Genomic DNA, 72,089 nt, shown 5'->3' with positions numbered 1-72,089 from the left:
CTTGATCTATGTAAAGGTTCCTCATGAGCACAATTAAGTGTTCTGGAATTCCCATTCTTTGCAGTGTTATCCATAGTTTGTTATGATCCACACAGTCAAATGCCTTTGCATAATCAATGAAACACAGGTAAGCACCTTTCTGGTATTCTCTGCTTTCAGCCAGGATCCATCTGACATTGGCAATGATATCCCTGGTTCCACGTCCTCTTCTAAAACCGGCCTGAATTTCTGGCAGTTCCCTGTCGATATACTGCTGCAGCTGGTTTTGAATGATGTTAAGCAAAATTTTGCTTGCATGTGATATTAATGATGTTGTTCTACAATTTCCACATTTGGTTGGATCACCTTTCTTGGGAATAGGCATAAATATGGATCTCTTCCAGTCAGTTCGCCAGGAAGCTGTCTTCCATATTTCTTGGCATAGACGAGTGAACACCTCCAGCACTGCATCTGTTTGTTGAAACATCTCTATTGGTATTCCAACAATTCCTGAAGCCTTGTTTTTTGCCAATGCCTTCAGAGCAGCTTGGACTTCTTCCTTCAGTACCATCAGTTTCTGATCATATGCCACCTCTTGAAATGGTTGAGTATCGACTAATTCTTTTTGGTATAATGACACTGTGTATTCCTTCCATCTTCTTTTGATGCTTCCTGCGTCCTTTAATATTTTCCCCATAGAATCCTTCACTATTGCAACTCGAGGCTTGAATTTTTTCTTCAGTTCTTTCAGCTTGAGAAATGCTGAGCATGTTCTTCCCTTTTGGTTTTCCATCTCCAGCTCTTTGCACATGTTATTATAATACTTTATTTTGTCTTCTCGAGATGCCCTTTGAAATCTTCTGTTCAGTTCTTTTACTTCATGAATTCTTCCTTTTGCTTTAGCTGCTCGACACTCAAGAGCAAGTTTCAGAGTCTCCTCTGACATCCACCTTGATCTTTTCTTTCTTTTTTTCTTTCCTGTCTTACACATGGACCTCGCCAGATGGAACACACAGAAATCAAATTGACTACATGTGTGGAAAGAGATGATGGAAAAGCTTAGTATCATTGGTCAGAGCAAGGCCAGGGGCCGACTGTGGAACAGACCATCAATTGCTCATATGCAAGTTCAAGCTGAAACTGAAGAAAATCAGAGCAAGTCCACGAAAGCCAAAATATGACCTTGAGTACACCCCACCTGAATTTAGAGACCATCTCAAGAAGAGATTTGACGCTTTGAACACTAGTGACCGAAGACCAGACGAATTGTGGAATGACATCAAGGACATCATCCATGATGCACTCATACAAGGCAGAAATACTCCTGACAATTTCAGTCCTCGTTTCTGCAACTGGTCACGTGGTTGTAACTGGTATTTAGAACTATCTTCCTCCATCGCCCATTGCATATTTCCTTTGCCCTCAGAAAGCACCTCAGCTGGTTGTGGTTCTTTGCCTGGTAGGGTGACCCAAAACTTCATTCCTGAAGGGCCTGGGCCATTAGGAGACATGTCAGAATTGGGTTGCTCTAGTTTTCCATTCACTTTAATCACAGGGCACCATAGTACTAAGAGACACCCTAAGGGATCTCCTGCATTCCAGACATACTCCTTTTTACCTCCATTATGTAACATCAATCCAATTTCCTCTTGGTAATCAGGATAAATCACACGAGCCAATATGGTAATACCCTTCTTTGCCTGTTGATCCAGAGGCATAAGGAACCCAAAGTGACCAGGTGGCATTCTTCCAGTTCAATGGAATCAGTGATGTGTCTCCAGGTGGGAGTATTCCTCCCTTTGGAACTAAGACCTCTAGACCTGCAGAGCTTAGGGTCGCAGAGACAGGAAGCAAAAATTTTGTGAGAGGACCACTAATAGGAAGTGGTGCCATTCCCATTTCCATCCCTTGATTCCTGGACCCATAAACCCTGGCTATGGGATAAGCAGAACCATATATTGAACACCAGTTTAGAGCATATACAGCCTCCTGGAGAACACTGCCCCAAACCTGCAAGGTATTACCATCTACTTGGCACTGTAACTGTGTCTTTAGAAGGCCATTTCATGGTTCTATCAAGCCCGCTGCTTCAGGATGATGGGGAGCCTGGTAAGACCAGTGAACTCCATGAGAATGGGCACGTTGCCACACTTCATTTGCTATGAAGTGAGTCCCTTGATCCAATGCAATGTTGTGTGGGATACCATGACAGTGCATAACACATTCTGAGTCCACAGATGGTAGTTTTAACAGAGGCGATGCATGCAAGGAAGACAAATTCGTATCCAGAATAAGTGTCTACCCAGTAAGAATGATATGTTGCCCTTTCCATGATGGAAGCGGTCCAATGTTATCAACATGCCACCAGGTTACTGGCTGATCGCCTTGAAGAATGGTGCCATATCAGGGATGCACTGTTGGTCTCTGCCACTGGCAGATTGGGCACACAGAAGTGGCTATAACCAAGTCAGCCTTGGTGACTTCAATTCCATGTGGCTGAGCCCATGCTTAAGTTCCATCCCTGCCACCATGGTCACTTTATTCATGAACCCACTAGGTAATGGTGGGAGTGGCTGGGGAAAGATAACAAGTTTCCACAGAACATGATACCCTACTCTTTTGATTGTTAAAATCCTCCTCAACCAAGGTCACCTTTTGGTGAGCATTCACATGAGACACAAATATCTTCACTATTTTGGCCATTTCATAAAGGTCTATCCACATATCTCTTCCATAACTCCTTGTCTCCAATTACATTCCTTCCAAGTTCCTAATCATCCAGCCAAACAACTGGCCATAGCCCATGACTCATTATACAATCACACTTCTGGCCATTTCTCCTTCCGAGCAAAGTGAACAACCAGGTGCACTGCTCAAAGTTTTGCCCACTTGGGGGGACTTCTCTTCATCATTGCCCTTCAGGGAGGTCCCAGAAAGGGGCTGTAGTGCTGCTGCTGTCCATTTTCAAATGATGCCTGCATATTGTGCAGACATCTGTAAACCAGCCACCAGTTTTCCTCAGCCAACTGATCATAAGGAACTCCCTATGAGGCCATAGGTGCAGACTGGGAAATGGAAGGTAATGTGACAGGAGTGAAGACCATGGAGCATTTGGGCCACTTCTTCATACAACTTACTTGTGCCTTCAGATCCTGCTCAGGCCCAATCTAGTAAATGCCACTTACATTTAATGATGGAGTGCTGCTGTGCATGTCCGACTTTATTACTCTGTTGGTCACGCAACAACCAGTTCATGATAGGCAATTCAGGCCACATGGTGACTTGGTGGCCCATGGTTAAGTGTTCAGTCTCTATTAGGCCCAGTAACAAGCCAAAAGCTATTTCTCAAAAAGAGAGTAATTATCTGCAAAGGATGGCCAGGCTTCGCTCCAAAATCCTAAGGGTCTGCACTGTGATTCACCAATACAGCGGTCTGCAAAAGGCTCCAAACAGCATCTCTATCTGCCACTGACACTTTAAGCACCATTTGATCAGCTGGATCATATGGTACAAGTGGCAGAGCCGCTTGCATAGCAGCCTGAACCTGTCGCAGAGCCTTCTCTTGTTCTGGGACCCACTCAAAACTAGTAGCTTTTCGAGTCACTTGATAGTCTGGAGTGTCACACCCAAATGTGTGATATGCTGCCTCCAAAATCCAAAGAGGCCCACTAGGTGTTGTGCCTCCTTTTTAGTTGTGGGAGGGGTCAGATGTAACAACTTATCCTTCACTTTAGAAGGAACATCTCAACATACCCCACACCACTGGACCGCTAGAAATTTCACTGACATGGAAGGTGTCTGAATTTTTGTGGGATTAATTTCCCAGCACACGTGTCTTACCAATAAGTCCAGAAACATTGACATTTCTTCTTTACTAGGTCCAATCACCATGATGTCATCAATATAATGGACCAGTGTTATGTCTTGTGGAAAGTTGATCAAGGTCTCTATGGACTAAATTATGACACAGGGCTGGAGAGTTGATATATCTGAGGTAAGACAGTGAAGGTGTATTGCTAGCCTTGCCAGCAGAAGGCAAAATGCTTCTAGCATTCCCTCAAAACCAGAACTGAGAAAAAAGGCTTTGGCCAGATCAATAGCTGCACACGAGCTATCAGGAGATGTATTAATTTGCTCAAGGAATGAAACCACATCTGGAACAGCAGATGCAGTTGGAGTCACCACCTGCTTAAAATAATCCACTGTCATTCTTCAAGATCTGTTTTTTGTACAGGCCAAATAGGCGTACTGAATGGGGTGAGGTGGAAATCACCACCCTTGCATCCTTCAGGTTTTGATGGTGGCAGTAATCTCTGCAATCGCTCCAGGAATGCAGTATTGCTTTGGTTTACTATTTTCCTAGGTGGGAGCAGTTCTAACGGCTTCCACCTGGCTTTTCATAGCATAATAGCCCTTACTCCACTTGTCAGGGATCCAATGTGGGGGTTCTGCCAGTTGCTGAGTATATCCATTCCAATTATGCCTTGTGGAACTGGGGAAATTACTATAGGATGGGTTTGGGGACCCACTGGACCCACTGTGAGACAAACCTAAGACTCCATTAATAACCTGACCTCCACATACCCCCACTCTTACTGGTGGGCCAAAGGGATGTTTTGGGTCCCGTGGAATTAGTGTCAGTTCAGAGCCAGTATCCAGTAATCCCCAAAAGTCTGATTATTTCACTTTTCTCTGATGAACAGTCATCCTTGTAAAATGCTGTAGATCCCTTTGGCGAAGTCTGGGAGAAAGATTAACAGTATAAATTGTTGGCAGTATAGTGAGGTCCTTCCCATGGACCCTGGCTCCCCTTCATTCAAGGGTCTGTGGATCCATCAACTGGCTCAAGTCTGGGAATTGATTGAGGGGCTGTGACTCTCTATTTTGGCCATTGGAGTTAGACTGCTGTTCACTTGACCTAAAATTCTTCCGCTTGTACTGATCAAGTAAATACTTAGTAGCTTTCCCATCTATTTTGCCCCTAGGGACATCATGACTAAGTAGCCAATGCCCTAAGTTCATATGAGTCAGACTATTCTGACTATTGCTTTGGCTCTGCAGTCCATTAGGGTAACCATGCCCATCTTGTCTTTGTCAATTCAGTGCAGCCACTTGGCCCCTACCACCAAAGGCTCTAATCAGCCCCATGTAGCTAAGTGTCTTAATTTAGCTAGGGCAGTTCCCACTGTCAAATCTGACTTACATAAAACAGCAATCACAGCAGTCTTCAAGGATCCTAGGGCTCCCTTCACAAATTTGTTCATCACCATCGTGGTAAAAGATGTGTCCTTTGAGCAATCCACGGTTGGGTCTCTGGGTCTAACCTGACAAATCCTAACATGCTAATTTCCCTAAGCCTTTGGATACTTTTTCTACAGTATACCAAGGAAGGTCTGGTACTTCAGCTTGACTTAGTGTAGGCCATAATGTAATTCATGCTTCTGCAACCCAACCAAATAAACAATTAGATCCTTTCCTAACCTTCTGAGCTGAAACACTGAATGAAGAATCTGTGCTTAGTGGACCCATATCAATAAACTCATACTGATTCAACTTTATGTTCCCACCACTATCTCACACCCTTAATAGCTATTCCCCCACATATTCCCCATGTTTCTGTTTGTACATATTAGAACAGTCCTTTTGGAGTGTAGCATACCTACTCCTGGGTCACATTTTGTACTTCACTTTTTGGGGCTCACTGGGACTTAAATCTAGTTATAGGTCCAGAAGCAAAAAAGGGTGGGGTGGGGGGTTGGTCCTGGGAAAATTCAGCAACGTCTTGTAAGGCATCTACCTCAGTCAATATCCCAGTCAACACCCTAGGAGGTATCTCAAAGACTGTTTTGGCATAGCTGGGTTAATATCATCAGATGTGGGTGGAAGGGATAGTGTTTTAGTGGGGAGGGTGGCTTAACAGACAGAGATGGAGTGATCCCTTCAGATGGGAATGATTAGGCTGGTTCTGTGAACAGGCATGAGTCAACAGAATTTGGGGGCTCAATGTCCCAGTTTCCTGATTATCTGCCGATAGGTCCCCATTCCAAGTATCAGGATCCTATCTCTTCCTAATCAATGCCCTCGCCATTCAAGGTTGAGGATTCAATTGGTGTTGTAATTCAGCCATTCTTATGATAAGACTCTGGGTTTGGTTTTCAGCAATATCTGCTCTGTTATTATAAGAAATAAGGCTTTCTTTCAGGGTACAAGTGGCAACTTTGAAGTCTTGTATGCAGTGCTTGAGTTGTGACTCTGAAGCCCTGAGCTCATCTCTTTCTTTCACCACTGTGTCTAGCCAAAGTAGGACCAATGAACCAGCTTCCCTATACTTCTCATTCTAAGAAGATTGTAGAAAAGTATTAAACATGCAATCACCCACAGCCTTAGCTCTCACCAATATTTGATCTATTGGTGGTGATATTTTGTGTATTAATATTGCCACCTCATGCCATGGATTAGCAGTGCCTTCTTTATCACTGGAGGCAGACTCATCAGTGCCTTTAAGACTAGTCAGACTTGTGAACCAATTTAGAAAACTCATCCTACAATTTTTTTCTCTAGAACCACTTCTGGTACCAAATGTCTTAGGATGGATTCTCTAGAGAAGCAAAACCAGTAAAGCAAATATATATAGAGAGGTTTACCTCAAGGAAATGGCACACATGATTGTAGAGGCTGACAAGTCCCAAATACACGGGTCAGGGGTCAGGCTAGAGGCTTCTGACTCATGTAGCTGCGGGGTCTGACAAACCCAAGATTGGCAGGTCAGAGGTCAGGCCGCTGGTTCACGGGCTGCAAAGGCTGACGAATTCCAAGATCGGCAGGCAATACAGCAGGCTATTGGCTCAAGTCCCAAGAACCAGAAGTCAGATGATGACAAGCCAGATGCACAACCCAGAGCAAGCAAGCAAGCTTTGCCAGAATGTCCATATATATACTGGATGCAGGCCATGCTTCTGAGGAAATGCCCCTTACAGCTGACTGGCTGATCACATCAGATCGTCGTACCATGGAGGATGACTACATCATTATGTAACCACCAAATTACATCATTACATAACTGCCAAACCACTAAGAATCACAGTCCAGCCAAGCTGACAAACAACCTTAACCACCATATCTGGTTTCCAGCTATCTCCTCTCTCAAAGTTCCACCTCTAGCAATAAGGAGAATGAGGCATTGTACTGAGAGTGACAACTAAATGCTAAATCCTGGACCAGGCAGTCAGCTCTTCCTAGAGAAAAGCAGAAAGACTGGGTGATGCTCCCCGGCAAGGCCAAGACAGCCTTTGGCAAGGGCCCCCAGAACTGAAGCAGCCATGACTACTGGCAGCCCAGCCCAGGACAGCAAGTCAAGGGCACTCTTACAGGCCAGGGCAGCATGACCACCCCATCTTCATCCATGGCTACTTCCCATGTCAGACTTCACTACCCTTCACCTAGACCAGTACAATGTCCTCCCTGGCCTCTCAGGCTCCATCTCTCCTCCATAGGCTGCCAAAACTAGAATGAGTCACTTCCCTCCTCAAGGGATTCCTTAAATGAATCCCCACTATTCAGAGAACAAAGCTGAAACTCCAGAGCACAGCTTTTGAGGCCCATCACCCAACCCCACAAACCTGTCCAACCATATCCCCACGTCTTTTTTTAATGCTCCACTGGCTCCAAGCACAATCCATTCCTTAAGCAACCTAGAGCAGGAAGGCTCTCTTAAGTCTTCCACCCATCTGAGTCCCTCTATTTCTGCTAAGCCACATCTTCTTCCTGTGCTTATGCAATTGTTTGAGGTGCCCAAAGACAGAACCGTATTCTGATCCCTATGCAATTCCACTGTCTTAGTCATCTAATGCTGCTATAACACAAATATCACAAGTAGATGGCTTTCCCCCATGTGTCTGTCAGCCTGATGTACTGTGGGGGATTGTGTGTTGTTGTGATGCTGGAAGCTATGCCACAGGTATCCAGATACTAGCAGGGTCACCCATGGAGGACAGGTTTCAGCTGAGCTTCCAGACTAAGACAGACTAGGAAGAAGGACCTGGCAGTCTACTTCTGAAAAGCATTAGCCAGTAAAAACCTTATGAATAGCAGCAGAACATTGTCTGATACAGTGCTGGAGGATGAGCCCCCCAGATTGGAAGGCACTCAAAAGACGACTGGGGAAGAGCTGCCTCCTCAAAGTAGAGTCGACCTTAATGACATGGATGGAGTAAAGCTTTCAGGACCTTCATTTGCTGATGTGGTGCGACTCAAAATGAGAAGAAACAGCTGCAAACATCCATTAATAATCAGAACCTGGAATGTACGAAGTATGAATCTGGGAAAATAGGAAATCATCAAAAATGAAATGGAATCCATAAACATCGATATCCTAGGCATTAGTGAGCTGAAATGGACTGCTATTGGCCATTTTGAATTGGACAATCATATAGTCTACTATGCTGGGAATGACAACTTGAAGAGGAATGGTGTTGCATTCACCATCAAAAAAAAACATTTCAAGATATATCCTGAAGTACAATGCTGTCAGTGATAGGATAATATCCATATGCCTACAAGGAAGACCAGTTAATACGACTCTTATTCAAATATACGCACCAACCACTAGGACCAAAGATGAAGAAATAGAAGATTTTTATCAGCTGCTGCAGTCTGACATTGATCGAACATGCAATCAAGGTGCATTCATAATTACTGGCGACTGGAATGAGAAAAGTTGGAAACAAAGAAGAAGAATCAGTAGTTGGAAAATATGGCCTTGGTGACAGAAACAATGCCGGAGATCGAAAGATAGAGTTTTGCAAGACCAACGACTTCTTCATTGCAAATACCTTCTTTCACCAAGATAAACGGTGACTATACACATGGACCTCACCACATGGAATACACAGAAATCAAATTGACTACATTTGTGGAAAGAAAAAATGGAAAAGCTCAATATCACCAGTGAGGACAAGGTCAGGGGCCGACTGTGGAGCAGACCATCAATTGTTCATATGCAAGTTCAAGCTGAAACTGAAGAAAATCAGAACAAATCCACGAGAGCCAAAACATGACCTTGAGTATATCCCACCTGAATTTAGGGACCATCTGAAGAATAGATTTGACACATTGAACACTAGTGACCGAAGACCAGGCGAGTTGTGGAGTGACATCAAGGATATCATCCATGAAGAAAGCAAGAGGTTATTGAAAAGACAAGAAAGAAAAAAAAGACCAAGATGGATGTCAGAGGAGACTCTGAAACTTGCTCTGGAACGTCAAGCAGCTAAAGCAAAAGAAGAATTGATGAAGTAAAAGAAGTGAACAGAAGACTTCAAAGGGCATCTTGGGAAGACAAAGTAAAGTATTATAATGACATGTGCAAAGAGCTGGAGATGGAAAACCAAAAGGGAAGAACACACTCAGCGTTTCTCAAGCTGAAAGAACTGAAGAAAAAATTCAAGCCTCAAGTTGCAATAGTGAAGGATTCTATGGGGAAAATATTAAAGGACGCAGGAAGCATCAAAAGAAGATGGAAGGAATACACAGTGTCATTATACCAAAAAGAATTAGTCAATACTCAACCATTTCAAGAGGTGGCATATGATCAGGAACCGATGGTACTGAAGGAAGAAGTCCAAGCTGCTCTGAAGGCATTGGCAAAAAACAAGACTCCAGGAATTGATGGAATATCAATTGAGATGTTTCAAGAAATGGATGCAGCTCTGGAGGTGCTCACTCGTCTATGCCAAAAAATATGGAAGACAGCTTCCTGGCGAACTGACTGGAAGAGATCCATATTTATGCCTATTCCCAAGAAAGGTGATCCAACCGAATGTGGAAATTATAGAACAATATCATTAATATCACACGCAAGCAAAGTTTTGCTTAAGATCATTCAAAACCGGCTGCAGCAGTATATCGACAGGGAACTGCCAGAAATTCAGGCTGGTTTCAGAAGAGGACGTAGAACCAGAGATATCATTGCTAACGTCTGATGGATCCTGGCTGAAAGCAGAGAGCACCAGAAGGAAGGTTATCTGTGTTTTATTGACTATACAAAGGCATTCGATTGTGTGGATCATAACAAATTATGGATAACATTGTGAAGAATTCCAGAACACTTAATTGTGCTCATGAGGAATCTTTACATAGATCAAGAGGCAGTTGTTTGGACAGAACAAGGGGATACTGATTGGCTTAAAGTCAGGAAAGGTGTGCGTCAGGGTTGTATTCTTTCATCATACCTACTCAATCTGTATGCTGAGCAAATAATCCAAGAAGCTGGACTGTATGAAGAAGAACGAGGCATGAGGATTGGAGGAAGACTCATTAACAACCGGCATTATGCAGATGACACAACCTTGCTTGCTGAAAGTAAAGAGGACTTGAAGCACTTACTAGTGAAGATCAAAGATCACAGCCTTCAGTATGGATTACACCTCAACATAAAGAAAACAAAAATCCTCACAACGGGACCAATGAGCAACATCATGATAAACGGAGAAAAGATTGAAGTTGTCACGGATTTCATTTTACTTGGATCCAAAATCAACAGCCACGGAAGCAGCAGTCAAGAAATCAAAAAACGCGTTGCATTGGGTAAATCTGCTGCAAAGGACCTCTTCAAAGTGTTGAAGAGCAAACATGTCACTTTGAAGACGAAGGTGCACCTCACCCAAGCCATGGTATTTTCAATCACATCATATGCATGTGAAAGGTGGACAATGAATAAGGAAGACCGAAGAATTGACACCTTTGAATTTTGGTGTTGGCGAAGAATATTGAATATACCATGGACTGCCAAAAAAAATGAACAAATCCGTCTTGGAAGAAGTACAACCAGAATGCTCCTTAGAAGCAAGGATGGCGAGTTTGCATCTTACATACTTTGGACATGTTGTCAAGAGGGATCAGTCCCTGGAGAAGGACATCATGCTTGGCAGGGTACAGGGTCAGCGGAAAAGAGGAAGACCCTCAACGAGGTGGATTGACACAGTGGCTGCAACAATGAGCTCAAGTATAACAAGGATTGTAAGGATGGCTCAGGACCGGGCAGTGTTTTGTTCTGTTGTGCATAGGGTCGCTATGAGTCAGAGCCAACTCGGGCACCTAAGAACAACAACTAATGGCTTTACCAAAGAGAAAATTATTCTCTCACAGTCTAGGAGGCTGAAAGTCTGAATTCAGGGTGCCAGCTCCAGGGGAAGGCTTTCTCTCTGTGTCAGCTCTGGGGAAAGGTCCTTGTCATCAATCTTCCCCAGTCAAGGAGATTCTCAGGGCAGGGACCCCGGGTCAAAAGGACACACTATTCTCCAGGCTCTTGTTTCTTGGTGGTATGAGGTCCCCATGTCTCTGCTCCCTTCTCTTTTTTACATCTCAGAAGAGACTGACTTAAGACACAACCTAATCTTGTAGATTGAGCCCTGTCTCATTAACGTAACTGCCACTAATCTCACCTAATTAACATCATAGAGGTAGGATGTACAACACACAGGAAAACCATAACAGATGACAAAACGATGGACAATCACACAATACTGGGAATCATGCATTAGCCAAGTTGACACATTTGGGGGGGCAGGGTACAATTCAATCCATAACATTCCACCCTTTGGCCCCCCAAAATTCATGTCCTGGCCACATGTAAAACATATTCACCCAATCACAGCAAAAGTCTTAAATCAACTCCAAGTTCAAAATCCAAAAATTCCTCTTCAGCTTTGAAATCTAGAATACAAACTATCTGCTTCCAAAGTACAATGGTGGAACAGGCACAAGCTAGACACTTCCATTATAAATAGGAGAAATTGCAGAGAAAGAAGGGATAAGAGGCACCAAGCAAGTCAGCAGAACACATTATATTAGCTCTCAAGGCTTGAAAATTATCCTCTGTTCACTAACACCATTTAGGCAATGGCCCTGCCCTCCAGACTTTGGGTGTTGGCCACACTCTCCTGATTCCAAAGGGAGGCCCCTTGGTTCTGGGCTTCAGCTCTGCCTTCCAGTGCCACTGGAATGGCAGCTCTACTCCCTCAGCTTTGGCAGCCCCATTCTCCTAGTCTATCTGTGGAACAGCTCCACCCTTGAAGACCCTAGAGATCGTGGCCATACCCTTTGAGACTGAGGCGGCTCTGCTTCCTGTGTTCCTTGTCTCTTCAGCTTCTACTTCCTGGTTCCTTGGTATCTCAGCCCCTCAGGCGTCATTTTTTGGGGGAACATAACTCAACCCATAATATCCACCATGAGATTTTTTTAAAAAATTATCACTTGTCATCCCAAATGTACACTAGCCTTCCAACTTTGTGTCCCATGCACACTTAATAAACAGATACATATCCAAGTTACTTACAGTGATTTTCAACAAGAAGTCCCAAGTTACTTACAGTGATTTTCAACAAGATGTACCTAAGAGAGGTATTCAGCACATCCTAAGAAACCTCCAGAGTAACCTTAATCTATTATCCTTTGGGCATGACAATTAACTGCTTGAATAATTAATTATCTTAATATTCAGCCAACATTCTCTACTCTGGCCACAAGCAAATTGTGTAAGATTGTTGAAGAGCTTGCTGAAGACAAAATGCTGTCTCTTCCCAACTAACATTTCCTCAACTATCAATTCAGAAACTCAGAAGGGAGTCCAACAGGCTCTGTTTTGAACTGTGGACCTATTCTGGCTCCTACCAATCCTTTTTTCCCTGTGTCAGCCCAAAACACGCTTCCTGCTCTTCCTACCAGGTGTTGGAATATATAAAGCTGTAATAATAATAAATACGTGTGCTCAGGCACGATAGAACATATGATTAATAAACAGACCCAAACACATATTGGAATTTAGGATGTAATAAAGGTGGCATTTTAAATTTGGAAAAGATGGGTTATTTATTAAATGACACTTGGACAAAATAGTGAAGTTGGCCAAAGTAAAGGCATGTACCTCCTCTCTTACACTATGATAAATCCCAAATGGATGAAAGATTTAAATGTAAAAAATAAAAGTATTAGCATCAAAAAAGCAAGGCATCAAAAATATTAGAAAAAATGTGTGAATCTTTTAATAACCTCAGAATGGTGACGGATTTTAAAAATATGACATAAAACCCAGAAGCTTTACAAGATTGGTAAGTTCGACTAAATAAAAATTAAAATTTTCAGCATGGCAAAAACCAGTATAAGCAGCCAAAAGACAAAACAAACTAAAAAAGGAAATTTACAACTTATTACAAAGGGCTAATTTTCCTAATACATACAGAACTATGAAACAACAAGAATAAAAATCAACAACTTAATAGGCAAAGGATACAGACATTTTACAAAAAAGGACATTCAAAGAAGTCTTAAACATAGTAAGAGGGCCAAACTCTAAGAGAAATGTAAGTTAAAATACATGGATGTACCATTTTCCATCTAAGACGTTGGTAAAGATCACAAAGCTTGTTAACACTCTTTGGCAAAGCTTTGGGGAAACATATTCCTGGTGGGAGCAAAAATTGGTACAACCTCCAAGAAAGTACTGAACAATTGTACTTCTAGGAATTTATCCAACGGATACTCATTCATGTTCAAAATGACATGTATACATATTTGTTTTGCAGCAGCAAAAGATTAGGATTGATCTAAGTGTTCATCAGTCAGGGGCTGGTTAAATGAATTATGACATAAAATTCTATGCAGCTATAAAAAAAGAATGAGGAAGCTCTGTACCAACTGAAATGGAATGATGATCAAGTTCTGTCAATTCTACCTTCAAGAATACCTGGGTCCAGCCACTTCACCACCTGGGTCCAAGCCATCACAACTCCAAGCGTGCTCAATTAGCCTCCTCAATGGTGTCTCTGCTACCACCCTTATTCCCTTCCAGTCTATACTCCCCAACAGAGCAGCCAGACTAAATCGAAACTCTGAGTGGCTTCCCACCTCACTGAGTAACAGCCATGAAGCCCTACATTACCACCACTACCCCTCACTCCTACTCTCACCCTATTATCTCTCTGACCTCATCTCCTATTTTCAACTTCGCTGGCTTCCTGCTTTCTTGAACACCCAAGGATGCTCCTGCCTCAGGACCTTTGTATCTGCTCTGCCTCTGCCTTGACAACTCTTTCCCCAAAACTCCTTCAGGTCTTTATTCAAATATCACCTTCTCAGCGAGACCTTCCCTCGCCATTCTACTTAGGACTGAGCAAGCAAGCACCTAAATGTAGTAGTGTTAACAGACTCTAGGTGGTGGATACATTGGTATTCTCTGTATGATGGAACTTATGTTTGAAATTTTTCATAATAAATACTGAAAAACACACAACCACACAAATCTATTCCCTTCTCTTGCTTTATTTTCCCAAAGCACTTGTCACCATCTAACATAGGATATATTTTACTTGTCTACCATCAACTAGATATAAATGCCACAAGGGTAGGGCAGGGATTTTTGTCTTTTGTTTGCTGTTCTATCCCCAGCTTGAACAACAGTGCCTATCACTGGACCAACGTCAAACTCCTGGTTTTGATATTGTACTACAATCATGTAAGATGTAACTATTGGAGGAAGTTGGGTAAAGAGCACATGGGACCTCTATAATACCTTTGCAACTTCCAAGAATCATTTCAAAATATATTAATGATAAAACAGTGCCTAGTACATAACTACAGCCCTGGTACCACAGTGGTTAAAGCGATCGACTGCTCACTGCAGGGTCAGTGGTTTGAAACCACCAGTGGCTCCATGGGCAATCTATTTCTGTAAAGATTTACAGCCTTAGAAACCCTGTGGGGTCACTATGAGTCAGAATCAACTCAATGGCAGTGTTTGGTTTGGTTTCTAGTACATAACTGATACTCAATAAATATTTGTTGAATTAATAAATTCCAATTATATTAAGTAAAAAGGTACAAACACACTGTGTATACTACTATTTGTGTTAGAAAAAGGTGCAGGGGCTATTCATATTTGCTTGGATCTGCATGCACTATCTCTGGAAGAATATATAAAAACTGGCCGCCCCTAGGAAGAAAATCCGGGTGGCTGGAGAACAGGGGTGAGACAACTTTAAACAAAACTTTTGTAGCTCTTGAGTTGTGAATCTACTCACAACACGATTTAAATTAGGAAAATTTCTGTTCTAGCCTCTTTCCCAGGATCAATGCCAACTTTACCTATCTACAGGTTCCAGGAATAAAGTCCTTTCCTTTTGAAAAGTTGCTATTCCAGTAGTTTTCACACATCTGTACCTTTGTTCTTGCTGTGGTCCTTAAGATTTGATGACCCTCTCCACCTAAAAAAAAATGCCTCCTGAACTTGAATCAGAGGAAAAGCAGACAGCTGCAAGACATTTCAGGGATAAAAAGGAAAATCTGAATATAACAATTTATATATTATTTAATTAATGTTATTTTTCTTAGGTTTGAGAACATTACTGTGATTATGTAGAAAAATGTCCTTATTCTTAGGAGGTAATGTTGAAGAATTTAGGGGTAAAGGGTCAGGATATTTGCAACTTTCACACTGTTCTACAGAAAAAGAAATGTGTACAGATATATAAACATATATATACACAGAAACACACAAAGATATATACATATATACAGATACACTGGGATAAAACACGGCAAATTTTTAGCGATGGTGAATTAAGGAAAAGGTCGTAATGTATCCTTAAAATTTTTCTGTAGGTTTGAAATTTTTCAAAACAAGCTAGAAGAAAACTTTTTAAATCCCTACTGAAGTTTTCAAACATTAGCTCAAATACCACCTCCTCATAAGAGGCTGCTGAGGCAAATACCACCTCCTCATAAGAGGCTGTTCCGGATACAATGAATTGGAATAAACCACTCTCTTTTCTGTATTTCCAGGTTCCCTTACTTATGTTCATACGTCAATAAAGACTGAGTGAATAAATCACGTGACATCGACCTCAGGTCCATGCATCTTGGTACCTGCTCTCACACACCTTTATGTTCCTGCTTGCATTATGTGCATCCCAGTGAGGCCGAGAGGAGCTATAACTGCTTAAAGGGACCAGACACTGACTGGGAAATTTCCAAGTCTCAAGAGTGGACAGGAAGGTCTGGGAGAGCTTATCAAACTCCTGCCAGGAAGGTGACGGGGAGGAGTATCATGTTGTAATTGGAAGGACCAGCCCAGAACAGACCTCAGACCCAGAGCCGCTGTGGATCCACCTTTAAGTTGGGATGCCAAAGGTTCAAATTTCATAGAACGCAATGACTAAACCCTTCCACACCTCTTCACAATTCTCTAAGGTTCCATCACAATCACTCAGCCTGCTCTTCAAGACCGGATGTCTGTGTGTGTTTCATTTTACACAGGTTCACTCACTAGGGCACTTAATCCCACATATCTTCCACGCTTGGATTACCAAAAGCAGGGCTACACTGGATGAAGATAGTGATAACGGAGGCACAGCTTGACAAATGTAATCAGCGTCATTGAATTGTAAATGTGGAATTTGTCGTATTGCCAGATATTCTGGTGTGTATGTTTTCACCATGATAAAAAAAAAAAAAAAAAAAAGCAGGGCTAAATTTTATAACTCCTTGTAGTCTTAACCACACAGACAAGCCAGCACAGAGTTAGCATCACAAAGAGCAGAGGACGAGAATTCTAAAACTCTGACACCGACGTGCAGAGTGGGACGATGGTCCCTGTAGGTCAACGGTTCCTCCTCCTCTGGACAATGGAGACAACAGGATGGCTATGGAGACACTGGGAAATAGCACGGGTACCTTGAAAAGCCCAGTAGACACTTGGGCTTCTGGCAGGGGATACAGTTGTCAAAAGGCAGAAGCAGCAGGCAATATCCAAGGACATAGCTTTATTGGAAACAGGGATTAGGGGTGCAAGAGAGGGCTAAGAATCAGGCTCTGTGGCAGGCGGTGGCTTCTCGTCATCAGGGGGACAATCAATGAAGTCGGCCAGCATGGCAGCTGTGTCATCCTGCTCCTTTTAGGGACAAGGACAAAAGATTTCAAAGTCACACACAGAAGAGTGGGCCAGGCTGGGGACAAACCTCTTCCCTAACAAAAGCAGCTGCAACCCCTTCTTCACCCCAACCCTTCCACACGAGCTAACCCCCCTACCTGGCCCTCTCACCTTTTCCTCCAGAGCTGCTGCCTCTGTCTCTGTCTCCATCTCTTCTTCGGCAGATGTCTCTGGTGGGGTTGGTACCTTGTCACCCCCATTCTCGGTCCCCTCTTCCATCAGGGTTGGGGGGGCAGGGGGCTCTTCTTCAACAAGCTCTTGCGGAGAAGGCCCTGCTGGGGGACTTCCCCCTTTCCTTTCCACCTCCCCCTGGGCGGGGAGGACCTCAGGAGCCAGTGTGGGGGCCGTCTCAGCCCCGTGCTCCTCCTCTGCCCCCGGCTCCTCCACTTCTAGCAGCAGCCCAGGTTCTGGTTCTGGCTCAGGTGGTGCCTTGGGGGACTCGGAGGTGGGTGGAGCTGGGGGCAGGGTCGGGGGTGGAGGCCCACCTTCTTCCGCCTCCCCTCCTGCTGAGCCAAACTCCAGCTCTTCTACCTCTTCCAACTCTTCTTCCTCCTCCTCGTCCTCCTCCTCTTCTTCTTCCTCTAATTCACCTTCCTCCTCCTCAAATTCTTCTTCAAACTCTTCTTCCTCTTCTTCCTCCTCTTCAAAATACTCTTCTTCATCCTCTTCTTCTTCCTCAAAATCTTCTTCTTCCTCCTCTTCCTCCTCTTCTTCCTCCTCTTCGTCCTCTTCCTCTTCCTCCTCCTCATCACTGCTGTTGATATTAATGACTGTCAAATCTTCTTCCAGGGCTGGGGGTCCTCCCCCACCAGGAGTCCCTTCAGGGACCAACTGGGGTGGTGGGAGTGTCACCGGACCAGGAACAGGAAGGGGCGGTGGTGGCGGGAGGGGCCCTGGGGCTGCAGGAAGCTCTTCAGGCTCCTCCTTGGCTGGCACAGGAGGCGAGGCTGTTGGTGGCCCAGCTGGGGCCACAGGGGGAGGTGTGCTGCCTGAGGTGGGTGGGGGCGGCAGGGGTGGTAGCCCCTCGGGCACGATTACCACGCTGTCATCAGAGTCACTCTCTAAGGAGATCTCCACATCGGATGCCTCCTCCTTATCATAGTGAACGAAGGCTGGTCTGGGCACTCTCCCACCAAATGTCTCATCAGCGGGTAGGGGAGGGGGAGGACTGCCACTAGTGGCAAGGACCGGGTCCTCGTTTGAGCCTGCCCGGTGGTTCTCAGGGCCAGGCAAGAGCCGGGGGGGTACAGACACCAGGCCTGGGACTGAGAGGCCTAGGTGGTTGGCTGTGGCTGGAGGTCCAGGGCGTGCTGAGGGCATTGGGCCTGCTGTGGGCATGGGGCCTGCTGAGGGCAGGGGGCCTGCTGAGGGCAGGGGGCCTACCGAGGGCATGGTGCCAGGGGGATGGAAGGGTGGGGCCCTGAATGGAGATGGGGCCTCGATGGGGGGAACTGGGGCAGGTGTGTGGCAGGGGGGTGCCGTGGACTGCAGGGGAGGAACCCGGGGGTGGGTCAGAGCAGCACAAGTCACCAGTGCTTCTGAGCAGAAAGAGGAGACCTAAGAAGGAAGAAAAGCAAATGTGAGCATCAGGCACACAGGGTGCCAGGGGGCTGGAGAGGGAGAGCCCGCCAGTATCAGAAACAAAGGACCCCAGAAACCAGAGGCTGACTCACCTCAAGGCTATCTTCTCGCTGGCCAAGGGAGAAGGCTTGCAGGGCACAGGAGAGAGGAGGTGGGCATCGAGGAGAAGGTGCCAACAGCAGTGCCAGCAGCAGGTGGTAGAGTTCACGGCGGCAGCGGGAGCTGGTATATGGGGAGCTGCCCAGGACCTCACCCTGCTGGACACCCATGACCAAGGGCAGGACCAGGTCATGCAGTCTCTGCAAAGGACAGGGAGCACCCCTAGAAACATCACCAAGGCCAGCCAGCCCTTCCCCAGGACCTACTCAGGTTTGACTGGGCCCACTGCTGGGGTACACCCCCACATGAACAGGAGCAGGGGCCCTGCCCCGGGCTCCACTCACCTTGTGAGTCTCCTCCTTGATGAGAGGCCCACACATGAGGATGGTCCGGCTAAGGCCTGGGGAGGAGAGGATGTGTAAGAGGCAGGCTACTAACGGAATTCAGAGCCCAGGCTTCTGAACCACATATCCCAAGGGTGGGCAAGTCATTTAACCACTCTGAGTCTGTCTTCTTAAGTATAAAATGGAGATCAAAAAGTACCTCTACGACTTCCCTCATCACTGGACTTTTGTCTAAAGCCATTTCAAAAAAAAAGTACCTCTACTACTTAGGGCTGTTGGCAATATTCAAATGAGATAATTATGTAAAACATTATCAATATGTATATATTTAGGGAGAGCTGGCTGTCCTCTTTAGAAAGGGTGAGATGACAGGCTGTGAAAAATATTGAGACCCAAAGGAAAGTCACCCATTCACAGTATCAGACCAGAAACTTCAGCTTATAGGTAAGACAGTATGTTGGAAACAGGAAGCACCATTGGGCAACCTGCCCTAGGGAGAATGTAAGCTCCACCAAGGGCAGGGATTTTTTCCCCAAGTGTCCAGAACAGTACTCAGCATATAGAGTGGTTATGCGAACAACATATGTGTTAAACACATCAGATAAATGAGACCTTTGAGGTGCCGTGTGGACGACCAGAATCCCCTACCTAACGGCAAGAGCCGAGATTCCAGCCTGGTGAATATGTGGCCACTTCTGCTCCTCTGGCCCACTCTGCAGACTTTTACCTGGCTCTGCACTGGACCTACTCCGCTTCACCACCTGGTCTCGGACTCTCACCCCAGGCCACCCCAGCCCTCACCCACCTCTCAACGCAGCTGCACACACATCACTGTTGGCATTGCTATCCCCTTTTCGGTGGGTAGGCGGGGCCACCGCTTCCCCTACATCCAGCTTCAGCTTCTTGGGGGCGCTGGGCTTTCCAGTTTGCAAACTCCCATCAGGACTCCCCCGGGGGCTGCGCAGCTAGGGTGGAGGGAGACATAAAGCATCATACAGAGGCAAATGGGAAGGCAGGGTAGAGGAGAGGGCGTGGTGGATGCAGGGCACACTGGGACCACAGACGCAGGAACCACGGACACAGGATGAGAGTGCTGGAACAGGAGCCAAGGCTGCACTCACCTTGAGGCCATCAGCTGGTGGGGAGATGTCACTGAGCAGGTGGGTGAGCAGGGCCTCTGCCGACGCTCCTCCCTGGAGGACTCCTGCCGAGGCCCCACACACCTTCACCCACAGCTCCAGGACGGCATATACCTTGGCCCGCACGGTGCTGTGGTGGGAGCAACAAGGAGCGGTCATAAGGGCAAGTCTACCCACCTGGTTCTGCCTCTTCTCCTTCAGGACTCCCAACCCCTCTGAGCCTCCAGTCACCTGCATCTCCTCCCCCTTCCTCTTTATTCCCTTCCTTGATGCTCACCTGTAAGGTCTTTCCTGGCCTGGGGAGAGGGTATCTCTGCCCATGCTCCAGGCACCAAGGACCTGAGGGAGCAGGCGGCTGATCAGGCCCCCAAAACGCAAGAGCCGGCTTCCACACCTGGAGGGAGAGACAGGATGGTAAGACCTCGTTCCCAGCAAGTCCCAGTCACTTGACCACACCCTTCCCAACCACATTCACGCGAGAATGAGGGCAGAGAGCAGGTCCAGGGCTTCCAGGTGGACCGAGGGCAGCAGCAGCAGCCGCAGCGGACCGTCTCCAAGCAAACTCTGGAGGAAAAAAAACAGAGGAACTAGCAAATACAGGTAGGGGAAGAAAGTGAGACACAGGAAGAGACAGACACAGAGACACAGTAGCTGAGTGTGACCAGACGCATGTGTAGACTTATGTGACACACCTCCTGACCCTCTCTTAACAAAATCAAACCCCCATCCTGTAAAACAGACCCTAGAAGGAGGGTAAGGGCAGGGATGGCTGAAACTCTCAGCAATGACTCAGCTGATCCCAAAACACCGTCCCTTTGGAAGCATTTGCTACAACTGCTCCCAGTGTATGTGAGATACCCACCCAACAGTGCGCACGTGTCTCTGAGGGTGCTCAGGGAATGATGGCACTTGGACAAAAGTCAGGAGCCCTATGAGACACACTTCAAGGATGCCAGTCTGGTGGCTTCCAGGTCCTCCAGTGCTTTCCTAGTTACCCTGGGTTCTGAGAAAGAGCTATGAACAGGGGACAAGCTCTACTTACAATATTCTTGCCACTGACACTGAGGGTCCGGCAGATGAGGTCCAGGACTTCCTGCACAGGGACGGACACGGGAGCCCCAAACTCAGAGCTACCGAGAGAATCAGAGCAGGGAGGCCCTCAGCACAGCAGCTGCAGCGTAACTCCCAGCACCCACCCTCAATCTCCTTCCACATGATGAAGACGTATCCCCGTCACAAGCCCCCTGCCCCAGGCCCTTGCTCCCTGCCCTCCCCCCGCCACACACACACCTGAGCATGAGGCCCAGGCAGCGGGCCAGGCCAGAAAACCGCTGCCGAAGCCGGAGAAGGCCATGAGCATCACCATCTTCTGAGGGGGACAGCAGCATGTCCACTCCCGGCCCCTCGTACTGCACAGGGGCTGGACAGAAACATGCCACCTTTTATACTTGATGTCTTCTTCCTTCCCCTCCACCTTTATTTCTGTGGAGGACCCACCCTAAATTCCATGCTGACTGGAAACTTACTCCCCCTACCTCCTCTGGGCCACCCCCCTCCTCCCCTCCTGCCAAGTTCCCCAGCTGCTGCCCCACAGAGTCACAGTCCCTACCCGTCTCCGCTCCTTCGTACAGGGTGCCCAGCAGGTTATGCAGTGAGGCCAGCAGGCAGTGCAGCTCCTGCTCCCAGCTCTCCGTGTGCTTCAGGCCCTGGGAAAAGCCAGCCCCTAAAGAGGGCAGCCTGGAGTAACACTCGCAGGCCAACTGCGGAAGAAGCATCAGAAATCTGGTCAGATGGGATGCAGGACCAGCCACAGAATCCTCCCACCCCACCAATACCCAAAAAAGATGGAGACCGAGAAGAGCTCTGAGGGAAACACAGGAAGGGACAGCCGGGTGGTAGAGAGATGAGAACATGGCGCAGAAGTAGACATTCGGCGTTAATAGGTTGGAAGTGGGAACAAGGTCTAAAAGCAGTAACAGAGAGAATGCTAAGAAAGGAATGAGACGAGAAACCCCAGGCTCTCCACACCCTTCCCCTCCCTTCACCTGCTGGAGATGAGGACTCAAGGCCTCTACCCGAGACAGGAAAAAGGAGGCCAGCTTGCCCTGGATTGGGAGAAAAAAAAGAGCGTGATGAGTCAGCTCCAAAGGCCAGATATACATACACACCTTGCCCGTGCTCACCAGCACAATCTAAGCCCATGCCTTTTTCTGTCCTATAGGCACAGGAAGTGAAGAACTCTAGAGGGTATCAATGCCTAGCGGCAGACATGCTTCCATGGTGGAAGGACATCCAAAATGTCTGCTCTTATCCTTAGCCTTCCTGTTTTGGGGGAAAAGGGTCTGGCCCCTGCCCTACACCCAACTGGGCTCCCTCTAGACAGTTGGTACAAAAGTCAATACCATCATCGTCCTCAAGCCAACAGGACACAGAGTACTGAAAAGCACCAATGATACACCCAACTCTCTACAAGCTTATACACAGGAACAAAGGTCCCAGCTGAGAGCTGAGGGGCTAAACAGAGCTGAAGGAGCAGGACAAGGTTAAAGAGAAAGGGAAGACAGTGACCCAGAACCAAGGTAGCAAATCTCAGAGCAGCGACCTGTCAGCCAACAGTTACTGCTGTCTGCTCCATGAAGGCGCCAGAGCAGGAGACTTCACCTGGGGTCCACAATTTACCTGGGCATAGAATCAAAGGGGCCTGGGAACACGAACGGGGAAAAAAAATTAAATCTTTATTTTCACAAACTGATAAATGAATTGTAGCACTTCCCTCAATTATAAATGTAGACAACAAACCACAGTAGTATTAGCAGTACCTGTGGCTGCCACCAATAGGAATTCCCTGTCCTCATTTCACATTATAACAGGTACCTTGATTCACAAGCATCACTACTTTGAAATTATGGTAGTTATTAGACCTGTCACAAGATCTAGTTATTTAACATGTTAATAAACAAGCACACACTACTCTATCACAATTTTATAACACATTTTGATAACTAGATTTCAACAGAATCATGCCCTTTGCAATTTCGTGTGTTTTCTTTTACAAGTCTAAAAGCACTATTCTGAGAAGAGTCCCATGGCAGGGTTAAGAACCCTGCACTAGTGATCTAAGAAGTAATGATACAGGACACTTCCATCTTCAGGGGTAGTTAGAGTCAGAAAAAGTATACAGAAAACAATAACATGGAACCAACATTGGCACCAACATGGCGAAGGGGACAGAGGGGGTCAAGAGAGGATGAGCTGAGGCTCAGAGGGCAGACGGAATCGGGCTTGAAAGATAAGGGTCAGAGCCAGACCACGACAAGCAAGTAGGGGGAAAGAGTGTGAGAGAAGCCACAGAATCAGAAGACGCCACAGAAACAGCGGGCTCAGGAGGATGGGCCTCTGCCTGGAAGCAGCAGGTATTACACGCCTAAAGGTAAACTTCTGGAAGACAAATCAGCGGTGACACCAGGCAAGAGGCAGGGAGCTTTAGGGTGGCAATTAGAAACAGAAGCTTCCACCAGTGTGTGGTTCAGACACTGATCCTCCAAGGACTGCCTCCTATCCACCCTGCAGCAGGAACCACGTTAAGTTTCCCGTGTTCCAGTTCCGGATTCTTACTAACGACAAAACAAGCCTTGTTATAGCTGACCCCAGGTAGGAGGGGACCTAGACCTTCCCTTGGGACTTGGAAAGCACATTCACGTCTGATGTTGCAGGGTTTCAGAACAACAGTGTCCACCCACAGGTCTCCCAATTCACTGGCTTCTCCAAGGGCGGTATCTCCCAGACAGCTGCCATCGGCCCAGTGAGAGTGGTGCTCAGCCTCCTCAGCCACCTTACCGCTCATACTTTCCCTGACAGCTGGAACTGACTCTGGCTCAAAAAGTTGGCTGAGGCCAAGAGAAGTCGGCTTGTGTGACTGCAGTGAAGCACAGGATAATGGCATGGCTCTGACCACAAGGTCTGCCCGAGGTAACCCACAAAGCAAACTCAAGTAATAGTTCACTTGGAACATTTCACTCAAAACATACCCCAGGTATTTCTCAGAAGTAAAGTTAGTCTTCCCACTCCTTCCAAGAACTATTAATTAATCTGGCAAGGAGGAGGAGGTGAGGTAAAGTTTGCGCAGAGATTTACTTCGTGGACTCAAAATGCTTGAGATACATCAATTGTGGGGAGTCACCCTGAGCCTGGCAACTGCTCTAAGGGCTTCTGAGAGATGGGACACAGAACAGATAAACACTTCAAAACGATAAGCTTCCTAAGTACTCAGTCCACAAGATTTCCCAAGTACAAACTGCTTCTGGGGCCTCTGCACAAGAGATCCTTATCTGAGGTACTGCCGACAGAAGAAGCTAAAAACCCTCAAGCAAGGCCAGTTTTCCAGCTTAGAGAAATAAAAGCATACATACATACCATGTTAACAATGGACGACAGCTCTGTTTGGTTTGGAAAGGGTGCTCAAAAACCAGGCCATAACTCAAAAAGTAAACCCGTCTGAAAAAAGACTGTGGATTACAGGTGAATTCTCCTTACCACTCACACTGAAAAGTAAGAGGTAGCAGCAGAGGAAACACTTAGCACTCTAGTTCCCATGACTGTTCAATTCTCTGTCCTGCAGCTAACACGCAATCGCCCTCCATTTTCAAGAAGATACAGATAACACCAAACAAAGATGAATCAAAACAGACATTGGCAGTATTACCTCACAAACGCTGACCAATGAGGGGCTCGGGGACAAGGATCTATTTGTATTCATTAGGAAGTCAAACTTTCAGAATCTTTTACAAGAAAGGCGGTTTTTATTAAACTTAATTCCATGCACTGCCTCCCCAAAGATTCTATCACCTTGATTACTGGCATCCAAATGAAAACAAAGAATTAACAGGGACATGACTCCATGTTCACTGCGACATCATCTGCACCAGGATGTCTCAGATACCGCGAGTAGCCAGTTACCACAGCCCTCGCCGACACCACTCCCCGACCACAGCAGCTGTGCCCACGGCGCTCTGAGGCTGACTCACAGTCATTCTCAAGCCAGGGATCTACGCAGCCACAGACAACTGATCGGAGCAGGCCCTAGTGTTGAAACCTATCCGCTAACCCTGTCTCCATTCGCCAAAGCTTCTAGGAAGTCTGGTTTAGTAGAAAGAACACGGGCTTTTAAGGCAAACAGATCTGGTTCACATTCTGGTTTTACAACTACCAGTTACAGAACCTTGAGGTCAGTTACTTCGACCCCACGGGCCTATTTCCTCCTCCGTAAAATGGCGTAATACCAACCCCACGGAATTATTATAATGATAAAATGAGACAACACGGCTTAAATGCTCAGCAGAGTGCCCGGCACATAGTGGCTACCCACTAAACGGCAGTTCCCCTTCCCTCACGTGGCTTATGCAGCTTGTGGGACTGAGTATGTGACTGACTCTTTAAGGGCTTACTCTCTTGATTTGGTCATAAACACACTGCCGTGGAGTAGATTCCCACTGCTAGCAACCCTGTAGGACAGAAGAGAGCTGCCCCCGTAGGGTTTCTTAGGCTGTAATCTTTAAGGGGGCAGACGGCCACACCTTCCTCCCGCAGAGCAGCTGGTGGGTTTGAGCTGCCAAGCTTCTGATTAGCAGCCGAACACCTAACCACTTCGTCATCAGGGATCCTTTGATTTGATCACAGTACCCTATAATGTTACTTCCAAGATAATTTGAAGGCTAAACTCTCTCTTAAAAAAACCGCTATAATGACCGATACAGTTAACCACACCAGTTATACAAAAAAGTTAATTTTCTGCCACTTCCAGGTCTATAGATTTATGCTTCCATTTGAATGCGGGGGTTCTGAAGCATTTGTCAAGCCAACAACGAGTATAACACAACAAAAGAGAACGTCTGATCTCCAGGAGAACGCCTACTTGTTCTCAGTACTACTGGCTATCCAATTTTACTGCAAACAAATGTGCTAATTACCAATGGCCCTTTAACTTTTACTGCATTAGTAGAATTTGTTAACCATTCATATTTGTTATTGTATCCCTTGAAAATAAAACTAATTCTCTCACTGGCCCCTCCTCCTCCCTTGCCTGAGCCACATATCCCCTGCTTGTTTGCACTAATAAGGCTTTGCTGGCACTGGGTTGGGTGTTGGGTACAGCCACCTTGTTTGGTGTTATGACAGCTTGGAGGCAGGGGTGGGGAGTGATAGAGGGAGCTTAGTCAGGAATGTAAGAAGACAGGAGTGTTGGGGAAGTTGTCACAGGAAAGTGCTAATCAGAACAGCTTCTCTGAGGAAATTACAAGAGCTTCAGGAACAAAGAAAGACAGGATGGCAGAAAACTGGCAAGGCATTCTCGATACAGGGAAGGCAGGGAGAAAGGGGAAGAAGTCCACAGCTAAGAGCCTGGGCTCTGGCATCATACAGCTGTGGTTCTGATTCCTACTGATCTGGGGCAAGTTACTTGATTTCAGTTTCTCCATCTGTGAGGATTATAGGAGATAATGCACTTAGAGCACTATACGGTGATGTAACTATAGTTGTGGAGATGATATTATTAGCTACAATCAAGACAGCCCCCGGCTCATGGTCACCCCATGTAAAATCGAAAAAAACGCTACCAGTCTTGCACCACCCCCATGATCAGCTACAGATCAGACTATTGTGACCCACAGGGTTTTCCCTGGTTGATTTTTGGAAAGAGATCACCAGGCCTTTCTTCCTAGTTGCCTTAGTCTGGAAGCTCTGCTAAAACCTGTTCAGCATCACAGCAACACACAAGCTTCCACTAGGTAGTGGCTGCACATGAGGGGCACTGGCGGGGAATCAATCCCAGGGCTCCTGCCTGGAAGGTGAGAATTCTACTACTGAACCACCACTGCCCCCAGCCGTGGAAACAGGTAAGTCTAAGTACAACCAGAATATAACCCAAAAACCCACTGCCGTCAAATCGATTCCAACTCACAGCGACCCTACAGGACAGAGCAAAACTGCCCCCATAGAGTAACCAAGGAGCGCCCGGTGGATTTGAACTGCTGACCTCTTGGTTAGCAGCCGTAGCACTTAACCACTACACCACCAGGGCTTCCAACCAGAATATAAGTGCTTAGAAATCTCAGGAACAGAAGCTGAGCTAAGAGCTGTCAAGGTTTATGTTGATGGGGAGAGGCATTCCCACAAATACTTACTTTAAGAGAACCACAAGCCCGAGGAAAATAGATCATACAAGCCTTCATCCCCTCCAGTGCCGAAAGCTCACACTGTGGGAAACACAGAAAAGGAAGAAGTTGAGTGCCCATCGCCTCCACTCCCCACCCCACCCCACTAACCCCTTAAGGTCCCTTCTCCATACAATCACATTTTCTTGGCCCACTCCTTCAATCCCAATTCCCCAAATACTTCCCACTATATTCTTTAATCCAAACAGTGTGTATGAGGGAGGACAAGCACTGTAAGGGGCCAGACTTGTTGGGGGAGGGACTCACCTCTGGTCTGAGGCCCAGCAGGGAAGTAAGAAGGCCAGGAAGGTGGTTCATGGAGATATCCCGGAAAAGCGTAGGAAGCTGGGCTGCATATCGGAGCAGGTCCTTCAGAATGGCCACGGCCAACTCCATTGTGGGGGCAGGGTCCTGGGACTAAGAGCAAGGACAGCCCATGTTCCTAACCTCACTTTTACTGCCGCCAAGAGGAGGAACAGTAGGTTTAACAACATGAGGCTTTTGAGAAACACCACTGTTAACGTCAACACTACCATTACATTCATTATCTGTAGGAATGGAGGGCATTAGAGGTAAAAAAAAAATTTTTTTTTTTTTTTGGAGTACCCAAAAGTAACAAATTTACCTACAGAGAAGACGTATGTTTACATTTTAGTATTAATATTAAGGGTATCTGGGCTCCTAGAAATTTGTTTTAGGGGAAAAAAAGTAAAAAAGCGACACCTTAAAGTTCTGACTAACTGGAAGATCTCAAGGGTTTCTTAGTTCTCCCATACTCTATTTCCCTGATGCGAAAGGAGCAACAGCACCTTTCAGACTGAAAACATCTCAGCTTATCCTCAGCCATAATAAACTGCCCATCTCTACATGCGTGTGATCCAGCTGGCACAAACTCACCTTAGAACTCACTGAGAAAAAATGATTTGGATTTAGAAGGACCTCCCTGGAAAATTAACATGTATTAACATGCTGAATTAACATTCTGTGCACACCTCCTGCTAGACTAGAGGAGGCAATGTGTCCACAAGACAAATGAGAATGCTTATTAAAAAAGTAAGGAGCTACCTGGAGCCATACAGGAGGCTCAAAGACTGCACTTGATTTTCTTTGTTGCTTTCTTGCTACAAAAATAAAATCTGCTCAACAGCCAAAAGAAAAAAAAAAAAAAATCTATATATATAGATAGATAGACAGATAGATATATCCCCGAAGTCATCTTAAAAGAGAACAATAGTTTAGGTTAACTAGTAAAAAAAGGTCTGCTTTGAGCATTACACTCTTTTTAAGACCTATCTACACGGGAACAAATTGCCAACAGTAACTGGAAAGATCAGACAGGAACCTTAGGGGGCAGTGAGTTTATGTTAACACGGGAGGAGTGAATCAAAAGGAGGGTGAGACAAGTTGCACAACCCGAAAAATATAATCAGCGTCACTGAATCGTGCATGCAGAAACTGTTGAATTGGTGTATGTTTTGCTGTGTATATTCTCAACACAAAAATAAATAATTTTTTTTAAAAAAGAAAGTAAGAAGCCTGGTAGCACAGTGGTTAAGCACTCAGCTGCTAACTGAAAGGTCCGCAGTTGGAACTCGCCAGCCATTCTGCGAGGGAAAAGATGTGGCAGTCTGACTCCATAAGGGTTACAGCCTTGGAATCCCTATGGGGCAATTCTACGCTGTCCTACAGGGTCGCTACGAGTCAGAAGCAACAGGTATTAAGAAAGTAAGAACAGGCAGGCCTACCAACTACAAACAGCCTGCAATTCTACTGCATTTCTCTCTGGTGAACTCTCTCAGCTACTCAAACCTTCTCCTTGAACTTTCAAACCTCAGCTTCTTTGACCACTGTCACCTCTGTGTGACCTTGTCTACAACTTCACAAAGAAAACAGAAACCCAAAGATGGGACCCCTCTTAGCTTCCCACTACAAACCTGAAAACTCAACCTTCATCCTCACACACCCTCTCCCTCCCCCTTCCTGTTACACCAGAAGAGGTGCTCTTCCCCCTACCCAAGACAATCCCTCCACTGCGCTATAGATACCCCATCCCCTCCCATCTTCTCAGAACCACACACTAGCCATTAGCCCTCTCTCTCCTTTGTTTCCAACCAATGCCTCTCAGACGGATTCTTCCTACTGACATCCATACAATGCTCAAGCCTCTCCTATCTTAAAAATCCTTTCCTTGAATCCATACTCCACTTGCCAAATCCCAGTTACTGCCTAATTTCTCTTCCTCACCTCTACAGCCAGGAGCCTTGGTGGTACAGTGGTTAAAGCGATCAACTGCCAACCAAAAGGTTGGCAGTTCGAAACCACCAGCAGCTCCACGGGAGAAAGATGTGGCAGCCTGCTTCCATAGAGATTTACAGCCTTGGAAACCCTATAATGTCACTATGAGTCAGAATTGACTCAATGGCAGTGGGGTTTTTACCTTTACCGCCCAACAGCTAGAAGGGTTGCCTACCTCCCTTATTTCCATTCCCCTCCTCCCATTCACTTCTCTACCCACACCAAACTGGCTGCAGTCCCCCCTGCTCCATCGAAAACACTTTCACTACCCCTGAGTTGCTAAATCTGATCAACAGTTTTCAGTCCTCACCTTGGTCCACCTCACAGGAGCATAAACACAAATGACCTCTCCCTATTCTGTGAAGTACTTGTCTCTTGGATTCCACCCAGTCCCCAATAATGGTTACCTCCTTTCTCTCTGCTGTTCCGTCTCCTTTGTAAATTCATCCTCAACTGCCTGACCATTGTATGTGGAGTGCCTGAAAATTCAGTCCTTGTACTCTCTCATCTCCATCCTCTCATCCTCAAGTTTCGATTAACTCAATGCTGAAGACGTCATCCCTTTTGCATAGCATATTGACTGAAGTTCTCCAACCACTGGGCCCTCAAGACTACACTTACAGACTGCCAGTCACTTCCACTCCCACCCAGATGAGGGGTATGCTTACTAAGGGGGCTTCTCCTGAACGCCCAAGGCCATTCCCATGGTACTGTCACCCCTCCCCACTGAACCTGTTGTTTCCAGTGTTCTGAAATCCAGGAGTCATCCTGGACACATCCTTTCCCCGATCCTAATCCCAATCCACTCTGCCTCCTAAATCTCTCTCAGATCCATCCAATTCTCTCATTTCCACGATCACCACCCTAGTCCAAGCTACCATGATTGTTCTTCCAGGTTATTTTAGTAGCTTCTACATGGTCTTTCTGCTTCCATTCTGGCTACTTTCTAATCCTTTCTCCGTACAGAGCCAGAGTGATATTTCAAATGAAAATCTGATCACGTCACAACCACCACCACCTCTCACCCATTAAAAAAATTCAATGATTTGCCTCTGCTCCCAGAATAAAAACCAGAATTATTAGCATGGCCCACAAGGCCATCCATGGCTTGGCCCCCATCCATCTCCCATTCCAGCCTCATCTCATCAATTCCAGTTTACTGACAATTTTTCAAAAAGGCCAAACTCCTCTTTTCTCAGGGCTTTTCCATCCTTAGAATGCTCCTTCTCCCTTTCTTAACCTAATTAGGTCCTACTGATCAGTTCAGAAGAGCTTTCCCTACACCACTGGCCCTGATCACCACCACCCACACCACCCCTGTCGGGGTCAGGCTCTCTTGTTTTACATTCTCAGAAAATTACATTCTTGTCCTTCACTGCACGCATCTCAGTTTATCATTTCACACTCATCTGTAAAAGTATACAATTACAGTGTTTTCCACTTCAGGACACTAAGCTATGGTGTGTGGGTGGGTGCCTGTGTTGTATGGTCCACAAGCAAAAATGGCCTTTATATTTTTAAAGGGTTGGGAAACAAACAAACAATAATATGCAGCAGAGACAATAAGTGGTCTGTGAAGCCTGAAACATTTACTCTCTGGCCTTTTATAGAAAAAATCCGCTGACCCCTACACTAGACTACAAGCACCACGAAAGCTGTGTATATCTCACCTCTATCTCCCCAAAGCCTGGCATACAGCCTGCCACATGTGCTCAGAAAACGGCTGTTGAATAAGAGATGTCATCAGGGGATGTAAAAATAGGGCGAAAATTAAAACGTTAAAAGAGGAACAAAGGAGTAGGCAAAAAAAAAAAAAAATCAAACATCTGGAAAAAGTAACTTCAGCGATATCACACATTAGGAAAGCTAATGAGGATGTGAAACTGTCAGAGGTTAATGTGTCAAAGGTCAGATGAGTCAAACTAACCCAGTAGATAATATCAAAAAGCTTCGACAGATGTTCCTATTTGGAGCTTATTCTCCCCTCCATCAGGAAATTACTTCTAATTATTTTGTCAGCCTGAAAACTGTATGTCCAAGCCCCAAAGAACACACCACACCCAGGATGGGGAATTAAGAGTCGCCACCTGAATCCTTACCTGCAAGACCTGCTGAATGCTCCGGAGCCAAGAGACGCAGTGCTGCTGGAACATCTCTGTGGGGCTCTCCCCTACCAGCAGCGACAGCAGACACAAGCCCTCAAACCTTGGATGAAAAAAGTGAGTGATGGCAACTGGGTTAAGGCCAACTACAGAGACGCCTGTTTCCTGTTCTCTTACTCTCACTGAGCTCCCAGATTCACTCTGCTTTCAAAGCCCTGAAATATCTGGAGGACCTGGAGTGAGGTGGGGGCAGCAAGGGACAAATGGATCTGAAGAAATTCCGGGGGGAGGGGATAGGAACTTTGGAGCTGAAAAAAATCGAGCTTCAACTTAAGCAAGTTCACAAAAAGAATGAAACTCCACTCTCTAGAGAACAAAGAATCTCTAGAATCCATGGGGTGATGACAATGGATGGGCAGATATAGAGCCCGCTTCCTAGGGAACATCCCTACCCGAGAAAAAACAGAGTTAAAGACTTACCGAGTTTTGATAGATCCAAGACGTGCATTGCTGAGACCCACCAATGCCCCAAGAGCTGAAAGGTTCTGGAGAGAGAAAACAGAGAAGTGAGTAGGATGCTAAAGACACAAGAGAATTCCTCGAAGTCTTCCCTGCCGCGGTGCCTGTGAGGCCTTTTCTGAGTCACACCTCCTCTAAGGCCGAAAGACCATTCCTCTAGAGGTCCCCAACCTTTGCCCCGTTTTCTGTGGGTAACACACACAGGAGCCTGTCCCAGAGGCTTTCCTCAAGTTACATTTTGCCTGGTCCCTTCCCTCATGCCCCACACAATAAGTCAGTGCTATCTTATCCAGAGGACAGCCCTAACTCATGCCAGGTACCAGACGTCAGAAATGGGTCTGCTTCACCTCTGAATTCCCGGCCAGCACCTAGCACAGCGCAGATACTCATATATGCTTGCTAAATGAACACTGAACTCCTCCGTTATCCTTCTCCCCTCACCCCAAACAAATCCTCCACCTCCGCCTGCTCCTGGGTGCCTCAAAACTGTTAAGAACACCAGCATAGACCTAGTCAACCAGAGTCTTCCTTCCAACCCTCCCCTTCTCTCACATTCTGGGAGCCCCAAAAGATGTTTCCTCACCAGCCCTCCCACAAGTAACCTCTCCAACCCCTGAATGGCTAGACTCTCCACATGACACCTCTATCTCCCTAATGGTACTTACCACCCACCCTTTCAACAAACACACATGCACTGAGCCAGGTGAAGGAATATGGGGCTGAATAAAACAAATAAGGTCCCTGCTCTCATGGAGGAAAATGTTCATTCATTTTTTTCAGTAAATACGAATTTTTGAACATATGTCTTATGTGAGGCATTGTTTTAGGTGCTGGGGACCTTATGGTCTAGTTAGAGGAGACAAAAAATAAACAAATGACCAAGTGAATATATGACACATGGGACAGTGGTAAGTGCTATGGAGAACAACAAAGCAGGAAGGAACGGAGTGCCTAGGGGAAGGGAGAGAATATTTCATGCAGAGTGGCACAAAGGCCTCTCTATAAAGGTGACATAAGAGCAGAGATCTAAAGGGAAGTAAGAGAGCAAGCCATACTGACAGACTCGTGCAAAATGGTGCAGCTACTTTGGAAAACAGTCTGGCAGTTTCTCAAAAGATTAAACATAGATAACATATGACCCAGCAATTCCACTCAATTCCCAAAAGAAATGAAAATATATGTCCTCACAAAAACTACAGTTCACAGCAGCATTATTCACGTTAGTCAAAAAGTAAAAACAACTCAAATGTCCATCAACTGATGAATGGCTGAACGAAACGCTGCCTGTCCATACAATGGAATATATTCAGCAACGAACGAGGGAATGAAGTGCTGACAGACGTACAGCACGGCTGAACCTTAAAAACACTATGCTGAGTGGAAGAAACCAGGCCCATAAGGCTACCTATTGTATAATTCCGTTTATCTAAAATGGCCACAACAGGCAAATCTACGGAGATAAAAAGTAGATTAGTGGTTGCCGAGGACTAGATGGCAGGGGTTGGAGGGAAATGGGGAGTGGCTGCTAAAGGATGCAGGGGTTTCTTCTTAGAACGATGAATATGTTCTAAGATTGACTGTGGTGACAGTTGCAAAAATAGCAAATATACTAAAAACCACTGAATTGTATGCTTCAAATGGGTGAATTGTATGGTATGTAAACTATATCTCAATAACAGTATTTAAAAGAAAAAAGCATACTGATAACCAGAACAAAGGAATGTTCTAGGCGGAGAAAGGAACAAGGGCAAAGGTTGTGAGATGAGAGCACGCTTGGCGTATCTGAGGACCAACAAGGAGGGGAGTTGTGGCTGGAGAAGATCAAGCAAGGGGGAGAAGAGTAATAAAAGATGAAGTCAGAGAGGTGGTGGAGCCAGACCCTGCAGAGCCCTATAGGTGACTGTTGAGTTTTACTGTGCCTAAGATAAAAAGCCATAGGGAAGAGGGGAACTGAGTGCAGGAGTCACATTATCTGACTTACGTTTTTAAAAAAGCGTCAACACCACTGGAGCTGCTCTGTTGAGAAGACAGAAGCAGGTGAGTTAGGAGAAGATACAGAAGAATCAGAGATAACTTCCAAGTTTTTGGCTTGAGCAACACAAAGATGGAGTTGCCATTCACGGAAAAGGGGAATACTTGAAAGGAGCAGGTTTGGGGGTGAGGGTCAGGAGTTCCATTTTAGATTATGTTAAAACTGGGATGACTATTTAATATCAGAATGGAGATGCCAAATAGGCAATGGATAGACAAATCCTGGTTAGAGAGATGGATTTGGGAGCTGTCAGCCATGAGACTGGATCAGTTCACGAAGGGACGGAGTGTAAATAGAGAAGAGAAGCAATGCAAGGACTGGGTTCTTGGGCACACACACCTTTTTGGACCAGAGAGAGGAGGAGGAAGCAGTAAAGGAGACTGAAAAAGAGTGGCCAGTGTGGCAAGAGAGTGATATCCCAGAAGCCAAGTGAAGAAAATTTTCCTAGAAGGAAAGAGTGATCAACTATATCAAATGCTACAGCTAGGTCAAGTATTGAGGACCCAGATTTGACCTTTGGATTTAATATCTTGACAGTCACTGGTGACCTTAACAAAAGCTATTTCACCCAAGCGGTTAGGCCGGAAGTCTAAATGGAATGAGTTCAAGAGAGAACAGGACAACCATCAGAGTAATAATTCATTCATGGAAGAATCTTTAATGAATACTAAAACAAGTGGGTGAAAGGTTGGCAAAACACAAGATATTTACATAATCTCAGAATATCTCCCCACAGGACATTTATTCCTTACAAAAGGGAATGCCGTTAACTTTACAGGGAAGAAACCTGTCAGATACCACCAGAACCCACTTGTCTTAGGCTGGGTTCTCTAGAAAAGCAAAACCAGTGAAGCGTACGTATCTATAGAGAGAGACAGATGTATGCCAAGGAAACAGCTCCCGCGGGTACAAAGGCTGACAATCATAAGATGGGTAGGTAAGCCGTTAGCTCAAGCCACAAGAACCAGAGGTCAGATGACAATGAGTTGAATGCAGAATCCAGAGCGAGAGCCTTGCTAGAATATCATTTATATACTGAAGGCAGGCCACACCCCCAAGGAAGCTCCCTTTCAACTGATGGGCTGCTTTTAGTAGATCTCATCATGGAGTTCACTACATCATCACATAACTACCAAATTACATCAGTACATAACTGCCACATGACATAAACTGCCAAACCACTGCAAATCATAGCCCAGCCAAGTTAACACACAACCTTAGCCATCAGGTTTACCCCTTATCACCTTGGCACCTGTACACATCTCCTTAAACCATACACAGTCTTGAAATAAAGACAATTATAGTTGCATGTAACAACTAACACACATAAAACTGAAAACACACTAGCCCCGTTTACCTATCTTATAAAAAAACAAAAACATTTGATGCACACACACAAGGAAGAAATAGTAACAATTACACTCCTTGTTTCTGCAACTGATCATTTGGTCATAGCTGGTATTTACAACTACTTTTTTCCACCACCCATTCACCCTCAGTAAGCACCTCAGCTGGTAGTTGTTCTTTACCAGGTGGGGTGACCCAAAACTTCATTCCGGAAGGGTTTGAGACATCAGTAGTCATGTCGGAATTGGGCAGCTAGTTTTCCAATGACTTTAATCACAGGGCATGGCAGTACTAAGAGATGCCCTAAGGGATGTCCTGTATTCCAGAAGTACTCTTCTTTACCTCCATTATGTAACGGTAATCCAATTTCTTCTTGGTAGCCAGGATCAATCACGCCAGCAAGGTAACTCCCTTCTTTGTCTGTTGATCCAGAGGCATGAGGAACCTGAAGTGGCCAGGTGGCATTCTTAACTTCCAGTTCAATGGAATCAGTGATGTGATGGGAGCATTCCTCCTTTGAAACTAAGACCTCTAGAACCATAGAGCATGGGACCACAGAGACAGGAAGCAAAAATGTTGTGAGTGGATAACTAGGGGTAATAATGAGTGATGCCACTCCCATTTCTACCCCTTGATTCCTGGATGATGAATCCTGGCTATGGGAGAAACAGCACCAAATATTGGACTCCAGTTTAGAGCATATACAGCCTCCTGGAGAACACTGCCCCAGCCCTGCAAGGTACTGCCACCTAGCTGGTGCCGTAATTGAGTCTTTAGAAGGCTATGCAATTATTCTATCAAGCCAGCTGCTCCAGGATGATAGGGAGCATGGTAAGACCAGTGAATTCCATGAGTATGGGCCCACTGCCACAGTTCTTTGCTCTGAAGTGAGTCCCCTGATTCGAGGCAATGCTGTGTGGGATACCGTGATGGTGGATAAGGCATTCTGTAAGTCCACAAATGGGAGTTTTGGCAAAAGCATTTCATACAGGGAAGGCAAACCCATATCCAAAGTGTCTATTCCAGTGAAAATAAAATGCTGCCCTTCCCATGATCAAAGTGCTCCAATGTCATCAGCCTGCCACCAGGTTGCTGGCTGATCACCTCAAGGAATGGTGCCATATGAGGCATGCAGGGTTGGACTCTGCTGCTGGCAGGCTGGGCACTCGATAGTAGCTGAAGCCCAGTCAACCTTGGTGAGTGGAAGTCCATGTTGCTGAGCCCACGCATAACCTCCACCGCTGCCACCATGGCCACTTCATTCATGAACCCACTGGGCAATGACGGGAGTGGCTGGGGAAAGAGGGTGACTGGCTTCCGGAGACTGCATCACCCTATCCACTTGACTATTAAAATCTTCCTCTGCTGAGGTCACCCTTTGGTCAACATTCACATGAAATACAAACAGACTCACTTCTATGGCCCATTCAGAGAGGTCTATCCACATACCTCTTCCCCACACCTTTGTCTCCCAACTTTCCAATCATGTTCATTCTAAGTCGCTGATCATCCAGCCAAACCATTGGCCACAGCCCATGAATCAGTATGCAATCACACATCTGGCTTTTTCTCCTTCCAAGCAAAGTGAACAACCAGGTGCACTGCTCGAAGTTCTGCCCATTGGGAGGATTTCCCTTCATCACTGTCCTTTAGCTGCTGTTCACTTTCAAATGGTGCCTGCATATCACGGAGAACCATCTGTAAACCAGGCACGTTTTCTCTTCCTCAGTGATCATAAGGAACTCCCCATGAGGCCATAGGTGCAGACCGGGAGATGGAAGGTAATAAATATGACCGGAGTGGAGACCATGGGCATTTGGGCCACTTCCTCATGCAACTTGCTTGTGTCTTCAGGTCCTGATCCGGCCTGATCTCATACATACCACTTCCATTTAATGATGGAGTGCTGCTGTGCACGCCAACTTTAGGACTCTGTGAGTCACACTACATCCAGTTCATGATGGGCAGCTCAGGTCACACGATGACTTGGTGGCCCACGGTTAAGCATTCAATCTCTACTAAGTCCCAGTAACAAGCCAAATGCTGCTTCTCAAAAGGAGAATAGTTATCTGCAGAGGATGGCAGGGCTTTGATCCAAAATCCTAAGGGTCTGTGCTATGATTCACCAACAGGGGCCTGCCAAAGACTCCAAACAGCATCCCTATCTGCCACTGACACTTCTAGCACACTTGGACCAGCTGGATCGTATGGCCCAAGTGGCGGAGCTGCTTGCGTGGCAGCCTGAACATGTTGCAGAGCCTTTCCTTATTCTGGGTCCCATGCAAAACCAGCACCTTTTCAAGGCACTTGATAAATAGGCTGGAGAAGCAAATCCAAATGAGGGATATGTTACCTCCGAAATCCAAAGAGGCCAACCAGGCATTGTGCCTCCTTTTTAGTTGCAGGAGGGCCAGGTGTAACAACTTATCCTTCACGTTAGAAGTAATATGTCAACATGCCCCACACCACTGGACTTCTACAAATTTCACTAAGGTGCAAGGCACCTGAATTTCTGTTGGATTAATTTCCCACCCTCTAGCAGCACCCATGTTTTACCAGTAAGTACAGAATAATTGACACTTCTTCCTAAGTCCAATCAGCACAATGTCATCAATGTAGTGGACCAGTATGATGTCTTGTGGAGGAGAAAAGTGATCAAGGTCCCTGCAGACTAAATTACGACATAAGGCTGGAGAGGTGATATACCCCTGCAGTAGGACAGTGAAGGTTTACTTCTCGCCTTGCCAGCAGAAGGCAAAATGTTTCTGGTGTTCCTTCAAATGAGGTATGGAGAAAAAGGCATTAGCCAGATCAATGGTACCAGGATGTATTAATTTGCTGAAGGAATGAAACCACATCTGGAACAGCAGCTGCAAATGGAGTCACCACTGGTTAAGTTTTGATAATCCACTGTCATTCCCCAAGATCCACCTGTTTTTTGCACAAGCCAAATTGACACATTGAATGCGAATGTGGTGGGAATCACCACCTCTAAATCCTTCAAGTTTCTGATGGTAGCAGTAATCTCTGCAATCCGTCTAGGAATGCAGCATAGCTTTTTATTTACTATCTTCCTAGTTAGGGGCAGTTCTAATGGCTTCCGCCTGGCTTTTCCTACCATAATGGCCCCTAACCCCCTAGTCACAAATCCAATGGCATGGTTCTGTCAGTTGCTGAACCTATGTATTCTAATTACGTGTTCTGCAACTGGGGAAATTACTGTAGGCGAGTTTAGGGACCCAGTGGACCCACTGTGAGACAAACCTGAGCTAAGACTCCATTAATAACCTGACCTCCACATGTCCCCACTCTCACTGGTGGGCCACAGTGATGTTTTGGGTCGCATGGAATTAGTGTCAGTTCAGAGCCAGTATCCAGGAATCCCCAAAAAGTCTGATTACTTCTTTTTCCCTAATGAACAGTCGCCTTTGTAAAATACTGGAGATTCCTTTGGGCAAGGCTGGGAGAAAGATTAACAGTATAAATTTGGTAGTGTAGTGGTGGCCTTCCTCCATGGGACTCAGTCTCTCCTTCATTCAAGGGGTTTTGAGTCTGCACACTGGCTCAAGTCTGGAAACTGATTGAGGGACCATAACCATTCTGGCCATTCAAGCTAGACTGCTGTTCATGTGATCTAAAGTTCTTCTGCTTGTATTGATCAAGTAAATATTTAGTAGATTTCCCATCTACATCATTCCTAGGAATACCATGACTAAGTGTCCAACATCATAAGTCCATACCAAACTGTTCTGATTACTGCTTTGATTCTACTGTCCATTACGGTAACCACGCCCATCTTGTCTTTGTCACTTGAGTGCCACCACTTGACCTGTACCACCACAGGATCCAATCAGCCCTACTGTGGTTAGGTGTCTTAATTCAGTTACGGCAGTTCCCACTGTCAAATCTGACTTACATAAAATAGCAATTACAGCAGTCTTCAAGGGTGCTGGGGCTCCCTTCACAAATTTGTTCTTCACAGTTGTGGTAAAAGGTATGTCCTCTGGGCACGCCATGTGTGGGTCTGTGGGTCTAACATGATAAATTCAGTCTAACATGCCAATTTCCTTAAGCCTTTGGATACTTTCTTCTACAGTATACCAAGGCAGGTCTGGTACTTCAACTTGATTTAGTGTAGGCCACCACAGAATCCATGCTTCAGCGAACCAACCAAATAAACTATTAGATCCTTTCCTAAACTCTCGAGCTGAAACAGTGAATGAACAATCTTTCCGTAGTGGGCCTATATCAATAAACTGAGACAGATCCAGCTTTACATTCCTTTCATCATTACCCCACATTCTTAATAGCCATTCCCAAGCATATCCTTCAGATTTCTGTTGTACATATTAAAAGCCAAGCAGTTCTTTTGGAGTGTAGAATACCTACTCCTGGGTCACACTTTGTACTTCATCTGTTGGGGCTCACTGGGACTTAAGTCTAGCTACAGGTCTAGAACCAAAAATGAACAGAGGAAGCAGGTCCTGGGAATACTCAGCAATGTCCTATAAGGTATCTACCTTGGTCAATGACTCACACTCTCCTTGGGGAAGACTCAGACAAAGGCTCTTCAGACACTGCTGTGTTACTCTCATCAGATGGGAGTGGAAGGGATAATGGTTTTACTGGGGAGGGTGGCTTAGCAGACAAAGATGGAGTAACCTCTTCAGATGGGCGTGAGAGGGATGGTTCTGTTGGCAGGAGTGATTCAACAGAATTTAGGGGCTCAGTGTCCACAGCTTCCTGATTATCTGCCCATATGCCCCCATCCCAAGTTTCAGGATCCTATTTCTTCCCAATCAATGTCTTCACTTTAAATTCAGACACCATTTGAGGTTGAGAATTCAACTGGCATTGTAATTCTATCATTCTTACAATAAGATTCTGGGTTCGTTTTCAGAAACATCAGCTGTTAGTATAAGAAATAAGGCTTTGAGGGCGGGGCCAAGATGGCAGAATAGCCAGACACTTCCTGTGATCCCTCTTACAGCAAAGACCCGAAAAAACAAGTGAAACGATTATATTTATGACAAGCTAGGACCTCTGAACATCAAAGGCAAAGTCTGAAAATGGACTGAGCAACAGGGGGAGGGAGAGACAGTTCAGAAGCGGAGAGGAGTTGCCGGACCTGAATTGCCAGGGTCCCCCAGGCACCATTCCCAGGAGCAGCTGTGGCAGGCTGATAGTAGCATTTGGCAGCAGTTTCCTCAGGGAGAAGCAACCAGCCACACAGCCTACTCACACCTCCGGAACCAGAGAAGAATGGCACTCTCGACAAAAGCTAAGTACTTGCTTACATTTTAAGGTGCCCCCAGCCCCCAACCGATCTTCAGTGGCTGTTTATTTCTGGGCCTGAGATAGGGCCTATTAAGCACCCTGAGCCACCCGCCTGGCCTTGGAGTAGGAATAAATTAACAACTGGGGGAAAAAATAATTTGCCAGCTCTACTAACTGGGGGAGCTCAGGACAGAAGTGGCTCCTGTCCAGGCATATACAGTCTGGGGACTCTGAATACCTTTCCCCCCTGCATGGTCTTGGCTGGGCCTATTTCAGGAGAATAGGCCCTTGCTGGCAGACTGCAACCATTTCAGCTGTGTGGTGAAGAGGTGGGTGTTTGATATTTGACGCCGCTTTGCCTATTAAACTGGGTCCTCACCTACCCACATCAGGGGCAAAAGGACTGGTGGCTCCACTCCGGTCACCCAGCCACCCACAACAGGGGCTCAAGGATAACTGGTACCTCCCAGTCCTTACAACCAAAAGCACTGGATGCCCAATGTCCATCTGCAGAACCCACCCACCTGTACGCTCTAGGGAACAGGGACACGTTTTCCTCACAGACACTTGAGGGATGGTTCTAAGCTCCCTGCATTGTTCAGAGTATGAACCCCCGCCGCAACCAGATATCGGTGCCTACACCAATCACCCCTGCCCCTCTAAGGCTGTAGGACAGAGCCTGTACCACACACTTGAGGATCAGCTACCTGGACACCTGAGCTGCAGTCATACAAGAAAAGTGAATGGACTCCTAGACTGATATATCTGAAACAGCTCTAACCATCTGGTGACAGGATGTAAGAGCTTCAGAGGCAAAACTAATCAGGCTAGCTCACTCAAGCAATCCATTTGGGCACATCAAAACAAAGCAATAAGCCAGGATACAGTAAGCAAACATAAAATAAACTAATACCGGAACTTATACATGGCTCAGAGACAACAGTCAATATCAAGTCACATAAAGAAACAGACCATGATCGCCTCAAAAAGCTCACAAAACAAAGAATCAAGGGATCTTCTGGATGAAGTGCCTTCCTGGAATTACCGGATGCAGAATTCAAAAGATTAATATACAGAACTCTTCAAGACATCAGCAACGAGATTAGGAAGATCAGGCAATATGCAGAACAAGCCAAGGAACACAGAGATAAAGTAGTTGAAGAAATTAAAAAGGTTATTCAAGAACATAATGAAAAACGTAATAAGACGCAAGAATCCATAGACAGACAGCCATCAGAAATTCAGAAGATTAACAGTAAAATTACAGAATTAGACAACTCAATAGAAGTCAGAGGAACAGAGTTGAACAAGTGGAAGGCAGAATTGGTGAGCTTGAAGATAAAGCACTTAGCACCAATATATTTGAAGGAAATCAGATAAATGAATTTAAAAAAACGAAGAAACCTTAAGAATCACGTGGGACTCTATCAAGAGAAATAACCTACGAATGATTGGAGTACCAGAACAGTTAGGGACAACAGAAAATACAGAAAGAACTGTTGAAGATATGTTGGCAGAAAACTTCCCAGATACAGTGAAAGAACAGAAGATATCTACCCAAGATCCTCATCAAACTCTACATAAGGTAGATATTAAAAGAAAGTCACCAAGACATATTATAATCAAACTTGCCAAAACCAAAGACAAAGAGAGAATTTTAAGAGCAGCTAGGGATAAACAAAAAGCCATCTACAAAGAAGAGTCAGTAAGAATAAGCTTGGACTACTCGCAGAAACCACCCAAGCAAGATGACAATGGGATGACTTATATAAAGCACTGAAGGAAAAAAATTGCCAGCCAAGAATCATATATTAAGTAAAACTGTCTCTCAAATATGAAGGTGAAATTAGGGCATTTCCAGATAAAGAGAAGTTCAGGGAATTCGTAAAAACCAAACCAAAGCTACAAGAAATACTAAAGGGCGTTCTATGGTTAGAAGATCAATAATACCAGGTATTGACCCAAGACTAGAACACTGGACAGAGCAATCAGATGTCAACCCAGACAGGAAAATCACAAAAATAAATCAAGACAAAAAAAAAATGCTCAAAACAGGGAAACAGCGATGTCATTATATAAAAGAAGACAACATTAAAACAATAAAGAGGTACTAAGAAGTGTAGTTATAGATCTTTCATATGGAGAGGAAGACAAAGCAATATGAAGAAATACAGGTTAGATTTAAACTTAGAAAAATAGGGGTAATTATTAAGGTAACCACAAGGGAGACTAACTATCCTACTCATCAAAATAAAATACAAGAAAAAAATAGAGACTCAGCAGAAACAAAATCAACAACAATGAAAAAGAGGAAAAGACAATAAACTACTCAGCACAAAAAATTAGGTGAGAAAAAGAAACTGTCAACAACACACAAAAACAGATATCAAAATGACAACACTAAACTCATACCTAGCCATAATTACGCTGAATGTAAATGGACTAAATGCACCAGCAAAGAGACAGAGAGTAGCAGAATGGATGAAAAAACCACAACCTATCTATATGCTGCCTACAAGAGACACACCTTAGACGTAGAGACACAAAGACTTTAAGGATGGAAAAAAATATATCAAGCGAACAACAATCAAAAAACAGCAAAAGTGGCAATACTAATTTCCGACAAAATGGACTTTAAAGTTAAATCCACCACAAAGGACAAGAAAGGATACTACATAATGATTAAGGGGACAATATACCATAAGGATTTAACCATATTAAATATGTATGCGCCCAATGGCAGGGCTGCAAGATACATAAAACAAACTCCAACAGCACTGAAAAGTGAGATAGACAGCTCCACAATTATGGTAGGGGACTTCAACATACCACTTTCGGTGAAGGACAGAACATCCAGAAAGAAGGTCAATAAAGACACAAAAGATCTAAATGCTACAATCAACCAACTTGACCTCACAGACATATACAGAACACTCCACCCAACAGCAGCCAAGCATACTTTCTTTTCTACTGCAAATGGAACATTCTCTAAAATAGACCACATATTAGGTCATAAAGCAAGCCTTAGCAGAATCCAAAACATGAAAATATTACAAAGCATCTTCTCTGACCATGAGGCCATATAGGTAGAAATCAATAACAGAAAAAGCAGGGAAAAGAAATCAAACACTTGGAAACGGAACAACACCCTGCTCAAAAATGACTGGGTTATAGAAGACATTAAGGATGAAATAAAGAAATTTGTAGAATCCAATAAGAATGAAAACACTTCCTAGCAGAACCTTTGGGACACAGCGAAAGCAGTGCTCAGAGGTCAATTTATATTACTAAATGCACACATCCGAAAAGAAGGGCCAAAATCAAAGAATTACCCCTACAACTTGAACACACAGAGAGCAACAAAAGAAACCCTCAGGCACCAGAAGAAAGCAAATAATAAAAATTAGAGCAGAATTAAATGAAACAGAAAAACAACTGAAAGAGTTAGCAAGACCAAAAGCTGGTTCTTTGAAAAAATTAACAAAATTGATAAACTACTGGCGAAACTGACAAAAGAAAAACAGGAGGGGAAGCAAATAACCCAAATAAGAAATGAGATGGGCCATACCACAACAGACCCAGCTGAAATTGAAAGAATCATATCAGATTACCATGAAAAACTGTACTCTGACAAATTTGAAAACCTAGAAGAAATGGATGAATTACTAGAAACACACTACCTACCTAAACTAACACAAACAGAGGTAGAACAACTAAATAGACCCATAAAAAAAGAGGAGATTGAAAAGGTAGTCAAAAAACTCCCAACCAAAAAAAAAGTCCTGGCCCAAACAGCTTCACTGCAGAGTTCTACCAAACTTTCAGAGAAGAGTTAACACCACTACTACTAAAGGTATTTCAAAGCATAGAAGATGATGGACTACTACCTAACTCATTCTATGAAGCCACCATATCCCTGATACCAAAACCAGGTAAAGACTCCAAAAGAAGAGAAAATTATAGACCTTTATCCCTCATGAACTTAGATGCAAAAATCCTCAACAAAATTCTAGCCAATAGAATTCAACAACATATCAAAAAATAATTTACCATGACCATGTGGGATTGATACCAGGTATGCAGGGATGGTTCAACATTAGAAAAACAATTAATGTAATTCATCAAACAAAAGACAAGAACCACATGATTTTATTAATTGATGCAGAAAAGTCATTTGACCAAGTTCAACACCCATTCATGATAAAAACTCTCAGCAAAATAGAAACAGAAGGAAAATTCCTCAACACAATAAAGGGCATTTATACAAAGCCAACAGCCAACATCATCCTAAATGGAGTCTGAAAGCATTCCCCTTTAGAATGGGGAACCAGATACGGAAGCCCTTTATCACCACTCTTACTCAATATTGTGCTGGGGTCCTAGCCAGAGCAATTAGACTAGATAAAGAAATAAAGGGCATCCAGATTGGTAAGGAAAAAGTAAAAGTATCTCTATTTGCAGACGACATGATCTTATACACAGAAAACCCTTATCAATCCTCAAGAAAACTACTGAAACTAAGAAGAGTTCATCAGAGTACGAGGATACAAGATAAACAAACAAAAACCAGCTGGATTCCTCTACATCAACAAAAAGAACATTGAAGAGGAAATCACCAAATCAATACCATTTACAGTAGCCCCCAAGAAGATAAAATATTTTGGGATAAATCTTATCTGAGACATAAAAGACCTATCCAAAGAAAACTACAGTTCACCTCTGCAAGAAACCAAAAGAAACCCACATAAGTGGAAAAGCATACCTTGCTCACAGATAGGAAGACTTAACATTATAGAAAAGTCTATCTACCAAAAGCAATATATAGATACTATGCGATTCTGATTGAAATTCCAATTACTTTTTTTTTTAATAATTTTTATTGAGCTTTAAGTGAAAGTTTACAAATCAAGTCAGTCTGTCACGTATAAGCTTATATACACCTTCCTCCATACTCCCACTTACTCTCCCCCTAATGAGTCAGCCCTTCCAGTCTCTACTTTCGTAACAATTTTGCCAGTTTCTAACCCTCTCTACCCTCCCATCTCCCCTCCAGACAGGAGATGCCAACACAGTCTCAAGTGTCCACCTGATACAAGTAGCTCACTCTTCATCAACATCTCTCTCCAACCCATTGTCCAGTCCCTTCCATGTCTGATGAGTTGTCTTCAGGAATGGTTCCTGTCCTGGGCCAACAGAAGATTTGGGGACCATGACCACCGCGATTCCTCTAGTCTCAGTCAGAACATTAAGCCTGGTCTTGTTATGAGAATTTGGGGTCTGCATCCCACTGATCTCCTGCTCCCTCAGGGGTTCTCTGTTGTGCTCCCTGTCAGGGCAGTCATCCGTTGTGGCCGGACACCATCTAGTTCTTCTGGTCTCAGGATGATGTAAGTCTCTGGTTCATGTCGCCCTTTCTGTCTCTTGGGCTCATAGTTATCGTGTGACCTTGGTGTTCTTAATTCTCCTTTGATCCAGGTGGGTTGAGATCAATTGATGCATCTTAGATGGCCGCTTGTTAGCATTTAAGACCCCAGATGCCACATTTCAAAGTAGGATGCAGAATGTTTTCATACTAGTATTATTTTGCCAATTGACTTAGAAGGCCCCTTAAGCCATAGTCCCTAAACCCCCGCCCTTGCTTCGCTGACCTTTGAAGCATTCAGTTTATCCCAGAAACTTCTTTGCTTTTGGTCCAGTCTGGTTGAGCTGACCTTCCGTGTATTGAGTATTGTCCTTCCCTTCACCTAAAGCAGTTCTTATCTACTAACTAATCAGTAAAAAACCCTCTCCCACCCTCCCTCCCTCCCCGCCTTGTAACCACAAAAGTACGTGTTCTTCACAGTTTATACTATTTCTCAAGATCTTATAATAGTATAGTCTTATACAATATTTGTCCTTTTGCCTCTGACTAATTTCACTCAGCATAATGCCTTCCAGGTTCCTCCACGTTATGAAATGTTTCACCGATTCGTCACTGTTCTTTATCGATGCGTAGTATTCCACTGTGTGAATATACCACAATTTATTTAACCATTCATCCATTGATGGACACCTTGGTTGCTTCCAGCTTTTTGCTATTGTAAACACTGCTGCAATAAACACAGGTGTGCATATATCTGTTTGTGTGAAGGCTCTTATTTCTCTAGGGTATATTCCGAGGAGTGGGATTTCTGGGTTGTATGGTACTTCTATTTCTAACTTTTTAAGATAACGCCAGCTAGATTTCCAAAGTGGTTGTACCATTTTACATTCCCACCAGCAGTGTATAAGAGTTCCAATCTCTCCGCAGGCTCTCCAACATTTATTATTTTGTGTTTTTTGGATTAATGCCAGCCTTGTTGGAGTGAGATGGAATCTCATCATAGTTTTAATTTGCATTTCTCTAATGGCTAATGATCGAGAGCATTTTCTCATGTATCTGTTGGCTGCCTGAATATCTTCTTTAGTGAAGTGTGTGTTCATATCCTTTGCCCACTTCTTGACTGGGTTGTTTGTCTTTTTGTGGTTGAGTTTTGACAGAGTCATATAGATTTTAGAGATCAGCCGCTGGTCAGAGATGTCGGAGCTGAACATTCTTTCCCAGTCTGTAGGTGGTCTTTTTACTGTTTTGGTGAAGTCTTTAGATGAGCATAGGTGTTTGATTTTTAGGAGCTCCCAGTTATCTGGTTTCTCTTCGTCATTTTGGGTAATGTTTTGTATACTGTTTATGCCTTGTATTAGGGCTCCTAACGTTGTCCCTATTTTTTCTTCCACGATCTTTATCGTTTTAGTCTTTATGTTTAGGTGTCTTTGATCCACTTGTAGTTTTTGTGCATGGTGTGAGGTATGGGTCCTGTTTCATTTTTTTGCAAATGGATATCCAGTTATGCCAGCACCATTTGTTAAAAAGACTATCTTTTCCCCAATTAACTGACAATGGGCCTTTGTCAAATATCAGCTGCTCATACGTGGACGGATTTATATCTGGGTTCTCAATTCTGTTCCACTGGTCTATGTGTCTGTTGTTGTACCAATACCAGGCTGCTTTGACTACTGTGGCTGTATAATAGCTTCTGAAATCAGGTAAAGTGAGGCCTCCCACTTTCTTCTTCTTTTTCAATAATGCTTTGCTTATCCGAGGCTTCTTTCCCTTCCGTATGAAGTTGATGATTTGTTTCTCTATCACCTTAAAAAATGACATTGGAATTTGGATCGGAAGTGCATTGTATGTATAGATGGCTTTTGGTAGAATGGACATTTTTACTATGTTAAGTCTTCCTATCCATCAGCAAGGTATGTTTTTCCACTTAAGTATGTCCTTTTTAATTTCTCGTAGTAGAGCTTTGTAGTTTTCTTTGTATAGGTCTTTTACATCCTTGGTAAGATTTATTCCTAAGTATTTTACCTTCTTGGGGGCTACTGTGAATGGTATTGATTTGGTGATTTCCTCTTCGATGTTCTTTTTGTTGATGTAGAGGAATCCAAGAGATTTTTGTCTGTTTATCTTATAACCTGAGACTCTGCCAAACTCTTCTATTAGTTTCAGTAGTTTTCTGGAGGATTCGTTGGGGTTTTCTGTGTATAAGATCATGTCATCTGCAAATAGAGATAATTTTACTTCCTCTTTGCCAATCCAGATGCCCTTTACTTCTTTGTCTAACCTAATTGCTCTGGCTAGGACTTCTAGCACAATGTTGAATAAGAGCGGTGATAAAGGGCATCCTTGTCTGGTTCCCGTTCTCAAGGGAAATGTTTTCAGGTTCTCTCCATTTAGAGTGATGTTGGCTGTTGGCTTTCCATAGATGCCCTTTATTATGTTGAGAAATTTTCCTTCAATTCCTATTTTGGTGAGAGTTTTTATCATAAATGGGTGTTGGACTTTGTCAAATGCCTTTTCTGCATCAATTGATAAGATCATGTGGTTTTTGTCTTTTGTGTTATTAATATGGTGGATTACATTAATGGTTTTTCTAATATTAAACCAGCCTTGCATACCTGGTATAAATCCCACTCGGTCATGGTGAATTATTTTTTTGATATGTTGTTGAATTCTATTGGCTAAAATTTTGTTGAGGATTTTTGCATCTATGTTCATGAGGGATATAGGTCTGTAATTTTCTTTTTTTGTGATGTCTTTACCTGGTTTTGGTATCAGGGAGATGGTGGCTTCATAGAATGACTTGGGCAGCATTCTGTCATTTTCTATGCTTTGAAGTACCTTTAGTAGTAGTGGCGTTAACTCTTCTCTAAAAGTTTGGTAGAACTCTGCAGTGAAGCCATCCGGGCCAGGGCATTTTTTTGTTGGGAGTTTTTTGATTACCGTTTCAATCTCTTTTTTTTTATGGGTCTATTTAGTTGTTCTACTTCTGAATGTGTTAGTTTAGGTAGGCAGTGTTTTTCCAGGAATTCATCCATTTCTTCTAGGTTTGCAAATTTGTTAGAGTACAATTTTTAGTAATAATCTGGTATGATTCTTTTAATTTCAGTTGGGTCTGTTGTGATGTGGCCCTTCTCGTTTCTTATTCAGGTTATTTGTTTCCTTTCCTGTATTTCTTTAGTCAGTCTGGCCAATGGTTTATCAATTTTATTAATTTTTTCAAAGAACCAGCTTTTGGCTTTGTTAATTCTTTCAATTGTTTTTCTGTTCTCTAATTCATTTAGTTCAGCTCTAATTTTTATTATTTGTTTTCTTCTGGTGCCTGATGGATTCTTTTGTTGCTCACTTTCTATTTGTTCAAGTTGTAGGGACAGTTCTCTGATTTTGGCTCTTTCTTCTTTTTGTATGTGTGCATTTACCGATATAAACTGGCCTCTGACCACTGCTTTTGCTGTGTCCCAGAGGTTTTGATAGGAAGTATTTTCCTTCTTCTTGCATTCTATGAATTTCCTTATTCCCTCCTTGATGTCTTCTATAACCCAGTCTTTTTTCAGGAGGGTATTGTTCAGTTTCCAAGTATTTGATTTCTTTTCCCTAGTTTTCCTGTTATTAATTTCTAGTTTTATTGCCTTGTGTTCTGAGAAGATGCTTTGTAATATTTCGATGTTTTCGATTCTGCAAAGGTTTGTTTTATGACCTAATATGTGGTCTATTCTAGAGAATGTTCCATGTGCGCTAGGAAAAAAAAGTATAGTTTGCAGCAGTTGGGTGGAGAGTTCTGTATAAGTCAATGAGGTCAAGTTGGTTGACTGTTGTAATTAGGTCTTCCATGTCTCTACTGAGCTTCTTACTGGATGTCCTGTCCTTCTCCGAATGTGGTGTGTTGAAGTCTCCTACTATAATTGTGGAGGTGTCTATCTCACTTTTCAGTTCTGTTAAAATGATTTATGTATCTTGCAGTCCTGTCATTGGGTGCGTAAATATTTGATATGGTTATGTCTTCCTGATCAATTGTCCCTTTTATCATTATGTAGTGTCCTTCTTTATCCTTTGTGGTGGATTTAAGTTTAAAGTCTATTTTGTCAGAAATTAATATTGCTACTCCTCTTCTTTTTTGCTTATTGTTTGCTTGATATATTTTTTTCCATCCTTTGAGTTTTAGTTTGTTTGTGTCTCTAAGTCTAAGGTGTGTCTCTTGTAGGCAGCATATAGACGGATCGTGTTTCTTTATCCAGTCTGTGACTCTCTGTCTCTTTATTGGTGCATTTAGTCCATTTACTTTCAGCGTGATTATAGATAAATAAGTGTTTAGTGTTGTCATTTTGATACCTTTTTATGTGTGTTGTTGACAATTTCATTTTTCCACTTTTTTGTGCTGAGACATTTTTCTTTGTAAATTGTGAGATCCTCATTTTCATACTATTTGACTTTATGTTTGTTGAGTCGTTGTTTTTCTTGGCTTTTATTTTGAGTTATGGAGTTGTTATACCTCTTTGTGGTTACCTTAATGTTTACCCCTAGTTTTCTAAGTAAAAATCTAACTTGTATTGTCCTATATCGCCTTGTATCACTCTCCATATGGCAGTTCTGTGCCACCTGTATTTAGTCCCTCTTTTTGATTATTGTGATCTTTTACGTATTGACTTCAATGATTCCGTTATGAGCTTTTTTTTTTTTTTTTAATTAATCTTAATTTGTTTTTGTGATTTCCCTATTTGAGTTGATATCAGGATGTTCTGTTTTGTGACCTTGTGTTTTGCTGGTATCTGATATTATTGGTTTTCTGACCAAACAATTTCCTTTAGTATTTCTTGTAGCTTTGGTTTGGTTTTTGCAAATTCTCTAAGCTTGTGTTTATCTGTAAATATCTTAATTTCGCCTTCATATTTCAGAGAGAGTTTTGCTGGATATATGATCCTTGGCTGGCAGTTTTTCTCCTTCAGCGCTCTGTATATGTCATCCCATTGCCTTCTTGCCTGCATGGTTTCTGCTGAGTAGTCTGAACTTATTCTTATTGATTCTCCCTTGTAGGAGACCTTTCTTTTATCCCTGGCTGCTTTTAAAATTTTCTCTTTATCTTTGGTTTTGGCGAGTTTGATGATAATATGTCTTGGTGTTTTTCTTTTTGGATCAATCTTATATGGGGTTCGATGAGCATCTTGGATAGATACCCTTTCGTCTTTCATGATGTCAGGGAAGTTTTCTGTCAGCAGGTCTTCAACTATTTTCTCTGTGTTTTCTGCCCTCCCTCCCTGTTCTGGGACTACTATCACACGCAAGTTATCCTTCTTGATAGATTCCCACATGATTCTTAGGGTTTCTTCATTTTTTTTTAAATTCTTTTATCTGATTTTTTTTCAGCTATGTTGGTGCTAATTCCCTGGTCCTCCAGATTTCCCACTCTGCATTCTAATTGCTCGAGTCTGCTCCTCTGACTTCCTATTGCGTTGTCTAATTCTGTAATTTTATTGTTAATCTTTTGGATTTCTGCATGCTGTCTCTCTATGGATTCTTGCAACTTATTAATTTTTCCACTATGTTCTTGAATAATCTTTTTGATTTCTTCCACTGCTTTATCAGTGTGTTCCTTGGCTTTTTCTGTAGATTGCCTTATTTCATTTTCGAGGTCATCCCTGATGTCTTGAAGCATTCTGTAAATTAGTTTTTTATATTCTGCATCTGGCAATTCCAGGATTGTATCTTCATTTGGGAAAGATTTTGATTCTTTTGTTTGGGGCGTTGTAGAAGCTGTCATGGTCTACTTCTTTATGTGGTTTGATATCGACTGCTGTCTCCGAGCCATCACTAAGATATAGCAGTGGTTTATTCTATAATTGCTCACTGAGTCTTACCTTCTTTTGTTTTCTTTCCATATACGTGGATGGGCTACTGGATTGTGCTGTCTTGTTTGTTGTAGCCCTTGACTTACTTATGACCTATTACCAGCTGGTTTGGGCTGTTGCCAGATATATATGCCTGAGTCTATTCACTATTCTTGAGTAGAATCTGATTTTGGGTCATCAAGTGTGTGCTGCACCCTAACACCTATCCACCTCGAGAAGTAGTGGTGATAGTTGTGTGCACCAGATTCTATTAGCAACTGGGGTTCATCCTCCAAGGGGGGCAGGATGCTGACAGGCTTCCCCCAAGTGTCAGTGAGGTAGGTGTGTCTCTATTCCTATAGCACCTTGGTGGGAGGGCACTGCAGCTGTACCTTGGGCCTCCAATGTAAGCACCTCTACTGATTAGTAGGTGTCACCCTCCTTAGACCCCTAAGGCAAGAGGCTAGGTGGTCTGGGGGGAGCTTCAGCCCTCAGTTCCCTGTTGTGGGTCAGTTAGGACTCTGTTGAACAAGCAGAGATATCAGACCTGGGAAACTTGTTTTTCCAGTAAATCCGCTAAAAAAAAATGCAGTCAGATCCCTATCAGAACTGCCTTTGGATTATAACCGCCACCTTGTTCCCTGTAAGGATGAAAGCCCGAGATTTGGATCATATATGCTTGGCTGGAGCTGGTTCTGTGTTTTTAGTCCAATTAGGGAAGGATTTTTGGTCTCTGGGTTTTTTGTGGTTGCTTCTCTCAGGCCGGAAGAATGGGTTAGGAAAAGACCAAAAAAAAAAGGGAAAAGCAAAGCTGCCGCGGAGCCGGAGCCGAAAGCTGCCGCGGAGCCGGAGCCGTTCTCCCTCTGGCTCGGGAAATTCCAATGTTAATGAAGCCGCCTGGGAAGCGGCGGGGGGGATTCAGAAAAACAGGAGAGTAGCACCCCGGAACATAGCCAAAGTTGCTTATCTTGCTTGGGATGACTATTTTATCTGTCGCCTATGTGTGCTGGCTGTGCGGAGATTGCCCCCGAGGGTCTGGCCCGCTAAAGCCGCGGTCAGATCCTCCTCTGCCAGTCCAAAGCCCAGCGTCAAGGTTCCCCTGCTAGGACGCTGCACTCCCAGCTCCAAAACCAGTCACTGCCTCCCAGGGACTTCTCGTCCGGCCAGCCGCGTCGCCGCGCCGCCTCCGCGGACCGGCTGGGCCCCCTTCCGGGGTTAGTTTAGGGGAGTAGGGCTGCGCCCCGTGTTTGTGCCATGAGTAGATGCCGTGTTCAGCTCCCCTGCGCCCAGTCCAAAGCCTGGCGCCAAGGTTCCCCGGCTGGGACGCTGCACTCCCGGCTCCAAAACCAGTCACTGCCTCCCGGGGATTTCTGCCACCAGCCGCGTCGCCACGCTGCCCACGTGGACCGGCTGGGTCCCCTCCCGGGGTCAGTTCAGGGGGGTAGGGCTGTGCCCCTTGTTTGCGCCGTCACAAGATTTTGTGTTCAGCTCTCCTGGGCCCAGTCCTAAGCCCGGCAACAAGGTTACCTGACTGGAACGCTCGCTCCAGGCTCCGAAAACAGTCGCTGCTTCCCCGTATTTGTTCATTCTCCGTCTCTGTCATTCAGGTCAACTCTTTAAATCTGTGTTTGTTGTTCAGGGTTCGTAGATTGTTATGTATGTCATCGATTCACTTGTTTTTCCGAGTCTTTGTTGCAAGAGGGATCCGAAGTAGCGTCTACCTAGTCAGCCATCTCGGCCCCGCCTCCAACGACATTTTTTAATGAGATAGAGAAACACATCACCAACTTCATATTGAAGGAAAGAGGCCCCAACAAAGTGGGAGGCCTCACTCCACCTGATTATGGAACATTTTATACCACCGCAGTAGTCAAAACAGCCTGGTACTGGTACAACAACAGACACAAAGACCAATGGAACAGAATTGAGAATCCAGACATAAATCCATCCATACACGAGCAGCTGATATTTGACAAAGGCCCAAAGTCAGTTAAATGGGGAAAAGACAGTCTATTTAACAAATGGTGCTAGCATAACTGGATCTCCATCTGCCAAAAAAAAAAAAAAAAAAACACCGATACCTTACACCATGCACAAAAACTAACATAAAATGGATCAAAGACCTAAATATAAAATCTAAAACAATAAAGGTCATGGAAGAAAAAATAGGGACAACATTAGGAACCCTAATACATGGCATAAACAGTATACAAAACATTACTAAAAATGCACAAACACCAGAAGAGAAACTAGATAACTGGGAGCTCCTAAAAATCAAACACCTATGCTCATCCAAAGACTTCACCAAAAGAGTAAAAAGATTGCCTACAGACTGGGAAAAAGTTTTTATCTGTGACATTTCCGATCAGTGTCTAATCTCTAAAATCTACATGATACTGCAAAAACTCAACTACAAAATGACAATTAACCCAATTAAAAAATGGGCAAAGGATATGAACAGGCACTTCACTAAAGAAGACATTCAGGTAGCTAACAGATACGTGAGGAAATGCTCACCATCATTAGCCATTAGAGAAATGCAAATTAAAACTACAGTGAGATTCCGTCTCACTCCAACAAGGCTGGCAGTAATCCGAAAAACACAATAAATGTTGGAGAGGTTGTGGAGAGATTGGAACACTTATACACTACTGGTGGGAATGTAAAATGGTACAGCCACTTTGGAAAAAACTAGAAATAGAGTTACCATACGATCCAGCAATCCCACTCCTTGGAATATGTCCTAGAGAATTAAGAGCCTTTACACGAACAGATATATGTACACCCATGTTCATTGCAGCACTGTTTACAATAGCAAAAAGATAGAAGCAACTAAGGTGCCCATCAATGGATGAATGGATAAATAAATTATGGTATATTCACACAATGGTATACTACACATCAATAAAGAACAATGATGAATCCTTGAAACATTTCGTAACATGGAAGAATCTGGAAGGCATTATGCTGAGTGAAATTAGTTGCAAAAGGACAAATACTGTATAGGACCACTATTATAATAACTGCAGAAATAGTTTAAACACAGAAGAAAATATTCTTTGATGGTTATGAGAGGCAAGGAGAAGGGAGGGAGGGGGTTTTCACTAATTAGATAGTAAAATAGTAGATAAGAATTATTTTAGGTGACAGGAAATACAACACACAATAAAGGCGAGGTCAGCACAACTGGGCTAAACTAAAAGCAAAGAAGCTTCCTGAACAAACATAGCAGGGCAGGGGTTTCGGGACCATGGTTTCAGGGGACATCTAAGTCAACTGGCATAATAAAATCTATTAAGAAAACGTTCTGCATCCCACTTTGGAGAGTGGCTTCTGGGGTATTAAACTCTAGCATGCGGCCATCTAAGATGCATCAATGGCTCTCAACCCACCTGGAACAAAGAAGAATGAAGAACACCAAAGACACAAGGTAATTATGAGCCCAAGAGACAGAAAGGAGCACATAAACCAGAGACTGCATTGGCCTGAGACCAGAAGAGCTAGATGGTACCTGGCACAACTGATGACTGCCCTGACAGGGAACGCAATGGAGAGCCCCTGAGGGAGGAGAGCAGTGGGATGCAGACCCCAAATTCTCATAAAGCGGCTAGACTTAATGGCCTGACTGAGACTAGAAGAACCCCGGAGATTATGGTCCCCAGACCTTCTGTTGGCCCAAGACGAGCCATTTCCAAAGCCAAGTCTTCAGAGAAGGACTGGACTGGACTATGGGACAGAAAATGATACTGGTGAAGAATGAGCTTCTTGGATCAAGCAGACACATGAGACTATGTTGGCAACTCCTGTCTGGAGGGGAGATGAGAGGGCAGAGGGGGTCAGAAGCTGACCAAATGGACATGAAAATAGAGAGTGGAGGGAAGGAGTGTGCTGTCTCATTAGGGGGAGAGCAATTAGGAGTATACAGTAAGGTGTATATAAATTTTTGTATGAGGGACTGGCTTGACCTGTAAACTTTCACTAAAAAGCACAATAAACATTAAAAAAAAAAAAAAAAAAGAAGGCTTTCTTTCAGGGCACAAGTGACAACTTTGAGGTCCTTTATGTGGCACTTGAGCCGTGACTCTGAAGCCCTGAGTGCATTTCTTTCTTTCACCATTTTGTCTAGCAAAAGTAGGACCAACCAACCAGCTTCCTTACACTTCTCATCCTAATAAAACTACAGAAAAGTATCCAACATGTGATCAGCCAGAGCCTCAGCTCTCACCAATACCAGGTCACTGGTGGTGATATTTTGTGTATTTCTATTGCCATTTCACACGAGGGACTAGCAGTGCCCTCTTTACTACTAGAAGCAGAGTCATCAACAACTTTTAAGACTAACCAGACTTGAGAACCAATTTAGAAAACTCATCCTTAACAATTTTGTTTCTCTAGAATCACTCTTAGTACCAAATGTCTTAGGCTGGGTTCTCTAATGAAGCGAAGCCAGTGAACCGTGTATATAGACAGAGGAAGAGAGAGAAGGAATCAATCTCAAGAAAATGGCTCACTCAGTTGTAGAGGCTGACAAATCCAGAGATCGGCAGGTAAGCTTCTAGCTCAAGTCCCAAAAACTGGAGGTCAGCTGCCAACGGGACGGATGTAGGATCCAGAGCAAGAACACTCTGGAACATCCATTTATATGCTGGAGGCAGGCCACATTCTCAAGGAAACTCCCTGTCAACTGACTGGCTGCTCACAGCGAAGCTCATCATGGAGTTGATTACATCACTCCGTAACCACCAAATTACCCTATTACATAACTGCCAAAGTCTATCTTAAGCGCCAAACCAATAAGAAGCACAGCCCAGCCAAGCTTACACACAACCTTAACCATCACATCAGTAATCAAAGTCATTATTACCACATCGTGTGCCGTCTGGTATGACGCAGTAAGGACACAAAAGCCCTTCTGGGATATTCATGCTAAAAACACGCAAACTGAACCTAGTCATGAGGAAACAGGAGACAAACCAAACTAAAGGACATCCTACAAAATAACTATTCTATACCCATTGCTATCAAGTCGATTCTGACGCATAGCAACCCTACAGGACAAACTGTTCCATAGGATTTCCAAGGCTGTAATCTTTAAGGAAACAGACTGCCACATCTTTCTCCCGTGGGGCGGCTGGTGGGTTCTAACCGCTAACCTTTCAGTTAGCAGCTAAACACTTAGCCACTGCACCACCAAGGCTCCTTAACTATCCCGTACTCTTCGAAAATGTCAAGATCATGAAACAAAGACTAAGAAATTATTTCAGATTTAAAAAGACTAAACAGACATGACAACTTAATCCAGTGTGTGATCCTGAATTGGATCCTACCTAGACCAGGATTTGTTTTTCTTTTGGTGTAAGGGTCACTTGTAGGACAGCTGACAAAATTTTAACAAGATTTACAGCTAATTTTCTGATTTTGATGATGGAATGTGGTTATGTAAGAAAACATCCTTGTTTTTAAGCAAATACACACTGAAGCATTGAGATAAAGGTGCACCATGTCTGCAACTTACTCTTAAATGGACCCAGGAAAAACATACAGAGAATAACACAAATAAGCATTTAAAATGTTGACATTTAGGATATACAGGAATTCTTTATACTATTCTTTCAACTTCTCTGTGAATTTTAAATTATTGTAAAACAATGCCTGAAAAAAATTGGAGAACAATTTGAGAGCGAGTACAGACAATTCTTTTGAGGAGTTTTGCCACAAAGCGACATAAAGAAACGTTGCAGGAGCTGGAAGGGATTATTTGTTTAAAGCAGCTTTGAGCTGTATGCTGACGAAAATGATCTAACCGAGAGGGGAAAACTGATGATGGAGGAAGTGGGGAGTGTTGCTGACACAATGTCCTCGTGTAAGCGGAAAGGGGATGGATCTAGTGTACAGAGGAGCAATGGCCCTAGATAGGAGCATGCACAGCTCATCCGTAGTATTGGGAGGGAGGCAGAGTATATGTGCACAAATGCAGGTGAACACGGACATGGTGGCAGGAGGCTGGAAATTCCCATCTGGCTGCTTCTACTTTCTCAGGAAAAGGGAAGTGAGGTTATCAGCTGAGAGTGAGAATGGAGAAAAGGTATCAGAAGTTTGAATAGAAGGTGTTTAATAGCTGTCTAGAAAAGTACAAATGTAGTAGGATTGCTGGACGACACTAAGGGTCCACTTGAGGTGACAATGGCTGTGAATTTAAAATGAGACCAGTCAGCAAGGATACACGTTTTCCTCCAGCTACACTGAGCTGTGCAGTGCAGGCCCAGAATAAAGAGTTGGATTTAACATAAACGGTGGATTGCCAGGCAAGAATAATGAAGGGAGAGAGGGGCAGGAAGTGATCATAATGACCCATAGAATTCAGCCTGAGTAAGAAAGTGAGAACATGACAGAAAATAAACAAATTAATTTCTTTCCAATAGTGATAACTGCTGGGAAAGAAACAAAATAAGATAGTGTGCCAGGGAATGACTTGAAGGGGAGGGACTTTTATTTTAAGACAAGATAGTCAGGGAAGCCTCCTGTGAAATGGTGGCATTTAAGCTGAGACCTAAATGAGAAGCTCGCCTTCCCATGAGCCAAGAGTAAAGGAACTGATGAGAAATGGCCCCAGCTCGCTCTAGAAATGAGATAAGCCTGAGTGGCTAGAACACAGTTCAGAGAGGCAGGTAGTCGTATGAGAGGAGGTCAAGAGGAAAGCAGAGGCCACACTATGTATGTACGGCCTTGTGCTATAACAAATTACCACAGGCTTTTAAGCAGGAGATTGCTGCAATTAAATTGATGTTTTTAAAAAGATCACTGGTTACCAGCTGGAGACTGGACAGTACTAAGCCCTAGGGACATAAGGCAGACCAAGACACTGTGTTTCTGTCCTTCAAAGAATGCACACATATAGAGGAAACAACGAAACAAGACTGAAAATTTTTCACTGTTAAATCTGGGGGATGGGTACATAGTACAGGATGGGGTAGTTCAAAATACTATTTTTTCTACTTTTGTCTATGTCTGAAATTTTCCATAAGTTTTTTAAATTACAGGCAGAAACAAAACAAATCAAAGCTTACTGGTATGGATGTGTAGGAGGGGGGTTGTACATACAAATGAAATAAACAGATAATTTTAATAAGATGTAATAAAGATCAGTTAACCATAAGCGGTTAAGAAAGTATTCCCAGAGACAGCAACAAATAAGCAGAGAATTAAAAAGATTGGGGGAGGGTAGACGGGGAGGCAGCACAGGGGAAGATTCCAGAACAGTAAGTACAAAGGCCTTGAGGCAAGAAAGCCCAGCTACTGAGGATTTTATAAGGAAGCAAACAGGATCAGAATTTTACTTCAGAAAGACTCACAGCAAAGAGACCAAATAGGATATTGTTGTTATTATCTAAACTAGAAATTGTGACCTGTTCCACTTTGGAACTACTAAGTTGTGGTACCTGTGGGAAAGCAAGTTGCGATTAACCCTAGATGGATGAATCTCTTTTTCTCTCAAGCTCCAGGCCTACTTACTTACCTTCATTTCTCATTTCAACTAGAGATCTCTGAGGGAAAGGACCATGTCATATTTGCCTACCTAGAGATGAGGAACAGTACCTCACACATAAATACTCCATAAATGTTTGTTGGACAAAAGTCTATGGGAAAGCAAAGGAAACTCTTCACACAGTTCCACGTACTGAGGACCTAGTACATGAAACATGAGCAGAAAAAAATTGAAGGCAGGATATACCAAAAAAAATGTGGTACAGGCATTAAACAAGGACCCTAGTTTCCCATATCACTCTTAGCTTCTTTCCTCAAAATTCTACTAGACTTAGGTACTTAGGGAAAATAAGCACGACATTAAGTTCGTGTAGCTGGCCTTGAGGGAAGAAGGAAAGTCTCAAAAGAGATCATAAAAGAAATCACACATTCATAGGCAGGATAGATAGTATTTCAGAAATGCTTGAGAGATAAGACATTTCTGGGCCTGTTTTGAGTGTGATACAACTGAGAAAACAGCAGAGGAATCATGTGAATTAGACGGAAATTTAGAGGGAGAAGAAAATATACAATCAGCTCCTGCTTCTGAAACCGGCCTGAAATAGCAACTGTATGATTTTGTCACCCTCAACTGAGAAGTAATGTAAAAGACTATATAATAAATGAGGTCATCTCAGGTAAATTTCGGGCTAAGATTATTGAACCACGCAGCATGTTGTGACAACCCTCTTCCTGGAAGAAAACAAAGAGCTGGGAAGACCACGGTAATAAATGCTGGACAAGGAGACCTCATGAGAGAGAGTCTTGAAGGATAATTAGGTGAGGGGCTTGAGCGGGGAGGGCAGGAGATAATACTAAAAAAGCATCTACTATAGGTTGGACACATTATGTCTTAGAATCATTACCTTCACCTGGGGAAGATGATGGGGGTTCAAGCTTTCTTCTGAAAGCTACTCAGAAGACAAAATCAACAGGACTGCATAGACTGCAATATGAGAATGTGTGAGCAAGAAGGAAGGGTCCAGGATAACCCCTGGGTTTCCAGCTTGCAGAACTGAGTGGAAGTTTTATTCTGCTTTTAGGGTAGTCCAGATTACCCCTCTAACTTATGTCTACAAAGCTCTGCATGACCTGTCCACTGCTGCCCATCACACCTGCCTCATCTCCACCCACTCTCTTCCGATCCATCTCTTGGCGCCAGGCACAATGACCTTCTTGACAATTTCTTCCTACCACAGGGCCTTCCCACAAAGCTTTCCTCTGAGTCGCTCCTCCCCATTTTCCTTCCCTAGCCAACCCTTGGTACCACAGTCGTTAAGTGCTACAGCCGCTAACCAAGGCTGCGACCAAAGGGTCGGCAGTTCAAATCCACCAGGCGTTCCCTGGAAACCCTATGGGGCAGTTCAAGTCTGTCCTTATCGGGTCGCTATACGGAATCCACTCGATGGCAAAGGGTTTAGTTTGTTTGTTTTTTTTAGCCAACCGCTACACATCCTTGGGATCTCAGATTAAACTCCAATTCTTCAGGAAACCCTTTGCAATTCTCCAGATTAGGTTACGTGCACTAACTCAGAGGAAACAATTCCACAGAACAGATATAACCAAAGCAAAAGAGTTTAAGGATCATTCAACTAGCGAACGACGGGGCCTGGAATTGAATCTGTTCATGTGTGCCTACCAAGAGTCTAGCAACAAAGAAATAAGGCCCATTCTCTTCCCTGGCGAAACTCATGGCTGGTCAATGAGAAATGCGTGAATCTCATTGGGAGTGATACCCAGATCTGCTTTCTGCCCGCAGCTCTTCTTCCCTCAACATCCCCATGCAGCTGCAGTGCACCGGGACTCCGTTGCACAGGTACCCCGCGCTAACCTTCCCACAGGGCCGCGGGGACGCGGGCCTAGGACTCACCTGGGCCCCGCCCACCGTCCCATGCAGCTGCAACAGGCACATGAGCCCGGGCAAATGTGGGCCCGGGCGCACTGGAGGATGCACGGAAGGAACAGTGGACCCCGTTCGCGGCTGTAGCAACCCGGACACGCTCTCCAGCAGCAGCAGGCGGAGACGCGGACCCGAGCTCATCGCTGAGAGCCCCCCAGTCCCGCCAGGAACCGCAGCCGCGGAGCCCGCAGAGGGCCCACTAAGAACGGCTGCCGCCATCTTCACTCGGGCTCTAGTGGTGGCGTGGCGCGATGACGCAAACACCCAGCGACGGACGCCTCCTGTGGAGGGGGCGTGAGGAGGGGGCTGTGGTCCTGCGCACTGGGTGAATGGAGGTTGGGGGACGCCGGGCTCTGAGTGGGAGGGAGCATGCGCGCGTAGAGAGACGGAGGCTCCCGGGCGGTAAGCTTTAGCTCCCGGAGAGTAAGCAGCCTGCTGGTGAGGCAAGGCGGCCTGGGGCAGGGCGAGGGCGGTGCAATGGTGCGGTAGGAACACGTGGGTAGGAAAAAGGCGCCAAAGTCCGAAAGATTTTTCTTAAGCCAATCGAGCCTCATGACTCCTTCGCTCTAAAAAGAAACCAAATCTGTTGTCTTCGAATCCCACTCATAGCGACCCTATAGGACACAGCAGAACTACCCCATATGGTTTCCATGGAGCGCCTGGTGGATTCCAACTGCCAACCTTTTGGTTAGCAGGCGTAGTTCTTAACCGCTACGCCACCAGGGTTTCCATCTTCGCTTTAAAGATCGGTAATTTCTACCTAAGGAACTGACCCCCTTGTCTGAAATCACTACGAAAGTGATACAATATACGTGTCTTGCAAAAATAAATTCAAACAATACAGAAGGGCATAGAGTAAAAAGAGAAAGTCCCTCCGCCCCATCTCCTCCCCAGTAATGTGTACACTTCCCTAATACTCTCTACACGAACACATAGACGCATAGTTTATTTTACAAGAATGGGATCTGCACTTGGCTTTTTGCACGCACTATCGTCGTGAGCGTGTTTACTTTTTTTTTAAGCTACAAATTAAAACCTGAAATTGGTGCACCATGGTTTATTTAACAATTACCCAATTATTGCCTTTTTCCGGCAGCTCCAGTTTTTCACTAATACAAGCAACGCAGTGAACACTCATACCTCTGTCTTTGAGTAGTTCTGTGATAATTACATTCAAATCCAAGAGTCATCTTTTGGCACTTCTGCCTCCAAAATATATCCTGTTGGGTTCCTTTTTTCTCCATTTCTCTGTCTGCAGTGCCACTCTAGCCCAAGACACCATTTTCTCTCACCTGGCCTCTTATAATAACGTCTTACAATGGCATCTCCACTGCTTCCCTCTTAGTCTCCTCATGTTGGCCTACTACAATTCATGTGATCTGACCCATACTCACCTCTCTGACCTCAACGCATACCACTTTCCCTCTCTTTCACTACCCTTAAGCATAACTAGCCTTCCTTCTATACTCCAACGAGTCCATTCCGACTTCAGGGCCTTCACGCATGCTGCTACTTCTGCCTGAAGGAACTTTCCTTTGACTCTATGTGAGGACACCATCTTATCATCCTTAGTGAGGGCTTCTTTTCTGTTGTTTTGTTTTTCTTTTTTTTTGAAAGAGCTTCTTTTTAAGTAGCCTCCGCTTCAACTCCCATCACCCTCCGTCACGTCACACTGCTTATTTTTTGTAACATGTATTACTACCAGAAATTATTTACTGTCTTGTTACCTATCTCTTCTGTCTAAAACCTAAACTCCAGGAGAGGGATCTTGTCTTCTCTGTTTTTTCCTCGTCATCTCTAACAGTGCTTCGCACATAAAAGGTGCTCAATAAATATTTGTTGAATGAATAAGTGTTAGAAAGAAGAAAATGCCTATTTTCAATATGGATAAAAACTGATAACTAGTAAAATGGAGTAACTTTTAATATATTTAGGAAACATTTGTATTTTTTCTTTATCATCTTTTCATGTCCTTAACCCATTTTTCTATTGGATTGTTTGTGTTTATCCTATTGTCATTGTTGTTAGGTGCTGTCGAATTGGTTCTGACTCATAGCAACCCTATGTACAACAGAACGAAACATTGCCCGGTCTTGTGCCATCTTCCCAATTGTTGCTGCGTTTGAGCCCATTGCTGTAGCCACTGTGTCAATCCATCTCATCAAGGGTCTTCCTCTTTTTCACTAACCCTCTGCTTTGCCAAACACAATGTCCTTCTCCAGGGACTGGTCCCTCCTGATAACATGTTTAAAGTACATGAGATGAAGTCTCACTATCCTTGCTTCCAAGGAGCACTCTGGCTATATTTCTTCCAAGACAGACTTGTTCATTCTCCTGGAAGCTCATGATATATTCAATATTCATCACGAACACCATAATTCAAAGGCATCAATTCTTCAGTCTTCCTTATTCATTGTCCAGCTTTCACATGCATATGAGGTGATTGAAAATATCGTGGCTTGGGTCAGGCACACCTTACTCCTTAAAGTGACATCTTTGCTTTTTAACCCTTTAAAGAGGTCTTTTGTAGCAGATTTGCCCAATGCAGTATGTCATTTGATTTCCTGACTGCTTCATCCATGGGTGTTGATTGTGGATCTAAGTAAAATGAAATCTTTGACAATGTCAGTCTTTTTTCCATTTATCATGATATTGCTTATTGGTCCAGTTGTGAGAATTTTTATTTTCTTTATGTCGAGGCGTAATCCATACTGAAGGTTGTAGTCTTTGATCTTCATCAATAAGTGCTTCAAGTCCTCTTCACTTTCAGCAAGCAAGGTTGTGTCACCTGCATATCACAGGTTGTCAATGAGTCTTCCATCAATCCTGATGCCACATTCTTCTTCGTAAAGTTCAGCTTCTCAGATTGTTTGCTCAGCATACAGATTGAATAACTATGCTGGAAGGATACTACCGTGACACACACCTTTCTTGATTTTTAACCATGCAGTATCCCCTTGCTCTCTTCAAACAATTGCCTCTTGATCTATGTACGGGTTCCACATGAGCACAATTAAGAGTTCTGGAATTCTCACTCTTTGCAATGTTATCCATAATTTATTATGATCCACACAAATGCCTTTCCATACACTACAAAACACAGGTAAACATCTTTCTGGTATTCTCTGCTTTCAGCCAAAATCTATCTGACACCAGCAATGATATCCCTCATTTCACATCCTCTTGTGAATCTGGCTTGAACTTCTGGCGGTTGGTTCCCTGTCGATGTTCTGCTGCAACCACTTTTGAATAATCTTCAACAAAAGTTTACTGGTGTGTGATATTAATGATATTGTTTGATAATTTCTACATTCTGTTGGGCCACCTTTCTTTGGTAGGGACACACATATGGATCTCTTCCAATCGGTTGGCCAGGTAGCTGTCTTCCAAATTTCTTGGCATAGATGAGTGAGCACCTCCAGTGCTGCATCTGTTTGTTGAAACATCTCAATTGGTATTCTGTCAATTCCTGGAGCCTTGTTTTTTGCTAATGCCTTCAGTGCAGGTTGGACTTCTTCCTTCAGTACCATCAATTCTTGATCATATGCTACCTCCTGAAATGGTTGGACGTCAACTAGTTCTTTTTAGTACAGTGACTCTTCCATCTTCTTTTGACGCTTCCTGTGTCGTTCAGTATTTTGCCCATAGAATCCTTCGGTATTGCAGCTTGAGGCTTGAATTTTTTCTTCATCTTTTTCAGCTTGAGAAATGCGAAGTGTGTTCTCCCCTTTCGATTTACCAAGTCTAGGTCTTTGCACATTTCATTATAATATTTTACTTTGTCTTCTCAAGCTGCACTTTGAAATCTTCTGTTCAGCTCTTTTACTTCATCATTTCTTCCATTCACTTTAGCTACTCTGCATTGAAGAGCAAGTTTCAGAGTCTTTTCCGATATCCATTTTGGTCTTTTCTTTCTTTCCTGTCTTTTTAATGACCTTTTGCTTTCTTCGTGTATGATATCCTTGGTGTCATCCCACAACCTGTCCAGTCTTCGGTTTTTAGTGTGCAGTATGTCAGATCTATTCTTGAGATGGTCTCCAAATTCAGGTGGGATACACTCAAGGTGGGAGCCCTGGTAGTGCAGTGGTTAAGAGCAGTTTCCAGCCCCTTTTTAGAAACCCTATGGGGCAGTTCTACTCTGTCCTATAGGGTAGCTATGAGTCAAAATTGACTCAATGGCAACAGGTTTTTATTTTATTATTATTGTTATTTGTATACTCAAGGTCATATTTTGGCTCTCGTGAACTTTTTTAATTTTCTTCAGCTCCAATTTAAACTTGCATATGAGCAATTGACGGTCTTTTCTGCAGTTGGCCCCTGGCCTTGTTCTGACAGGTGATACTGAACTTTTCCATCATCTCTTTCCACAAATGTAGTTGATTTGATTCCTGTATTTGCCATCCAGTGAGGTCCACGTGTATAGTTGCCATTTATGTTGTTGAAAAAAATATTTGCAATGAAGAAATTGTTGGTCTTGCACAATTTAATCATGCAATCTCTGGCATCGTTTCTATCACCAAGGCCATACTTTCCAACCACCCATCCTTCTTTGTTTCCAACTTCTTGCATTCCAATCACCAGTAATTATCAATACATCTTGATTGCATGTTTGATCAATTTCAGGCTGCAGAAGTTGGTAAAAATCTTCAATTTCCTCATCTTTGGCTTTAGTGGTTAGTGTGTGAATTTGAGTAGTATTCGTATTAACTAGTCTATTACTGACAGCGTTGTACTTCAGAATAGATCTTGTTCTTTTTGACGATGAATACAGTGCCATTCCTCTTCAATTTGTCACTCCTGGCACAGTAGACCATATGATTGTCTAATTCAAAGTGGTCAGTATCAGTCTATCTGAGCTCACTAATGCCTAGGAAACTCTGGTGGCATAGTGGTTAAGAGCTATGGCTGCTAACCAAAAGGTCAGCAGTTAGAATGCACCAGGCTCTCCTTAAAAACCCTATGGGGCAGTTCTACTCTGTCCTTTGGGTCGCTATGAGTCAGAATCAACTCGACAGCAACAGGTTTGGTTTTTTGGTTTTCCAATTTTCCTAGATTCATACTTCATACATTCCACGTTCCAATCATTAACGGATGTTTGCAGCTGTTTCTTTTCACTTTGAGTGTGACACCTCATGAAATGAAGGTCCCAAAAACTTTACTCCACTTCATTAAGGTCAACTCTACTTTGAGGAGGCAGCTCTTCCCCAGTCATATTTTGAGTGCCATCCAACTGAGGGGCTCATCTTCCAGCACCACATAAGACAATGTTCCGCTGCTATTCATAAGGTTTTCACTGGTCAATTTTTTTCAGAAGTAGACTTCCAGGTCCTTCTTTCTAGTCTGTCTTAGTCTGGAAGCTCTGCTGAAACCTGTCCACCATGGGTGACCCTGCTGGCATTTGAAATACCAGTGGCAAAGCTTCTAGCATCACAACAACCCACAAGCCACCACAGTATGATAAACTGACAGCTCCATGGTGGAACTCTTTGTAGGTGTGGAAAATTATTTTTGTTGGTTATATGTGTTGTATGGATATTCTTCCAATTTTTCTTTTCATGTTATTTATTTTTTAATTTCTTAGTCTTTTTGAAGGAAGATGTTGCGGTTAAGGGCACAGACTCTGAAACTAGACTGCTAGGTTCAAACATGAGCCTTGCCACTTACAAGTTGTGTGACCCTGCAAGTTACTTATTATGCCCCTATTATTTCATCTGCAAAAGAGGAACAATTTGGTGGTTTGAACCCACCAGCTGCTCTGTGGGAGAAAGAGGTAGCAGTCTGCTTCCATAAAGATTTACAGCCTTGACATATCCAAACACTCTAAGAGACCAAGCTGCTGGGCTGAGGGCTGGGGACCATGGTCTTGAGGGACATCTAGCTCAATTGGCATAACATAGTCTGTAAAGAAAACATTCTACTTCCAACTGTGGTGAACAGCAACTGGGGTCTTAAAAGCCAGTGAGCAGCCATCTAAGATACATCCACTTTGCTCCCATCCCAGCTGGAGCAAAGGAGAATGAAGAAGACCAAAGACACAAGGGAGAGATTAGTCCAAAAAACTAATGGACCACAACTATCACAACCTACACCACACTGATCCCAGAACAACTAGATGGTGCCTGGTTACCACCACCGACTGCTCTGGTAGAGATCACAATAGAGGGTCCTGGACAAAGCGGGAGAAGATTGTAGAACAAAATTCCTATTAAAAAAAACAGGCTTGCTGTTCTGACACAGACTACAGAAACCCCAAGAATATGGCCACCAAACACCCTTTTAACTCAGTACTTAAGTCATTCCTGAGGTTTACCCTTCAGTTAAAGACTAGACAGGCCTATAGAGCCAACAATAACACATGGGAGGAACATACTTCATAGTTCAATCGTGTGTATGAGACTAATGGCCACACCAGCCCAAAAGCAAAGATGAGAAGGCAGGAAGGAACAGGAAAACTATACGAATGGAAACAGGGAACCTGGGGTGGAGAAGGGGAGAGAATTGACACATCTCAGGGTTGGCAACCAGTGTCACAAAACAATTTGTGGGGAGGCGGGGCCAAGATGGCGGACTAGGTGGACGCTACTTCGGATCCCTCTTGCAACAAAGACTCAGAAAAACAAGTGAATCGATCACATACATAACAATCTACGAACTCTGAACAACAAGCACAGACTTAGAGACGGAAAACGAACAAATACGGGCAGACAGTGACCGTTTTCAGAACTAGGAGCCAGCGTACCAGGCAGGTGACCTTCGGAGCCCGATCTGGGGCAGAGCCCAGGGGGGCAGACGGCACAGACAAGGGGCCCAGCCCTACCCCCCCAAACCCATCCCGGGAGGAAGTCTAGCTGGTTGGCGCGGGCAGCGTAGCGGCGCAGCCGGAGGGAGAAGCACCCAGGAGGCAGTGACTGATCTTGGAGCGGGGAGAGCAGCGTCCCAGCCGGGGAGCCGTCCCGCCGGGAGTTTGGCGGGAAGCAGGTGGGGCGCGAGCGGGGGGGGGGGGTCAGCTATATTTCCCTAAAGCGACCCCGGGGCGGGGCCCACACGTTCGTGCGGGGGGACGCCCACCCAGTTCGCAAGTGTGGCGTGGCGCACCGGAGAGAGAAGTCCCCGGGAGGAAGTGACTGGTCTTGGAGCAGGGAAAGCAGCGTCCCAGCCGGAGTGCCGTCCCGCTGGTATTTTGGCGAAAGCGCGCGGGGCGTGAGCGCGGGGTCCAATTATATTCTCCTGAATAGACCCTGGGGGCGGGCCCACCCGTTTGTGCGGGAGACGCCCACCCAGTTCGCGCGAGCGATGCCGCGCACCGGAGGGAGAAGTCCCCGGAAGGAAGTGACTGGTCTCGGAGCGGGGAGAGTAGCGTCCCAACCGGGGAGCCGTCCCGCCCGGATTTTGGTGGACGGGGGTGGAGCGTGAACGCGGTGATCAGCTCTATATTCTGTGGTGCTACACTCCTAGCTCTCTGATCCCTCCCCCACCCTCCCCAGGCGGCTCCATTAACATCTGAATACCCGGAGCCAGAGGGAGAATTCAGATAGGGATCTGACTGCATTTTTTTTAGCTGATTACCTGGAAAATCTAGTTTCCCAGTGATGGCTCGGAGACAGCAGTCCATATCAAACCACATAAAGAAACAGACCATGACAGCTTCTCCAACCCCCCAAACAAAAGAATCAAAATCTTTCCCAAATGAAGATACAATCCTGGAATTATCAGATACAGAATATAAAAAACTAATTTACAGAATGCTTAAAGACATCACAAATGAAATTAGGATAAATGCAGAAAAAGCCAAGGAACACTCAAAAAGATTATTCAAGAACATAGTGGAAAAATTAATAAGTTGCAAGAATCCAGAGAGAGACAGCATGTAGAAATCCAAAAGATTAACAATAAAATTACAGAATTTGACAACGCAATAGAAAGCCAGAGGAGCAGACTCGAGCAATTAGAATGTAGACTGGAACTTCTGGAGGACCAGGGAATCAACACCAACATAGCTGAAAAAAAATCAGATAAAAGAATTAAAAAAAATGAAGAAACCCTAAGAATCATGTGGGACTCTATCAAGAAGGATAACGTGCGTGTGATTGGAGTCCCAGAACAGGGAGGGGGGACAGAAAACACAGAGAAAATAGTTGAAGAACTCCTGACACAAAACTTCCCTGACATCATGAAAGACAAAAGGATATCTATCCAAGATGCTCATCGAACCCCATTTAAGATTGATCCAAAAAGAAAAACACCAAGACATATTATCATCAAACTTGCCAAAACCAAAGACAAACAGAAAATTTTAAAAGCAGCCAGGGAGAAAAGAAAGGTTTCCTTCAAGGGAGAATCAATAAGAATAAGTTTAGACTACTCAGCAGAAACCATGCAGGCAAGAAGGGAATGGGACGACGTATACAGAGCACTGAATGAGAAAAACTGCCAACCAAGGATCATATATCCAGCAAAACTCTCTCTGAAATATGAAGGCGAAATTAAGATATTTACAGATAAACACAAGTTTAGAGAATTTGCAAAAACTAAACCAAGACTGCAAGAAATGCTAAAGGAGATTGTTTGGCCTGATGACCAATAATATCAGGTACCAGCACAATACAAGGTCACAAAACAGAACGTCCTGATATCAACGCAACTCAAAGAGGTAAAGCACAAAAACAAACAAATTAAGACTAATTCTAAAAAATAAATAAATAAACAAAATAATACACATAACAGGAAATCATGGAAATCAATAGATAAACGATCACAATAATCAAAAAGAGGGACTAAATATAGGAGGCATTGAACTGCCAGATGGAGAGTGATACAAGGCGATATAGAAGGATACAAGTTAGGTTTTTACTTAGAAAAATAGGGGTAAATAATAAGGTAAGCACAAAAAGGAATATCAATTCCATAACTCAAGAAAAAAGCCAAGAAAAACGTCTAACGACTCAACAAACACAAAGTTAAACGTTATGAAAATGAGGATCTCACAAGCTACTAAGAAAAATGTCTCAGCACAAAAAAGCATGTGGAAAAATGAAATGGCCAACAACACACATGAAAAGGCATCAAAACGACAGCACTAAAAACTTATTTATCTATAATTACGCTGAATGTAAATGGACTAAATGCACCAATAAAGAGACAGACAGTCACGGACTGGATAAAGAAACACGATCCATCTATATGCTGCCTACAAGAGACACACCTTAGACTTAGAGACACAAACAAACTAAAACTCAAAGGATGGAAAAAAATATATCAAGCAAACAATAAGCAAAAAAGAAGAGGAGTAGCAATATTAATTTCTGACAAAATAGACTTTAGACTTAAATCCGCCACAAAGGATAAAGAAGGACACTATATAATGATAAAAGGGACAATTGATCAGGAAGACATAACCATATCAAATATTTACACACCCAATGACAGGGCTGCAAGATACATAAATCAAATTTTAACAGAATTGAAAAGCGAGATAGACACCTCCGCATTTATAGTAGGAGACTTCAACACACCACATTCGGAGAAGGACAGGACATCCAGTAAGAAGCTCAACAGAGACACGGAAGACCTACTTACAACAATCAACCAACTTGACCTCATTGACTTATACAGAACTCTCCACCCAACTGCTGCAAAATATACTTTTTTTTCTAGTGCACATGGAACATTCTCTAGAATAGACCACATATTAGGTCATAAAACAAATCTTTGCAGAATCCAGCTTCAAAGGTCAGCGGAGCAGGGGCTGGGGTCTGGGGAACTTGGTTTGAGGGGACTTCTAAGTCAATGGGCAAAATAATTCTATTACGAAAACATTCTGCATCCCACTTTGAATTGTGGCGCCTGGGGTCCTAAATGCCAACAAGCGGCCATCTAAGATACATCAATTGGTCTCAACCCACCTGGAGCAAAGGCAAAGGAAGAACACCAAGGTCACACGACAACTAAGAACCCAAGAGACAGAAAGGGCCACATGAACCAGAGACCTACATTATCCTGAGACCAGAAGAACTAGTTGGTGCCCGGCCACAATCGATGTCTGCCCTGTCAGGGAGCACAACAGACAACTCCTGAGGGAGCAGGAGACCAATGGGATACAGACCCCAAATTCTCATGAAAAGACCATACCTTTTTTTTTTTAATGGTATGACTGCGACTAGAGGAATCCCAGAGACAATGCTCCCCAGAACTTCTGATGGCTCAGGACAGGAACCATCCCCGAAGACAAATCATCAGGTATGAAAAGGACTGGTCAGTGGGGAGGAGAGAGATGCTGGTGAAGACTGAGCTAATTAAATCAGGTGGACACTGGAGAGTGTGTTGGCAACTCTTGACTGGAGGGGGGATGAGAAGATAGAGAGAGAGGGAAGATGGCAAAATTGGCACGAAACGAGAGACTGAAAGGGCTGACTCAATAGGGGGAGAGCAAGTGGGAGAAGGGAGTAAGATGTATGTAAACCTACATGTGACAGACTGATTGGAATGGTAAATGTTTACTTGAAGCTTAATAAAAATTAATTTTAAAAAATTTGTGTATTAACTGTTAAATGAGAAACTAATTTGCTCTGTAAACTTTCACCTAAA

At 44.1% G+C, this 72,089-nt stretch overlaps 1 protein-coding gene across 1 annotated transcript; it reads right to left on the bottom strand.

Annotated features, from left to right (window-relative positions):
* Positions 1-16,778: 16,778 nt before the first annotated feature.
* On the bottom strand, positions 16,779-61,864 carry PELP1 (proline, glutamate and leucine rich protein 1). The gene is made up of 17 exons (XM_003416876.4): positions 61,476-61,864; positions 32,209-32,273; positions 31,726-31,831; positions 27,599-27,748; positions 27,302-27,373; positions 22,169-22,228; positions 21,733-21,883; positions 21,414-21,543; positions 21,166-21,253; positions 20,599-20,687; positions 20,401-20,517; positions 20,106-20,253; positions 19,790-19,949; positions 18,985-19,040; positions 18,634-18,840; positions 17,072-18,517; positions 16,779-16,921 (listed from the first exon to the last, which is right to left on the bottom strand). The coding sequence occupies exons 1-17, from the start codon at positions 61,722-61,724 to the stop codon at positions 16,829-16,831; spliced, it is 3,387 nt and encodes a 1,128-aa protein (XP_003416924.2). The 5' UTR covers positions 61,725-61,864; the 3' UTR covers positions 16,779-16,828.
* Between the last annotated feature and the right edge of the window lie 10,225 nt (positions 61,865-72,089).

Source organism: Loxodonta africana, chromosome 18, assembly GCF_030014295.1.
Source record: "Loxodonta africana isolate mLoxAfr1 chromosome 18, mLoxAfr1.hap2, whole genome shotgun sequence".
In the NCBI taxonomy this organism is placed as follows: Eukaryota; Metazoa; Chordata; class Mammalia; order Proboscidea; family Elephantidae; genus Loxodonta; species Loxodonta africana.
The sequence above is the reverse complement of the archived record's forward strand: the minus strand, read 5'-3'. Positions and strand labels throughout refer to the sequence as shown.

Excerpts from the sequence above, each read along its gene's own strand:
- PELP1 (XM_003416876.4), bottom strand. The coding sequence starts at position 61,724 with ATGGCGGCAGCCGTTCTTAGTGGGCCCTCTGCGGGCTCCGCGGCTGCG. Across the intron at positions 20,254-20,400 it reads GGCCAGGAAAGACCTTACAG|CACCGTGCGGGCCAAGGTAT; the intron begins GTGAGCATCAAG and ends CTCCCACCACAG. Across the intron at positions 16,922-17,071 it reads CAGCAGCTCTGGAGGAAAAG|GAGCAGGATGACACAGCTGC; the intron begins GTGAGAGGGCCA and ends TGTCCCTAAAAG.